Source organism: Temnothorax nylanderi, unplaced genomic scaffold (genome assembly GCF_030848795.1).
Source record: "Temnothorax nylanderi isolate EJ_2023f unplaced genomic scaffold, tnyl_v1.0 TNYL_tig0895_pilon, whole genome shotgun sequence".
Lineage (NCBI taxonomy): Eukaryota > Metazoa > Arthropoda > Insecta > Hymenoptera > Formicidae > Temnothorax > Temnothorax nylanderi.
In genome coordinates, this window is record NW_027249957.1 from 1 (window position 1) to 55,676 (window position 55,676).

Here is a 55,676-nt window from a genome sequence, read left to right on the forward strand (position 1 = left end):
AACGGTTAAAAAGTTGCATTTATCTCGGAAACGGCGCGAGATACGGGGTCGTTTCCAAGCGACATTCTCTTTGTCTCGTCGAGGCCAACAAAAAAGTATTCTTGTAAAATTTCTCTATCTCTAACGGTTAAAAAGTTGCATTTATCTCGGAAACGGCGCGAGATACGGGGTCGTTCCCAAACGACATTCTCTTTGTCTCGTCGAGGCCAACAAAAAAGTATTCTTGTAAAATTTCTCTATCTCTAACGGTTAAAGAGTTGCATTTATCTCGGAAACGGCGCGAGATACGGGGTCGTTCCCAAACGACATTCTCGTTGTCTCGTCGAGGCCAACAAAAAAGTATTCTTGTAAAATTTCTCTATCTCTAACGGTTAAAGAGTTGCATTTATCTCGGAAACGGCGCGAGATACGGGGTCGTTTCCAAGCGACATTCTCTTTGTCTCGTCGAGGCCAACAAAAAAGTATTCTTGTAAAATTTCTCTATCTCTAACGGTTAAAGAGTTGCATTTATCTCGGAAACGGCGCGAGATACGGGGTCGTTTCTAAGCGACATTCTCTTTGTCTCGTCGAGGTCAACAAAAAAGTATTCTTGTAAAATTTCTCTATCTCTAACGGTTAAAAAGTTGCATTTATCTCGGAAACGGCGCGAGATACGGGGTCGTTTCTAAGCGACATTCTCTTTGTCTCGTCGAGGTCAACAAAAAAGTATTCTTGTAAAATTTCTCTATCTCTAACGGTTAAAGAGTTGCATTTATCTCGGAAACGGCGCGAGATACAAGGTCGTTCCCAAACGACATTCTCTTTGTCTCGTCGAGGCCAACAAAAAAGTATTCTTGTAAAATTTCTCTATCTCTAACGGTTAAAAAGTTGCATTTATCTCGGAAACGGCGCGAGATACGGGGTCGTTTCCAAGCGACATTCTCTTTGTCTCGTCGAGGCCAACAAAAAAGTATTCTTGTAAAATTTCTCTATCTCTAACGGTTAAAAAGTTGCATTTATCTCGGAAACGGCGCGAGATACGGGGTCGTTTCTAAGCGACATTCTCTTTGTCTCGTCGAGGTCAACAAAAAAGTATTCTTGTAAAATTTCTCTATCTCTAACGGTTAAAAAGTTGCATTTATCTCGGAAACGGCGCGAGATACGGGGTCGTTCCCAAACGACATTCTCTTTGTCTCGTCGAGGCCAACAAAAAAGTATTCTTGTAAAATTTCTCTATCTCTAACGGTTAAAAAGTTGCATTTATCTCGGAAACGGCGCGAGATACGGGGTCGTTCCCAAGCGACATTCTCTTTGTCTCGTCGAGGCCAACAAAAAAGTATTCTTGTAAAATTTCTCTATCTCTAACGGTTAAAGAGTTGCATTTATCTCGGAAACGGCGCGAGATACGGGGTCGTTCCAAACGACATTCTCTTTGTCTCGTCGAGGCCAACAAAAAAGTATTCTTGTAAAATTGCTCTATCTCTAACGGTTAAAAAGTTGCATTTATCTCGGAAACGGCGCGAGATACGGGGTCGTTTCCAAGCGACATTCTCTTTGTCTCGTCGAGGCCAACAAAAAAGTATTCTTGTAAAATTTCTCTATCTCTAACGGTTAAAAAGTTGCATTTATCTCGGAAACGGCGCGAGATACGGGGTCGTTCCCAAACGACATTCTCTTTGTCTCGTCGAGGCCAACAAAAAAGTATTCTTGTAAAATTTCTCTATCTCTAACGGTTAAAGAGTTGCATTTATCTCGGAAACGGCGCGAGATACGGGGTCGTTTCCAAGCGACATTCTCTTTGTCTCGTCGAGGCCAACAAAAAAGTATTCTTGTAAAATTTCTCTATCTCTAACGGTTAAAGAGTTGCATTTATCTCGGAAACGGCGCGAGATACGGGGTCGTTCCCAAACGACATTCTCTTTGTCTCGTCGAGGCCAACAAAAAAGTATTCTTGTAAAATTTCTCTATCTCTAACGGTTAAAAAGTTGCATTTATCTCGGAAACGGCGCGAGATACGGGGTCGTTTCCAAGCGACATTCTCTTTGTCTCGTCGAGGCCAACAAAAAAGTATTCTTGTAAAATTTCTCTATCTCTAACGGTTAAAAAGTTGCATTTATTTCGGAAACGGCGCGAGATACGGGGTCGTTCCCAAACGACATTCTCTTTGTCTCGTCGAGGCCAACAAAAAAGTATTCTTGTAAAATTTCTCTATCTCTAACGGTTAAAAAGTTGCATTTATCTCGGAAACGGCGCGAGATACGGGGTCGTTCCCAAACGACATTCTCTTTGTCTCGTCGAGGCCAACAAAAAAGTATTCTTGTAAAATTTCTCTATCTCTAACGGTTAAAAAGTTGCATTTATCTCGGAAACGGCGCGAGATACGGGGTCGTTTCCAAGCGACATTCTCTTTGTCTCGTCGAGGCCAACAAAAAAGTATTCTTGTAAAATTTCTCTATCTCTAACGGTTAAAAAGTTGCATTTATCTCGGAAACGGCGCGAGATACGGGGTCGTTCCCAAGCGACATTCTCTTTGTCTCGTCGAGGCCAACAAAAAAGTATTCTTGTAAAATTTCTCTATCTCTAACGGTTAAAAAGTTGCATTTATCTCGGAAACGGCGCGAGATACGGGGTCGTTCCAAGCGACATTCTCTTTGTCTCGTCGAGGCCAACAAAAAAGTATTCTTGTAAAATTTCTCTATCTCTAACGGTTAAAAAGTTGCATTTATCTCGGAAACGGCGCGAGATACGGGGTCGTTCCCAAACGACATTCTCTTTGTCTCGTCGAGGCCAACAAAAAAGTATTCTTGTAAAATTTCTCTATCTCTAACGGTTAAAAGTTGCATTTATCTCGGAAACGGCGCGAGATACGGGGTCGTTCCCAAACGACATTCTCTTTGTCTCGTCGAGGCCAACAAAAAAGTATTCTTGTAAAATTTCTCTATCTCTAACGGTTAAAGAGTTGCATTTATCTCGGAAACGGCGCGAGATACGGGGTCGTTTCCAAGCGACATTCTCTTTGTCTCGTCGAGGCCAACAAAAAAGTATTCTTGTAAAATTTCTCTATCTCTAACGGTTAAAAAGTTGCATTTATCTCGGAAACGGCGCGAGATACGGGGTCGTTCCCAAACGACATTCTCTTTGTCTCGTCGAGGCCAACAAAAAAGTATTCTTGTAAAATTTCTCTATCTCTAACGGTTAAAAAGTTGCATTTATCTCGGAAACGGCGCGAGATACGGGGTCGTTTCCAAGCGACATTCTCTTTGTCTCGTCGAGGTCAACAAAAAAGTATTCTTGTAAAATTTCTCTATCTCTAACGGTTAAAGAGTTGCATTTATCTCGGAAACGGCGCGAGATACGGGGTCGTTCCCAAACGACATTCTCTTTGTCTCGTCGAGGCCAACAAAAAAGTATTCTTGTAAAATTTCTCTATCTCTAACGGTTAAAAAGTTGCATTTATCTTTGAAACGGCGCGAGATACGGGGTCGTTTCCAAGCGACATTCTCTTTGTCTCGTCGAGGCCAACAAAAAAGTATTCTTGTAAAATTTCTCTATCTCTAACGGTTAAAAAGTTGCATTTATCTCGGAAACGGCGCGAGATACGGGGTCGTTCCCAAACGACATTCTCTTTGTCTCGTCGAGGCCAACAAAAAAGTATTCTTGTAAAATTTCTCTATCTCTAACGGTTAAAAAGTTGCATTTATCTTGGAAACGGCGCGAGATACGGGGTCGTTCCCAAACGACATTCTTTGTCTCGTCAAGGCCAACAAAAAAGTATTCTTGTAAAATTTCTCTATCTCTAACGGTTAAAGAGTTGCATTTATCTCGGTAACGGCGCGAGATACGGGGTCGTTTCCAAGCGACATTCTCTTTGTCTCGTCGAGGCCGACAAAAAAGTATTTCACCTCCGAAGCTCTATCTCTAACGGTTAAAAAGTTGCATTCCCCCCCCCGGCAAATCCCAATTCCCAATTCTCAATTCTCAATTCTCAATTCCCAATTCTCAATTCTCAATTCTCAATTCTCAATTCTAAATTCTAAATTTTAAATTCTCAATTCTCAATTCTAAATTTTAAATTCTAAATTCTAAATTCTCAATTCTCAATTCTCAATTCTAAATTCTAAATTCTAAATTCTAAATTCTAAATTCTAAATTCTAAATTCTAAATTCTCAATTCTAAATTTTTAATTCTAAATTCTAAATTCTCAATTCTCAATTCTCAATTCTAAATTCTAAATTCTAAATTCTCAATTCTCAATTCTAAATTCTAAATTTTCAATTCTAAATTCCCAATTCCCAATTCCCAATTCCCAAATCCCAAATCCCAAATCCCAATTCCCAAATCTCAAATCCCAAATCCCAAATCCCAAATCCCAAATCCCAAATTCCAATTCCCAATTCTCAATTCTCAATTCTCAATTCCCAATTCTCAATTCTCAATTCTAAATTCTAAATTCTAAATTCTAAATTCTTAATTCTAAATTCTAAATTCTCAATTCTAAATTCTAAATTCTAAATTCTAAATTCTAAATTCTAAATTTCAAACTCTCAATTCTAAATTTTTAATTCTAAATTCTCAATTCTAAATTCTCAATTCTAAATTCTCAATTCTAAATTCGAAATTCTCAATTTTAAATTCGAAATTCTCAATTCTCAATTTTTAATTCTCAATTCTCAATTCTAAATTCTCAATTATCAATTCTAAATTCTCAATTCTCAATTCTCAATTCTCCCTAGAGAATTTAGGGATTCCCAATCCCAAATCCCAAATCCCAAATCCCAATTCCCAAATCCCAAATCCCAAATCCCAAATCCCAATTCTCAATTCTAAATTCTCAATTCTAAATTCTAAATTCTCAATTTGAAATTCTCTATTCTAAATTCTCCCTAGAGAATTTAGGGATTCCCAAACCCAAATCCTAAATATCAATTCCCAAATCCCAAATCCCAATTACCAAATCCCAAATCCCAATTACCAAATCCCAAATCCCAAATCCCAATTATCAATTCTAAATTCTAAATTCTAAATTCTAAATTCTAAATTCCAAATTCTCAATTCTAAATTCTCAATTCTAAATTCTCAATTCTAAATTCTCAATTCTAAATTCTAAATTCTCAATTCGAAATTCTCAATTCTAAATTTTCCCTAAAGAATTTAGGGATTCCCAAATCCCAAATCCCAAATCCCAAATCCCAATTCCCAAATCCCAAATCCCAAATACCAATTCTCAATTTTAAATTCTCAATTCTAAATTCTAAATTCTAAATTTTAAATTCTAAATTCTATATTCTCAATTCTAAATTCTTAATTCTAAATTCTCAATTCTAAATTCTCAATTCTAAATTCTCAATTCTAAATTCTAAATTCTCAATTCTAAATTCTAATTTCTCAATTCGAAATTCTCAATTCTAAATTCTCCCTAGAGAATTTAGGGATTCCCAATCCCAAATCCCAAATCCCAAATCCCAATTATCAATTCTAAATTCTCAATTCTAAATTCTAAATTCTAAATTCTAAATTCTAAATTCTCAATTCTCAATTCTCAATTCTCAATTCTCCCTAGAGAATTTAGGGATTCCCAATCCCAAATCCCAAATCCCAAATCCCAATTCCCAAATCCCAAATCCCAAATACCAATTTTCAATTCTAAATTCTCAATTCTAAATTCTAAATTCTAAATTCTCAATTCAAAATTCTAAATTCTCAATTCAAAATTCTCAATTCTAAATTCTCCCTAGAAAATTTAGGGATTCCCAATCCCAAATACCAAATCCCAATTCCCAAATCCCAAATCTCAATTCCCAAATCCCAAATCCCAAATCCCAATTATCAATTCTAAATTCTCAATTCTAAATTCTAAATTCTAAATTCTAAATTCTAAATTCTCAATTCTCAATTCTCAATTCTCCCTAGAGAATTTAGGGATTCCCAATACCAAAACCCAAATCCAAAATTCCAAATCCCAATTCCCAAATCCCAAATCCCAAATCCCAATTCTCAATTCTAAATTCTCAATTCTAAATTCTAAATCCTAAATTCTCAATTCTAAATACTAAATTCTCAATTTGAAATTCTCTATTCTAAATTCTCCCTAGAGAATTTAGGGATTCCCAATCCCAAATCCCAAATCCCAATTCCCAAATCCCAAATCCCAAATCCCAAATCCCAATTATCAATTCTAAATTCTAAATTCTAAATTCTAAATTCTTAATTCTAAATTCTAAATTTTAAATTCTCAATTCTAAATTCTCAATTCTAAATTCTAAATTCTAAATTCTCAATTCTAAATTCTAAATTCTCAATTCTAAATTCTAAATTCTCAATTCAAAATTCTCAATTTTCAATTCTAAATTCTCAATTCTAAATTCTAAATTCTCAATTCGAAATTCTCAATTCTAAATTCTCCCTAAAGAATTTAGGGATTCCCAATCCCAAATCCCAAATCCCAAATCCCAATTCTCAATTCTAAATTCTCAATTCTAAATTCTAAATTCTAAATTCTAAATTCTTAATTCTAAATTCTCAATTCTAAATTCTCAATTTTAAATTCTCAATTCTAAATTCTAAATTCTCAATTCTAAATTCTAATTTCTCAATTCGAAATTCTCAATTCTAAATTCTCCATAGAGAATTTAGGGATTCCCAATCCCAAATCCCAAATCCCAAATCCCAAATCCCAAATCCCAATTTTCAAATCCCAAATTCCAATTCCTAAATCCCAAATCCCAAATCCCAATTCTCAATTCTAAATTCTCAATTCTAAATTTTAAATTCTAAATTCTAAATTCTAAATTCTCAATTCTTAATTCTAAATTCTAAATTCTCAATTCTCAATTTTAATTTTTAATTCTCAATTCTAAATTTTCAATTCTCAATTCTAAATTCTCAATTCTAAATTCCCAATTCTCAATTCTCAATTCTCAATTTTTAATTCTCAATTCTCAATTCTCAATTCTCCCTAGAGAATTTAGGGATTCCCAATCCCAAATCCCAAATCCCAATTCCCAAATCCCAAATCCCAAATCCCAATTCTCAATTCTAAATTCTCAATTCTAAATTCTAAATTCTAAATTCTCAATTCTCAATTCTCAATTCTCCCTAGAGAATTTAGGGATTCCCAATCCCAAATCCCAAATCCCAATTCCCAAATCCCAAATCCCAAATCCCAATTCTCAATTCTAAATTCTCAATTCTAAATTCTAAATTCTAAATTCTCAATTCAAAATTCTAAATTCTCAATTCAAAATTCTCAATTCTAAATTCTCCCTAGAGAATTTAGGGATTCCCAATCCCAAATCCCAAATCCCAAATCCCAATTATCAATTCTAAATTCTCAATTCTAAATTCTAAATTCTAAATTCTAAATTCTAAATTCTCAATTCTCAATTCTCAATTCTCAATTCTCCCTAGAGAATTTAGGGATTCCCAATCCCAAATCCCAAATCCCAAATCCCAATTCCCAAATCCCAAATCCCAAATACCAATTCTCAATTCTAAATTCTCAATTCTAAATTCTAAATTCTAAATTCTCAATTCAAAATTCTAAATTCTCAATTCAAAATTCTCAATTCTAAATTCTCCCTAGAAAATTTAGGGATTCCCAATCCCAAATACCAAATCCCAATTCCCAAATCCCAAATCTCAATTCCCAAATCCCAAATCCCAAATCCCAATTATCAATTCTAAATTCTCAATTCTAAATTCTAAATTCTAAATTCTCAATTCTCAATTCTCAATTCTCCCTAGAGAATTTAGGGATTCCCAATACCAAAACCCAAATCCCAAATTCCAAATCCCAATTCCCAAATCCCAAATCCCAAATCCCAATTCTCAATTCTAAATTCTCAATTCTAAATTCTAAATCCTAAATTCTCAATTCTAAATACTAAATTCTCAATTTGAAATTCTCTATTCTAAATTCTCCCTAGAGAATTTAGGGATTCCCAATCCCAAATCCCAAATCCCAATTCCCAAATCCCAAATCCCAAATCCCAAATCCCAATTATCAATTCTAAATTCTAAATTCTAAATTCTAAATTCTTAATTCTAAATTCTAAATTTTAAATTCTCAATTCTAAATTCTCAATTCTAAATTCTAAATTCTAAATTCTCAATTCTAAATTCTAAATTCTCAATTCTAAATTCTAAATTCTCAATTCGAAATTCTCAATTCTAAATTCTCCCTAGAGAATTTAGGGATTCCCAATCCCAAATCCCAAATCCCAAATCCCAATTATCAATTTTAAATTCTCAATTCTAAATTCTAAATTCTAAATTCTAAATTCTAAATTCTCAATTCTCAATTCTCAATTCTCAATTCTTCCTAGAGAATTTAGGGATTCCCAATCCCAAATCCCAAATCCCAAATCCCAATTATCAATTTTTAATTCTCAATTCTAAATTCTAAATTCTAAATTCTAAATTCTAAATTCTCAATTCTCAATTCTCAATTCTCAATTCTCCCTAGAGAATTTAGGGATTCCCAATCCCAAATCCCAAATCCCAAATCCCAAATCCCAATTCCCAAATCCCAAATCCCAAATCCCAATTATCAATTCTAAATTCTCAATTCTAAATTCTAAATTCTAAATTCTAAATTCTTAATTCTAAATTCTCAATTCTAAATTCACAATTCTAAATTCTCAATTCTAAATTCTAAATTCTCAATTCTCAATTCTCAATTTTAAATTCTAAATTCTAAATTCTCAATTCTAAATTCTAAATTCGAAATTCTCAATTCTAAATTCTCCCTAGAGAATTTAAGGATTCCCAATCCCAAATCCCAAATCCAAATTCCCAAACCCCAAATCCCAATTCCCAAATCCCAAATCCCAAATCCCAATTCTCAATTCTAAATTCTAAATTCTCAATTCTCAATTCTAAATTCTAAATTCTAAATTCTAAATTCTAAATTCTAAATTCTAAATTCTAAATTCTAAATTCTAAATTCTAAATTCTAAATTTTAAATTCTAAATTCTAAATTCTAAATTCTCAATTCTCAATTCTCAATTCTCAATTCTCAATTCTAAATTCTAAATTCTAAATTCTAAATTCTAAATTCCAAATTCTCAATTCTAAATTCTCAATTCTAAATTCTAAATTCTCAATTCAAAATTCTCAATTCTAAATTCTCTTTAAAGAATTTAGGGATTCCCAATCCCAAATCCCAAATCCCAAATCCCAATTCTCAATTCTAAATTCTCAATTCTAAATTCTAAATTCTAAATTCTAAATTCTAAATTCTAAATTCTCAATTCTAAATTCTTAATTCTAAATTCTCAATTCTAAATTCTCAATTCTAAATTCTCAATTCTAAATTCTAAATTCTCAATTCTAAATTCTAAATTCTCAATTCTCAATTCTCAATTCTCAATTCTCAATTCTCAATTCTAAATTCTAAATTCTAAATTCTAAATTCTAAATTCTAAATTCTAAATTCTAAATTCTAAATTCTAAATTCTAAATTCTAAATTCTAAATTCTAAATTCTAAATTCTAAATTTTAAATTCCCAATTCTAAATTCTAAATTCTCAATTCTAAATTCTCAATTCTAAATTCTAAATTCTAAATTCTCAATTCTCAATTCTCAATTCTCCCTAGAGAATTTAGGGATTACCAATCCCAAATCCCAAATCCCAAATCCCAAATCCCAAATCCCAATTTTCAAATCCCAAATTCCAATTCCTAAATCCCAAATCCCAAATCCCAATTCTCAATTCTAAATTCTCAATTCTAAATTTTAAATTCTAAATTCTAAATTCTAAATTCTCAATTCTCAATTCTAAATTCTAAATTCTCAATTCTCAATTCTAAATTCTAAATTCTCAATTCTAAATTCTAAATTCTCAATTCGAAATTCTCAATTCTAAATTCTCCCTAGAGAATTTAGGGATTCCCAATTCCAAATCCCAAATCCCAAATCCCAAATCCCAATGTTCAAATCCCAAATCCCAATTCCTAAATCCCAAGTCCCAAATCCCAATTCTCAATTCTAAATTCTCAATTCTAAATTTTAAATTCTAAATTCTAAATTCTAAATTTTCAATTCTCAATTCTAAATTCAAAATTCTCAATTCTCAATTTTAATTCTCAATTCTCAATTCTAAATTTTCAATTCTCAATTCCCAATTCTCAATTCTCAATTCTCAATTTTCAATTCTAAATTCTCAATTCTAAATTCTAAATTCTCAATTCGAAATTCTCAATTCTAAATTCTCCCTAAAGAATTTAGGGATTCCCAATCCCAAATCCCAAATCCCAAATCCCAATTCTCAATTCTAAATTCTCAATTCTAAATTCTAAATTCTAAATTCTCAATTCTAAATTCTAAATTCTCAATTTAAAATTCTCAATTCTAAATTCTCCCTAGAGAATTTAGGGATTCCCAATCCCAAATACCAAATCCCAATTCCCAAATCCCAAATCCCAAATCCCAATTCCCAAATCCCAAATCCCAAATCCCAATTATTAATTCTAAAATCTCAATTCTAAATTCTAAATTCTAAATTCTAAATTCTTAATTCTAAATTCTCAATTCTAAATTCTCAATTCTAAATTCTCAATTCTAAATTCTAAATTCTCAATTCTCAATTCTCAATTCTAAATTCTAATTCTAAATTCTCAATTCTCAATTCTAAATTCTAAATTCCAAATTTTAAATTTTAAATTCTCAATTCTAAATTCTCAATTCTAAATTCTCAATTCTCAATTTGAAATTCTCTATTCTAAATTCTCCCTAGAGAATTTAGGGATTCCCAATCCCAAATCCCAAATCCCAATTCCCAAATCCCAAATCCCTAATCCCAAATCCCAATTATCAATTCTAAATTCTAAATTCTAAATTCTAAATTCTTAATTCTAAATTCTAAATTCTAAATTCTCAATTCTAAATTCTCAATTCTTAATTCTAAATTCTAAATTCTAAATTCTAAATTCTAAATTCTCAATTCTAAATTCTAAATTTTCAATTCTAAATTCTAAATTCTCAATTCGAAATTCTCAATTCTAAATTCTCCCTAGAGAATTTAGGGATTCCCAATTCCAAATCCCAAATCCCAAATCCCAAATCCCAATGTTCAAATCTCAAATCCCAATTCCTAAATCCCAAATCCCAAAACCCAATTCTCAATTCTAAATTCTCAATTCTAAATTTTAAATTCTAAATTCTAAATTCTAAATTTTCAATTCTCAATTCTAAATTCTAAATTCTCAATTCTCAATTTTAATTCTCAATTCTCAATTCTAAATTTTCAATTCTCAATTCTCAATTCTAAATTTTCAATTCTCAATTCTAAATTCTCAATTCTAAATTCCCAATTCTCAATTCTCAATTCTCAATTTTCAATTCTCAATTCTCAATTCAAATTCTCAATTCTAAATTCTAAATTCTAAATTCTCAATTCTCAAATCTCCCTAGAGAATTTAGGGATTCCCAATCCCAAATCCCAAATCCCAAATCCCAATTCCCAAATCCCAAATTCCAAATCCCAATTCTCAATTCTAAATTCTCAATTCTAAATTCTAAATTCTAAATTCTCAATTCTAAATTCTAAATTCTCAATTTAAAATTCTCAATTTTAAATTCTCCCTAGAGAATTTAGGGATTCCCAATCCCAAATCCCAAATCCCAAATCCCAATTCCCAAATCCCAAATTCCAAATCCCAATTCTCAATTCTAAATTCTAAATTCTAAATTCTAAATTCTAAATTATCAATTCTAAATTCTCAATTCTAAATTCTAAATTCCAAATTCTCAAGTCTAAATTCTCAATTATAAATTCTAAATTCTAAATTTTAAATTCTAAATTCTAAATTCTAAATTCTAAATTCTAAATTCCAAATTCTTAATTCTAAATTCTCAATTCTAAATTCTCAATTCTCAATTCTCAATTCTAAATTCTAAATTCTAAATTCTCAATTCTCAATTCTAAATTCTAAATTCCAAATTCTAAATTCTAAATTCTCAATTCTCAATTCTCAATTCTAAATTCTAAATTCTCAATTTGAAATTCTCTATTCTAAATTCTCCCTAGAGAATTTAAGAATTCCCAATCCCAAATCCCAAATCCCAAATCCCAATTCTCAATTCTATATTCTCAATTCTAAATTCTAAATTCTCAATTCTAAATTCTCAATTCTCAATTCTCAATTCTCAATTCTCAAATCTAAATTCTAAATTCTAAATTCTAAATTCTAAATTCTAAATTCTAAATTCTAAATTCTAAATTCTAAATTCTAAATTCTAAGTTTTAAATTCTAAATTCTAAATTTTAAATTCTCAATTCTAAATTCTAAATTCTCAATTTGAAATTCTCTATTCCAAATTCTCCCTAGAGAATTTAAGGATTCCCAATCCCAAATCCCAAATCCCAATTCCCAAACCCCAAATCCCAATTCCCAAATCCCAAATCCCAAATCCCAATTTTCAATTCTAAATTCTCAATTCTAAATTCTAAATTCTAAATTCTAAATTCTAAATTCTAAATTCTCAATTCTAAATTCTTAATTCTAAATTCTCTATTCTAAATTCTCAATTCTAAATTCTCAATTCTAAATTCTCAATTCTAAATTCTAAATTCTCAATTCGAAATTCTCAATTCTAAATTCTAAATTCTCAATTCTCAATTCTCAATTCTCAATTTTAAATTCTCCCTAAAGAATTTAGGAATTCCCAATCCCAAATCCCAAATCCCAATTCCCAATTCCCAAATCCCAATCCCAAATACCAATTCTCAATTCTAAATTCTCAATTTTAAATTCTAAATTCTAAATTCTAAATTCTAAATTCTCAATTCTCAATTCTAAATTCTCCCTAGAGAATTTAGGGATTTCCAATCCCAAATCCCAAATCCCAAATCCCAATGTTCAAATCCCAAATTCCAATTCCTAAATCCCAAATCCCAAATCCCAATTCTCAATTCTAAATTCTCAATTCTAAATTTTAAATTCTAAATTCTAAATTCTAAATTCTAAATTCTAAATTCTCAATTCTCAATTCTAAATTCTCAATTCTAAATTCTAAATTTTCAATTCTCAATTCTCAATTCTAAATTCTAAATTCTAAATTCTTAATTCTCAATTCTCAATTCTAAATTCTAAATTCTAAATTCTCAATTCTCAATTCTCAATTCTCCCTAGAGAATTTAGGGATTCCCAATCCCAAATCCCAAATCCCAATTCCCAAATCCCAATTCCCAAATCCCAAATCCCAAATCCCAATTATCAATTCTAAATTCTCAATTCTAAATTCTAAATTCTAAATTCTAAATTCTTAATTCTAAATTCTCAATTCTAAATTCACAATTCTAAATTCTCAATTCTAAATTCTAAATTCTCAATTCTCAATTCTCAATTTTAAATTCTAAATTCTAAATTCTCAATTCTAAATTCTAAATTCGAAATTCTCAATTCTAAATTCTCCCTAGAGAATTTAAGGATTCCCAATCCCAAATCCCAAATCCAAATTCCCAAACCCCAAATCCCAATTCCCAAATCCCAAATCCCAAATCCCAATTCTCAATTCTAAATTCTAAATTCTCAATTCTCAATTCTAAATTCTAAATTCTAAATTCTAAATTCTAAATTCTAAATTCTAAATTCTAAATTCTAAATTCTAAATTCTAAATTTTAAATTCTAAATTCTAAATTCTAAATTCTCAATTCTCAATTCTCAATTCTCAATTCTCAATTCTAAATTCTAAATTCTAAATTCTAAATTCTAAATTCCAAATTCTCAATTCTAAATTCTCAATTCTAAATTCTAAATTCTCAATTCAAAATTCTCAATTCTAAATTCTCTTTAAAGAATTTAGGGATTCCCAATCCCAAATCCCAAATCCCAAATCCCAATTCTCAATTCTAAATTTTCAATTCTAAATTCTAAATTCTAAATTCTAAATTCTAAATTCTAAATTCTCAATTCTAAATTCTTAATTCTAAATTCTCAATTCTAAATTCTCAATTCTAAATTCTCAATTCTAAATTCTAAATTCTCAATTCTAAATTCTAAATTCTCAATTCTCAATTCTCAATTCTCAATTCTCAATTCTCAATTCTAAATTCTAAATTCTAAATTCTAAATTTTAAATTCTAAATTCTAAATTCTAAATTCTAAATTCTAAATTCTAAATTCTAAATTCTAAATTCTAAATTCTAAATTCTAAATTTTAAATTCCCAATTCTAAATTCTAAATTCTCAATTCTAAATTCTCAATTCTAAATTCTAAATTCTAAATTCTCAATTCTCAATTCTCAATTCTCCCTAGAGAATTTAGGGATTCCCAATCCCAAATCCCAAATCCCAAATCCCAAATCCCAAATCCCAATTTTCAAATCCCAAATTCCAATTCCTAAATCCCAAATCTCAAATCCCAATTCTCAATTCTAAATTCTCAATTCTAAATTTTAAATTCTAAATTCTAAATTCTAAATTCTCAATTCTCAATTCTAAATTCTAAATTCTCAATTCTCAATTCTAAATTCTAAATTCTCAATTCTAAATTCTAAATTCTCAATTCTCAATTCGAAATTCTAAATTCTCCCTAGAGAATTTAGGGATTCCCAATTCCAAATCCCAAATCCCAAATCCCAAATCCCAATGTTCAAATCCCAAATCCCAATTCCTAAATCCCAAGTCCCAAATCCCAATTCTCAATTCTAAATTCTCAATTCTAAATTTTAAATTCTAAATTCTAAATTCTAAATTTTCAATTCTCAATTCTAAATTCAAAATTCTCAATTCTCAATTTTAATTCTCAATTCTCAATTCTAAATTTTCAATTCTCAATTCCCAATTCTCAATTCTCAATTCTCAATTTTCAATTCTAAATTCTCAATTCTAAATTCTAAATTCTCAATTCGAAATTCTCAATTCTAAATTCTCCCTAAAGAATTTAGGGATTCCCAATCCCAAATCCCAAATCCCAAATCCCAATTCTCAATTCTAAATTCTCAATTCTAAATTCTAAATTCTAAATTCTCAATTCTAAATTCTAAATTCTCAATTTAAAATTCTCAATTCTAAATTCTCCCTAGAGAATTTAGGGATTCCCAATCCCAAATACCAAATCCCAATTCCCAAATCCCAAATCCCAAATCCCAATTCCCAAATCCCAAATCCCAAATCCCAATTATTAATTCTAAAATCTCAATTCTAAATTCTAAATTCTAAATTCTAAATTCTTAATTCTAAATTCTCAATTCTAAATTCTCAATTCTAAATTCTCAATTCTAAATTCTAAATTCTCAATTCTCAATTCTCAATTCTAAATTCTAAATTCTAAATTCTCAATTCTCAATTCTAAATTCTAAATTCCAAATTTTAAATTTTAAATTCTCAATTCTAAATTCTCAATTCTAAATTCTCAATTCTCAATTTGAAATTCTCTATTCTAAATTCTCCCTAGAGAATTTAGGGATTCCCAATCCCAAATCCCAAATCCCAATTCCCAAATCCCAAATCCCTAATCCCAAATCCCAATTATCAATTCTAAATTCTAAATTCTAAATTCTAAATTCTTAATTCTAAATTCTAAATTCTAAATTCTCAATTCTAAATTCTCAATTCTTAATTCTAAATTCTAAATTCTAAATTCTAAATTCTAAATTCTCAATTCTAAATTCTAAATTTTCAATTCTAAATTCTAAATTCTCAATTCGAAATTCTCAATTCTAAATTCTCCCTAGAGAATTTAGGGATTCCCAATTCCAAATCCCAAATCCCAAATCCCAAATCCCAATGTTCAAATCTCAAATCCCAATTCCTAAATCCCAAATCCCAAAACCCAATTCTCAATTCTAAATTCTCAATTCTAAATTTTAAATTCTAAATTCTAAATTCTAAATTTTCAATTCTCAATTCTAAATTCTAAATTCTCAATTCTCAATTTTAATTCTCAATTCTCAATTCTAAATTTTCAATTCTCAATTCTCAATTCTAAATTTTCAATTCTCAATTCTAAATTCTCAATTCTAAATTCCCAATTCTCAATTCTCAATTCTCAATTTTCAATTCTCAATTCTCAATTCAAATTCTCAATTCTAAATTCTAAATTCTAAATTCTCAATTCTCAAATCTCCCTAGAGAATTTAGGGATTCCCAATCCCAAATCCCAAATCCCAAATCCCAATTCCCAAATCCCAAATTCCAAATCCCAATTCTCAATTCTAAATTCTCAATTCTAAATTCTAAATTCTAAATTCTCAATTCTAAATTCTAAATTCTCAATTTAAAATTCTCAATTTTAAATTCTCCCTAGAGAATTTAGGGATTCCCAATCCCAAATCCCAAATCCCAAATCCCAATTCCCAAATCCCAAATTCCAAATCCCAATTCTCAATTCTAAATTCTAAATTCTAAATTCTAAATTCTAAATTATCAATTCTAAATTCTCAATTCTAAATTCTAAATTCCAAATTCTCAAGTCTAAATTCTCAATTATAAATTCTAAATTCTAAATTTTAAATTCTAAATTCTAAATTCTAAATTCTAAATTCTAAATTCCAAATTCTTAATTCTAAATTCTCAATTCTAAATTCTCAATTCTCAATTCTCAATTCTAAATTCTAAATTCTAAATTCTCAATTCTCAATTCTAAATTCTAAATTCCAAATTCTAAATTCTAAATTCTCAATTCTCAATTCTCAATTCTAAATTCTAAATTCTCAATTTGAAATTCTCTATTCTAAATTCTCCCTAGAGAATTTAAGAATTCCCAATCCCAAATCCCAAATCCCAAATCCCAATTCTCAATTCTATATTCTCAATTCTAAATTCTAAATTCTCAATTCTAAATTCTCAATTCTCAATTCTCAATTCTCAATTCTCAAATCTAAATTCTAAATTCTAAATTCTAAATTCTAAATTCTAAATTCTAAATTCTAATTTCTAAATTCTAAATTCTAAATTCTAAGTTTTAAATTCTAAATTCTAAATTTTAAATTCTCAATTCTAAATTCTAAATTCTCAATTTGAAATTCTCTATTCCAAATTCTCCCTAGAGAATTTAAGGATTCCCAATCCCAAATCCCAAATCCCAATTCCCAAACCCCAAATCCCAATTCCCAAATCCCAAATCCCAAATCCCAATTCTCAATTCTAAATTCTCAATTCTAAATTCTAAATTCTAAATTCTAAATTCTAAATTCTAAATTCTCAATTCTAAATTCTTAATTCTAAATTCTCTATTCTAAATTCTCAATTCTAAATTCTCAATTCTAAATTCTCAATTCTAAATTCTCAATTCTAAATTCTAAATTCTCAATTCGAAATTCTCAATTCTAAATTCTAAATTCTCAATTCTCAATTCTCAATTCTCAATTTTAAATTCTCCCTAAAGAATTTAGGAATTCCCAATCCCAAATCCCAAATCCCAATTCCCAATTCCCAAATCCCAATCCCAAATACCAATTCTCAATTCTAAATTCTCAATTTTAAATTCTAAATTCTAAATTCTAAATTCTAAATTCTCAATTCTCAATTCTAAATTCTCCCTAGAGAATTTAGGGATTTCCAATCCCAAATCCCAAATCCCAAATCCCAATGTTCAAATCCCAAATCCCAATTCCTAAATCCCAAATCCCAAATCCCAATTCTCAATTCTAAATTCTCAATTCTAAATTTTAAATTCTAAATTCTAAATTCTAAATTCTAAATTCTAAATTCTAAATTCTCAATTCTCAATTCTAAATTCTCAATTCTAAATTCTAAATTTTCAATTCTCAATTCTCAATTCTAAATTCTAAATTCTAAATTCTTAATTCTCAATTCTCAATTCTAAATTCTAAATTCTAAATTCTAAATTCTCAATTCTCAATTCTCCCTAGAGAATTTAGGGATTCCCAATCCCAAATCCCAAATCCCAATTCCCAAATCCCAAATCCCAAATCACAATTCCCAAATCCCAAATCCCAATTCTCAATTCTCAATTCTCAATTCTAAATTCTAAATTCTCAATTCTAAATTCTAAATTCCCAATTCTCAATTCTCAATTCTAAATTCTAAATTCTAAATTCTCAATTCTCAATTTTAAATTCTAAATTCTAAATTCTAAATTCTAAATTTTAAATTCCAAATTCTCAATTCTAAATTCTCAATTCTAAATTCTCAATTTTAAATTCTAAATTCTCAATTCGAAATTCTCAATTTGAAATTCTCCCTAAAGAATTTAGGGATTCCCAATCCCAAATCCCAAATCCCAAATCCCAATTCCCAAATCCCAATTACCAAATCCCAAATCCCAAATCCCAATTATCAATTCTAAATTCTCAATTCTAAATTCTAAATTCTAAATTCTAACTTCTTAATTCTAAATTCTAAATTCTAAATTCTCAATTCTCAATTCTCAATTCTCAATTCTAAATTCTAAATTCAAAATTCTCAATTCTCAATTCTAAATTCTAAATTCTAAATTCTAAATTCTAAATTCTAAATTCCAAATTCTCAATTTTAAATTCTCAATTCTAAATTCTCAATTCTAAATTCTAAATTCTCAATTCGAAATTCTCAATTCTAAATTCTCCCTAAAGAATTTAGGGATTCCCAATCCCAAATCCCAAATCCCAAATCCCAATTCTCAATTCTAAATTCTCAATTCTAAATTCTCAATTCTAAATTCTAAATTCTCAATTCTAAATTCTAATTTCTCAATTCGAAATTCTCAATTCTAAATTCTCCCTAGAGAATTTAGGGATTCCCAATCCCAAATCCCAAATCCCAAATCCCAATTTTCAAATCCCAAATTCCAATTCCTAAATCCCAAATCCCAAATCCCAATTCTCAATTCTAAATTCTCAATTCTAAATTTTAAATTCTAAATTCTAAATTCTAAATTCTCAATTCTCAATTCTAAATTCTAAATTCTCAATTCTCAATTTTAATTTTCAATTCTCAATTCTAAATTTTCAATTCTCAATTCTAAATTCTCAATTCTAAATTCCCAATTCTCAATTCTCAATTCTCAATTTTTAATTCTCAATTCTCAATTCTCAATTCTCAATTCTCCCTAGAGAATTTAGGGATTCCCAATCCCAAATCCCAAATCCCAATTCCCAAATCCCAAATCCCAAATCCCAAATCCCAATTCTCAATTCTAAATTCTCAATTCTAAATTCTAAATTCTCCCTAGAGAATTTAGGGATTCCCAATCCCAAATCCCAAATCCCAAATCCCAATTCTCAATTCTAAATTCTCAATTCTAAATTCTCAATTCTAAATTCCCAATTCTCAATTCTCAATTCTCAATTTTCAATTCTCAATTCTCAATTCTAAATTCTCAATTCTAAATTCTAAATTCTAAATTCTCAATTCTCAATTCTACCTAGAGAATTTAGGGATTCCCAATCTCAAATCCCAAATCCCAAAACCCAATTCCCAAATCCCAAATCCCAAATCCCAATTCTCAATTCTAAATTCTCAATTCTAAATTCTAAATTCTAAATTCTCAATTCAAAATTCTAAATTTTCAATTCAAAATTCTTAATTCTAAATTCTCCCTAGAGAATTTAGGGATTCCCAATCCCAAATACCAAATCCCAATTCCCAAATCCCAAATCTCAATTCCCAAATCCCAAATCCCAAATCCCAATTATCAATTCTAAATTCTCAATTCTAAATTCTAAATTCTAAATTCTAAATTCTAAATTCTCAATTCTCAATTCTAAATTCTTAATTCTAAATTCTCAATTCTAAATTCTCAATTCTAAATTCTCAATTCTAAATTCTAAATTCTCAATTCTAAATTCTAAATTCTCAATTCTCAATTCTCAATTCTCAATTCTCAATTCTCAATTCTAAATTCTAAATTCTAAATTCTAAATTCTAAATTCTAAATTCTAAATTCTAAATTCTAAATTCTAAATTCTAAATTCTAAATTCTAAATTCTAAATTCTAAATTCTAAATTTTAAATTCCCAATTCTAAATTCTAAATTCTCAATTCTAAATTCTCAATTCTAAATTCTCCCTAGAGAATTTAGGGATTCCCAATCCCAAATCCCAAATCCCAATTCCCAAATCCCAAATCCCAATTCCCAAATCCGAAATCCCAAATCCCAATTCTCAATTCTAAATTCTTAATTCTTAATTCTAAATTCTAAATTCTAAATTCTCAATTCTAAATTCTAAATTCTAAATTCTAAATTCTCAATTCTCAATTCTCAATATCTAAATTCTACATTCTCAATTCTAAATTCTCCCTAAGCATTTAGGGATTCCAATCCAAATCCCAAATCCAAATACCAATGTTCAAATCCCAATCCCAATACTAAATCCAAATCCAAAATCCCATTCCTCAATCTAAATTCTTCAATTCTAAATTAAATTTTAAATCTAAATTCTAAATTCTCAATTCTCAATTCTCAATCTAAATCTCATTCTAAATTCTCAATTCTATTCTAAATTATAAATTCAAAATTTAAAATTCTTAATTCTCAATTCTAAATTCTCATTTAATTCTAACTTTCATTCTCAATCTCAAATTCTAACTTCTTAAATTCTAAATTAATTCTCAATTCTCATTCTAAATTCTAAATTCTAAATTCTAAATTCTCAAGTCTCAATTCTCCCTAGAGAATTTAGGGATTCCAATCCCAAATCCACATCCAATTCCCAAATCCAATCCAACACAATTCCCAAATCCCCAAATCCCAATTCTCAATTCTCAATTCTCAATTCTAAATTCTAAATTCTCAATTCTAAATTCTAAATTCCCAATTCTCAATTCTCAATTCTAAATTCTAAATTCTAAATTCTCAATTCTCAATTTTAAATTCTAAATTCTAAATTCTAAATTCTAAATTTTAAATTCCAAATTCTCAATTCTAAATTCTCAATTTTAAATTCTAAATTCTCAATTCGAAATTCTCAATTCGAAATTCTCCCTAAAGAATTTAGGGATTCCCAATCCCAAATCCCAAATCCCAAATCCCAATTCCCAAATCCCAATTACCAAATCCCAAATCCCAAATCCCAATTATCAATTCTAAATTCTAAATTCAAAATTCTCAATTCTCAATTCTAAATTCTAAATTCTAAATTCTAAATTCTAAATTCTAAATTCCAAATTCTCAATTTTAAATTCTCAATTCTAAATTCTCAATTCTAAATTCTAAATTCTCAATTCGAAATTCTCAATTCTAAATTCTCCCTAAAGAATTTAGGGATTCCCAATCCCAAATCCCAAATCCCAAATCCCAATTCCCAAATCCCAAATCCCAAATCCCAAATACCAATTCTCAATTCTAAATTCTCAATTCTAAATTCTAAATTCTAAATTCTAAATTCTAAATTCTAAATTCTAAATTCTCAATTCTAAATTCTTAATTCTAAATTCTCAATTCTAAATTCTCAATTCTAAATTCTCAATTCTAAATTCTAAATTCTAAATTCTAAATTCTAAATTCTCAATTCTAAATTCTTAATTCTAAATTCTCAATTCTAAATTCTCAATTCTAAATTCTCAATTCTAAATTCTAAATTCTCAATTCTAAATTCTAAATTCTCAATTCTAAATTCTCAATTCTAAATTCTCCCTAGAGAATTTAGGGATTCCCAATCCCAAATCCCAAATCCCAAATCCCAAATCCCAATTCCCAAATCCCAAATCCCAATTCCCAAATCCCAAATCCCAAATCCCAATTCTCAATTCTCAATTCTCAATTCTAAATTTTAAATTCTAAATTCTAAATTCTAATTTCTCAATTCTCAATTCTAAATTCTAAATTCTCAATTCTCAATTTTAATTTTCAATTCTCAATTCTAAATTTTCAATTCTCAATTCTAAATTCTCAATTCTAAATTCCCAATTTTCAATTCTCAATTCTCAATTTTTAATTCTCAATTCTCAATTCTCAATTCTCAATTCTTCCTAGAGAATTTAGGGATTCCCAATCCCAAATCCCAAATCCCAATTCCCAAATCCCAAATCCCAAATCCCAAATCCCAATTCTCAATTCTAAATTCTCAATTCTAAATTCTAAATTCTCCCTAGAGAATTTAGGGATTCCCAATCCCAAATCCCAAATCCCAAATCCCAATTATCAATTTTAAATTCTCAATTCTAAATTCTAAATTCTAAATTCTAAATTCTAAATTCTCAATTCTCAATTCTCAATTCTCAATTTTCCCTAGAGAATTTAGGGATTCCCAATCCCAAATCCCAAATCCCAAATCCCAAATCCCAATTCCCAAATCCCAAATCCCAAATCCCAATTATCAATTCTAAATTCTCAATTCTCAATTCTAAATTCTAAATTCTAAATTCTTAATTCTAAATTCTCAATTCTAAATTCACAATTCTAAATTCTCAATTCTAAATTCTAAATTCTCAATTCTCAATTCTCAATTTTAAATTCTAAATTCTAAATTCTCAATTCTAAATTCTAAATTCGAAATTCTCAATTCTAAATTCTCCCTAGAGAATTTAAGGATTCCCAATCCCAAATCCCAAATCCAAATTCCCAAACCCCAAATCCCAATTCCCAAATCCCAAATCCCAAATCCCAATTCTCAATTCTAAATTCTAAATTCTCAATTCTCAATTCTAAATTCTAAATTCTAATTCTAAATTCTAAATTCTAAATTCTAAATTCTAAATTCTAAATTCTAAATTCTAAATTTTAAATTCTAATTCTAAATTCTAAATTCTCAATTCTCAATTCTCAATTCTCAATTTTCAATTCTAAATTCTAAATTCTAAATTCTAAATTCTAAATTCCAAATTCTCAATTCTAAATTCTCAATTCTAAATTCTAAATTCTCAATTCAAAATTCTCAATTCTAAATTCTCTTTAAAGAATTTAGGGATTCCCAATCCCAAATCCCAAATCCCAAATCCCAATTCTCAATTCTAAATTCTCAATTCTAAATTCTAAATTCTAAATTCTAAATTCTAAATTCTAAATTCTCAATTCTAAATTCTTAATTCTAAATTCTCAATTCTAAATTCTCAATTCTAAATTCTCAATTCTAAATTCTAAATTCTCAATTCTAAATTCTAAATTCTCAATTCTCAATTCTCAATTCTCAATTCTCAATTCTCAATTCTAAATTCTAAATTCTAAATTCTAAATTCTAAATTCTAAATTCTAAATTCTAAATTCTAAATTCTAAATTCTAAATTCTAAATTCTAAATTCTAAATTCTAAATTCTAAATTTTAAATTCCCAATTCTAAATTCTAAATTCTCAATTCTAAATTCTCAATTCTAAATTCTAAATTCTAAATTCTCAATTCTCAATTCTCAATTCTCCCTAGAGAATTTAGGGATTCCCAATCCCAAATCCCAAATCCCAATTCCCAATCCCAAATCCCAAATCCCAATTCTCAATTCTAAATTCTCAATTCTAAATTCTAAATTCTAAATTCTCAATTCAAAATTCTAAATTCTCAATTCAAAATTCTCAATTCTAAATTCTCCCTAGAGAATTTAGGGATTCCCAATCCCAAATCCCAAATCCCAAATCCCAATTATCAATTCTAAATTCTCAATTCCAAATTCTCAATTTTAAATTCTCAATTCTAAATTCTCAATTCTAAATTCTAAATTCTCAATTCGAAATTCTCAATTCTAAATTCTCCCTAAAGAATTTAGGGATTCCCAATCCCAAATCCCAAATCCCAAATCCCAATTCCCAAATCCCAAATCCCAAATCCCAAATACCAATTCTCAATTCTAAATTCTCAATTCTAAATTCTAAATTCTAAATTCTAAATTCTAAATTCTAAATTCTAAATTCTCAATTCTAAATTCTTAATTCTAAATTCTCAATTCTAAATTCTCAATTCTAAATTCTCAATTCTAAATTCTAAATTCTAAATTCTAAATTCTAAATTCTCAATTCTAAATTCTTAATTCTAAATTCTCAATTCTAAATTCTCAATTCTAAATTCTCAATTCTAAATTCTAAATTCTCAATTCTAAATTCTAATTTCTCAATTCGAAATTCTCAATTCTAAATTCTCCCTAGAGAATTTAGGGATTCCCAATCCCAAATCCCAAATCCCAAATCCCAAATCCCAATTTTCAAATCCCAAATTCCAATTCCTAAATCCCAAATCCCAAATCCCAATTCTCAATTCTAAATTCTCAATTCTAAATTTTAAATTCTAAATTCTAAATTCTAATTTCTCAATTCTCAATTCTAAATTCTAAATTCTCAATTCTCAATTTTAATTTTCAATTCTCAATTCTAAATTTTCAATTCTCAATTCTAAATTCTCAATTCTAAATTCCCAATTTTCAATTCTCAATTCTCAATTTTTAATTCTCAATTCTCAATTCTCAATTCTCAATTCTTCCTAGAGAATTTAGGGATTCCCAATCCCAAATCCCAAATCCCAATTCCCAAATCCCAAATCCCAAATCCCAAATCCCAATTCTCAATTCTAAATTCTCAATTCTAAATTCTAAATTCTCCCTAGAGAATTTAGGGATTCCCAATCCCAAATCCCAAATCCCAAATCCCAATTATCAATTTTAAATTCTCAATTCTAAATTCTAAATTCTAAATTCTAAATTCTAAATTCTCAATTCTCAATTCTCAATTCTCAATTTTCCCTAGAGAATTTAGGGATTCCCAATCCCAAATCCCAAATCCCAAATCCCAAATCCCAATTCCCAAATCCCAAATCCCAAATCCCAATTATCAATTCTAAATTCTCAATTCTCAATTCTAAATTCTAAATTCTAAATTCTTAATTCTAAATTCTCAATTCTAAATTCACAATTCTAAATTCTCAATTCTAAATTCTAAATTCTCAATTCTCAATTCTCAATTTTAAATTCTAAATTCTAAATTCTCAATTCTAAATTCTAAATTCGAAATTCTCAATTCTAAATTCTCCCTAGAGAATTTAAGGATTCCCAATCCCAAATCCCAAATCCAAATTCCCAAACCCCAAATCCCAATTCCCAAATCCCAAATCCCAAATCCCAATTCTCAATTCTAAATTCTAAATTCTCAATTCTCAATTCTAAATTCTAAATTCTAAATTCTAAATTCTAAATTCTAAATTCTAAATTCTAAATTCTAAATTCTAAATTCTAAATTTTAAATTCTAAATTCTAAATTCTAAATTCTCAATTCTCAATTCTCAATTCTCAATTTTCAATTCTAAATTCTAAATTCTAAATTCTAAATTCTAAATTCCAAATTCTCAATTCTAAATTCTCAATTCTAAATTCTAAATTCTCAATTCAAAATTCTCAATTCTAAATTCTCTTTAAAGAATTTAGGGATTCCCAATCCCAAATCCCAAATCCCAAATCCCAATTCTCAATTCTAAATTCTCAATTCTAAATTCTAAATTCTAAATTCTAAATTCTAAATTCTAAATTCTCAATTCTAAATTCTTAATTCTAAATTCTCAATTCTAAATTCTCAATTCTAAATTCTCAATTCTAAATTCTAAATTCTCAATTCTAAATTCTAAATTCTCAATTCTCAATTCTCAATTCTCAATTCTCAATTCTCAATTCTAAATTCTAAATTCTAAATTCTAAATTCTAAATTCTAAATTCTAAATTCTAAATTCTAAATTCTAAATTCTAAATTCTAAATTCTAAATTCTAAATTCTAAATTCTAAATTTTAAATTCCCAATTCTAAATTCTAAATTCTCAATTCTAAATTCTCAATTCTAAATTCTAAATTCTAAATTCTCAATTCTCAATTCTCAATTCTCCCTAGAGAATTTAGGGATTCCCAATCCCAAATCCCAAATCCCAATTCCCAAATCCCAAATCCCAAATCCCAATTCTCAATTCTAAATTCTCAATTCTAAATTCTAAATTCTAAATTCTCAATTCAAAATTCTAAATTCTCAATTCAAAATTCTCAATTCTAAATTCTCCCTAGAGAATTTAGGGATTCCCAATCCCAAATCCCAAATCCCAAATCCCAATTATCAATTCTAAATTCTCAATTCTAAATTCTAAATTCTAAATTCTAAATTCTAAATTCTCAATTCTCTTCTCAATTCTCAATTCTCCCTAGAGAATTTAGGGATTCCCAATCCCAAATCCCAAATCCCAAATCCCAATTCCCAAATCCCAAATCCCAAATACCAATTCTCAATTCTAAATTCTCAATTCTAAATTCCCAATTCTTAATTCTCAATTCTCAATTCTCAATTTTCAATTCTCAATTCTCAATTCTAAATTCTCAATTCTTAATTCTCCCTAGAGTATTTAGGGATTCCCAATCCCAAATCCCAAATCCCAAATCCCAATTCCCAAATTCCAAATCCCAAATCATAATTCTCAATTCTAAATTCTCAATTCTAAATTCTAAATTCTAAATTCTCAATTCTAAATTCTCAATTCTAAATTCTCAATTCTAAATTCTTAATTTTCAATTCCCAAATCCCAAATCCCAAATCCCATTTCCCAAATCTCAAATACCAATTCCAAAATCCCAATTCCCAAATCCCAAATCCCAAATCCCAAATCCCAAATCCCAAATCCCAATTCCCAAATCTCAAATCCCAAATCCCAATTCCCAAATCCCAAATCCCAAATCCCAATTCTCAATTCTCAATTCCCAATTCTCAATTCCCAATTCTCAATTCTCAATTCTTTAGGGGATGCTAAAGCCGTTCAAATTACCGACAAAAACAATCAAAGCTCCTATTTTGAAACGGCTTTACAGATCACAAAATCCTTTTACAGGAGTAAAGTAGAGGTACTAATGAAGGGTGGGATTGTCAAATAATTAGTAATAATTGAACAAATTTTTAAAATGCTGTCACCTCATAACCTTATTTTCTAATATAAACAGTTGTATACGTAATATGTACGAAATTAAACTTTCTCACCCTTCAGAAAACGTGCACAAACAATAACGTACCTTTGAAATTGAGATTGAAAGCCTAGAATAAAAATGGGAGCTTTGAAACGATCGTGTATATTTTTCACAAAAATATTCACGCAGAGCAGCAATCATGTCACAGCAGTAGTTCACGGATCTTGCGAGAGACGGCGCGATGGCGCACGCAGCTGTGGGCAGTTTCGGGGTTGGCTACATTGTCTGATTCCTACACAGCAATCGAACCAGAACAGATATATGATACAGATATCTCGTTAGGCATTTTTACATTTTTTTCAATTATTACTAATTATTTTACAATCCCACCCTTCATTAGTACCTAAACTTTACTCCTGTAAAAGAATTTTGCGATCTATGAAGCCGTTTCAAAGAACGAGCTTTGAAAGATATGTGGTACAGATATCTCGTTAGGCATTTTTACATTTTTTTCAATTATTACTAATTATTTTACAATCCCACCCTTCATTAGTACCTAAACTTTACTCCTGTAAAAGGATTTTGCGATCTATGAAGCCGTTTCAAAGAACGAGCTTTGAAAGATATGTGGTACAGATATCTCGTTAGGCATTTTTACATTTTTTTAAATTATTACTAATTATTTTACAATCCCACCCTTCATTAGTACCTAAACTTTACTCCTGTAAAAGGATTTTGCGATCTATGAAGCCGTTTCAAAGAACGAGCTTTGACAGATATGTCGTACAGATGCCTCGTTAGGCATTGGGCGCGTTCAGCAGACCAAGCCGCTGAGTAGCAGTCGAACGTGATTGGCTCTTACTTTTAGAACCAACCAATCAACGCAGAGTGTTGATCAGATGAACTCAACGACATATCTGTCTAAACTCGTTCTTTGAAACGGCTTCATAGATCGCAAAATCCTTTTACAGGAGTAAAGTATAGGTACTAATGAAGAGTGGGAATATAAAAAAATTAGTAATAATTGGAAAAAATGTAAAAATGCCTAACGAGGCATCTGTACCCACACATCCCCCACACCCAGACATCCCCCACACAACAACCACGTTCAAATTTTGTCACCGCAATAACGAAATCATAGTCAAAAATAAAAAAATAATGAAAATTCTTAAAAATTTGAAAAAGTAAATTAAAAAAAGCAATTAAAAAATACCGTAACACTCAAATTAATAATAATTAGAACGAGTCTGTATGATTTGAATATCGACGTCATTATTTTTTAGCATTTTTCGAATATACAGCCGCCATATTGGGTTTCGTTATATTCAAATACGACGTCCCAATTGTTAATTTATGATCAACATCTTAAAATGTATCATGATATAAATTTTCATGAAAATTGAACGCAGTTTGTAATTTTTAAAGAACGAAATAGTTATTTTTTAGCATTTCACGGATAATTTGGCCGCCATATTGGTTTTGGACAAACTAAAAATTTATTTTTTCCATGGATTCAATGCTAACTACTAAATAAACACATTAACACATTTTTCTATGACAGTCTATAACTTCCAAGTAACGATTTCATCTGTCGTACCTCGTTACCCGCAGACTTCGGCCACCATATTGGGGTCCGCCATGTTGATTTTTCAAAAGGCCACAGCTCAACTAAAACTACATATGTGTAGCTATAAAATGAGCCCCAAAAGAATTTTTTAGGTGACCCCAATTTTTGGACAGGGGGGTGTCTGATTTCACGGAGAATGCCCCATAAATATATTTGTTAACGAAAATATCTCATACGTATATATAGAATTGAATATTTCCAAGATATTAATTAACTTAAAAGTATAACAGTTACCGACAAATTTAATTTCTTACAAATATTACACTCGCAAATATTAATTGTAGGCCAAACAAAAAAATACGTGTCTTCTCTTCTACGGAATTTTTTTCGGAAAGGAATTGTCAAAATAATAGGAGTATAGGTCAAAGCATGAAAACTTCTGCAAGAGTGATCAACATAATTTTTTACTACAATTTTTTTATGTTTATTAATTATTTTTACATCTCTACATTATTCCAAAGATCGCTCTTTGATTATCGTGCAACGGCAACTCAGATTTACGCCGAGATACCGAGAAAGCATTTCCAGCGTAAAAACATTGTCGATCGCGCAAGCTAAGTAAGAGCGACAAGGAGGGAGTAATATTCTCCCTCTCGCTAGGCACTGCCGAGCGCTGCCGACACACCGATAGACCGAGCGTCACTCTGTGTGCGTAGTGGAGGGGCCGCGCATGCGCGAAAAACCGGGCCGGATTCACATCACTGGTTCCAAGCGGCATTCTCTTTGTCTCGTCGAGGCCGACAAAAAAGTATTTTACCTTTGAAGCTCTATCTCTAACGGTTAAAGAGTTGCATTTATCTCGGAAACGGCGCGAGATACGGGGTCGTGTCACGTCTCACGATACACCACCGGTAGATTTCCGCTGCATAAAATTTTTTCCTTCAGGTGCTGTGTAACCTGAAAACAATTAATAAATATAATATCACCTTTTAACCGAATTGTCACAACACCAAGCAGCTGACACATAATGTACGCGTTCATAAAGCAGCTAATAACCACCTTAAGTCACTTTTCCAAGCTTAAGCTCCATTTACACAAAACACATTATAAACTTTTGGACAATTACTTGTTAAAATTCCCTAGAACCAATAAAGTTAATTAGAAATTGCTATTCATTGCCTACACAAGCTTTACAAGACCATTTATGTAATATAAATTCAGTTTAACTCGTGGATCTAACGGAAGTAATCCCACAAAAATCTTCACTTCATATTTCTTCTCAATTTCGAGATATAAATAAAAATTACAGAAATCCATAAAACACAAAAATTCTAAACACCCTAAAATAAACCCCTCGATTATTTAAATACAACAAAGGAAACCCCATCTCTCTATCTCTTACCGTTTTCGAGTTATGAATTATTAAAGTTTCATGTCCGCCATTTTGAACTTTTTGCCGTTTAAACTTAGGAAGACCAAATCACTTTTACATTAATATTCTTAGTCTTTTATATATTTTGGCCCTAGCAAATTTCACTTTCGAGTGAAAATTTTGACATTCAATTATTATGTTAAAAATGAAATTATTGATGTCTTTAAATGTCAATACTGTTAACCCTGATTTTCTATCTAAATTAATTAAATTAATAAACGAGATTGAAAATTGAACATTCGTCTCTTGAATCTGAGAGACAGACTCATGCCACGATACACATGAAAGACAAGGACAGACATGTGAACTCACAATTGAAAAATTAAAATAAAAATGAAAACGACCAGTTGAAGATAAAACAATTATAGAAACATACTCTCCAATATTTAAAGAACACTATCGCATTAAAATAACAATTACTTTATTAACATTTTTTAAGAACAATTGTTATAAACAATTAAAATAATATCATTGCCCGTCCTAACTAACTAGATCATCAGAATCCTCTTAAAAAATCAATCAACTTTTGTATATAAAATATTTTCATATCTTTTAAGATAAATTAATTAACAATAAAAAATTAATAACAATATAAAAACAAAAAGAATTAATAAAAACGATACAGTCCCTTACGAGAAATAATCATTAGAGTTATTTAATAAAAAAATACTTATTACAAGATTGATCATTTTTGCAACTTGATCTTATAAACATTTATAAATAAATAATTAACTATATTAGCAATAGCCGTTAACGGATACCTCAGGCCGAGTCTAACAACTTTTGTATAAGTCAAAACCACGTCACTCCACTAATAAAGGCTACAGAAAATTCTAAAGGGAAGTACACCCGGTGTAACGGAATAACACGGGAATTGTGCCATATAATTACAATTATATGGAATGAACATAAAAACTCGTAAAAAACTCGTTCTGGTAAATACGAATTTCGCCTGTGCACATATATTCTGCATCAGCACACCTACAAAAAATAGTAATAACTTTTATTTCTCCAATTGTTTATTTACGAAATATTTATAACAATAAGATAAAGAGTCATGTAAAAGAGATAATTTTATTATAGAATCAAAACCGCGTAATTAAGTAGAACCTAAACAATATCAATATGTAAATTAAAAGATGCCAAATTGTTTAACAAATAAATTGTTATTAACAAACACGTATATTAACAATAAGATTTTTCAATGTATTTTCAATTATACCTTAGTAAAAGCCCCACAAAATCTTTCCTATACACCACTATCATATTCCTAACCATTCGCGAGATATAAAAATTACAAAATATTATTATATGAACAATTTAATTTCACTGATTTGTTGTACTCATGAGAATGCTAACCGTTTCTACTTGCACACAATAATACTAACGTAATATTAGAATCATTATTACTACCGCTAATAACACTTTCATTAACATAGTTATAAACAAATATATATATACTTACGAAAAAAATTAATGTTATTATCGAGCGTCAAGCGCCGAAGCGTTACTCACGAACCTGAAAAGGATAGATTTGTATTATGCGACGTGTAGAAACACGAATCCGAACGAGATGCGAATATCGTATGATATGTAGGAGAGAGAGAAAGAGAGATACATATACCTTAATAGCCGTAAGACAAAGAGAGCAATACATCTCACACTTTAGACATGCTATTGATGATTTTAATTGTACTAGAACAATACAGGCGCGCGCTACGCGCGCGCCATTTATCAATTATATATATATATCAAATATATCTTTAGACTCGTGAAATTGTCAACAAATTAATAGAATGGCAAATGTGAGTCAGGCGCGGTACGTGGAGCGCAAGTAAAGAAATTAATAGTAACGAATTAAAATGTATATAATATACATATACATATATTCTAACTTAATATATACATTTTAATTCGTTACTTCTGTAACTATTAATTTCTTTACTTGCACTCCACGTACCGCGCCTGACTCGCATTTGCCATTCTATTAATTTGTTGATATATATATATATTGTTGCGCGCGCTCCGCTATCACTGATCACTCGCGTTCGCGCCGTGCACTTCCGGACTCACGTGAGGGAAAGAGAACACTCATTTATTAAAAATAAGGAACTCAGGTTTATTCGAGATCTTTGTACAGAAAAACGTATTTGAAGATACAGAAGGAGAACTCATCCGAACGTTCCGAGTCTCCCCGTAAATCTGACAGTCGAAGTAGTCAATCAATAAATCAATATTCCGTAGTCAAGGGACGCGCTTCAGCACGAAGCTTCCGCGGTGCGGTCAGCGGAGCCAAGTTCAGCCCACAAACGGGTGTCCAGCACGGGCGCAACAATATATATATATATATATATACATATATATATGAAGTTATATGCATATACAAGGTATAGCATTTAAATTAAATTGCCTAAAAAAATTTCAAAATCTCAAATTTTTTCATAACATTTATTTAAAAATTTACAATAAGGAAAAACAGAGGGATTTGAACGATATAATTCAAGTATATCTCTGGTACAATTTTCTGCTCTTAAAAAAGGCATATAAGGGTATATCCAGACAAATTTATATAGTGCATAAATATAAGCATAAAAAAATTGATTAGTTTATATACATGTGTATGGACCATTCTATTTCCTTAATGTATATGCTTATGCACCTATGCATGAATATGTCCTAAGAGATTTAATTGTTGCCATTTTTCCACGATACCGATTGGTTCTCTCGTTTGGCTAATTTCTACTGTAAGAGTAACTGTCAGCACAGGAATTGTATTTTGACAACTTGCAAATGAAAGGTTATTGTAATTGATTTTGCTTATCTTAACAGCATCTGTTATGTTGTGCGTTTCAAATATGTCAGGAATTGTATCTTTGCATTGAAAAGACTGCCTCCTCTCTGTTCTCATGCTGACAAGGAGACCAGGTTTTTAGCTTAGTTTTACAGAGTGGATGCTAAAATTATCCACTCTAACCCTCCTCCTTTCTCAGGCCGGGCTTGGGACCGTCCAAGGCGGAGTTAAAAAAAAAATAAATAAATAAATAAATAAATAAAAAATAAAAACCCACACACATAAGAAACAAAAAAATATAAATATAAAGTTAAAATATAAGTTTAATTAGATAATAATATTATCTTCAATAATGTTAAGATAATATACATATAACTTGTGCTATTTAAATGTAAGACTTTTATAAGTAATAATAAGTAATAAAGGCTCAAAAGATTAAAAATTAGTTGCAATATATAGAGCATAGAGCCGTAATAAGATGTCATGTGGGTTTTCACAACTTTCCATGTGAAACTTTTTATTTATTCCATAATATTTCTATGGATTTGTAAAAAAAAAAATGTATTTTACAAAATTCCTGTGACATATGCAACTTATATTTAATTAAAAAATGACATTATCAAAATTTTTCTTTTAATTTAATTCCCCCACATGCTTTTTTTTATGTAAATACATTAAATATATATTTCTTTATATACATAGTTTTTAACATTTCTATTATCTCGTTGATTACCTAGATAAACTTTTAATGCTTGCCAAGAACGAACTCGCGAAAAAGCAACATAAAGTTGTCCGTGGTTAAAGACATCTTTGCGAAGATCTGTTCCTATTCTGTCAAACGTCTGTCCTTGAGACTTATTAATCGTCATAGCAAAAGCTATCTTAATTGGAAATTGTCTTCTTTTAAACGTAAAAGGATATATATTTTCGCAATACAATGTTATACGATTTAAAAAAACAATATCTCCCATTTTATCACCCGTTAAAATTTTACATTTTAATAAATGATCTGCAAGTTCTATAATCATTAATCTAGTACCATTGCATAATCCTTCATTGATACTAAGATTTCTAATTAACATAATGATACAATTTGGTCTTAAACGCAATTCATAAGGAGGTAGAGATGATGGAGATAAACTATTTAAATATTCCGGTAATAAAGATTCACCAATATCACCATTATCCCCGCAATTTACAGCGCTATCTATACTTGTATAAATTCTTTCATTGGTTATATTTAATAATTCAACAACTTGTTTATTAATTTCATCTACATCGATATTTCTTGCAGAAAGTATTGCACATTTAGCTACTTTATCAAAATCTTTTTTTTGTATTAAATCGCCATATATATCTGTGACAATATCTGTGTCAAATGATGCTATACAACATTCAGGAATTTGTATATTATCATTAGAATCATTTAACTTCCCATCTCCCATATCTATTAAAAATTTTGCAAATTCAATTTCTTCTGGAAGAACTCGCATGTTTTGTGTTAAAGAAAAATTTGTAAAATATTTCCAGGTGGAACTAAACTTAATGGAAAGATTTATAATTTCACTTCGAGTACCTCGTATTTTAATTGGAAGAAGTTGTCTAAAGTCACCACCTAATATGACAATTTTTCCCCCAAATGGTAAATCATTACTCATAATATCACGTAACGTTCGATCTATAATATCTAAAGCATATCGTGGTGCCATCGGTGCTTCGTCCCAAATAAAGATGTCTATTTTTTTTAAGTATTGAGCTTCCTTAGACTGAATTTTAATGGAAGATGATGAATCAGCAAATAATGGAACTGGTAATCCGAAAGTTTTATGAACTGTCTTTCCAGCAGGAAGTAACGTTGCTGCGATGCCTGTGAAAGCCATTGTACATACACATTTATTTCGAATTTTGGCTAAGTGATAAATAGTTGTGTACATAAACGTTTTACCTGATCCACCTGGACCATTAATATAAAAACAATTACTATTATAACTATTGTTATCTAATCTGTTTAATATTAAATCAACTATTTTTTTTTGCTCCTCATTTAATTGATTATATTGCTTAGTTCCAACTTCTATACTTTGTTCAAGTATTACATAATCTTCTTCTTCGTGATCTTCTGTCATTTGTTCTATTTGTGGAAAGTCAGCGAAACTTTTACCTTCTGCAGAAAGCATAGCGCCGATTTGTTCATAAGCTTTTTTTTGTCCTTGTAATATACCAAAATATCGTACATAATCTTCTGACATTGCTACTTTAAAACTTTCCCAGAGTTCTTCAGGATGTAACGGTTGACAATGTAATAAAATGCGTACGAATAATTTACGAAGCTGTCGTGGCATCATCCATCCAGCAGCTTCATTCATAGCTCGTATCCATTCATCATCATCTTCAATTAGGCCTAAAGCCAAACATGTTTCTGAAAATGATTGATAAACTTCTCCATTTATAGTTTTTAAATCGTTAAAACTTGTAGCTCCTTTAACAGTAAGTAATAATAATCGTAAGTGAAATAATTCTGTTTGTGTTGGACTAACAGAATACATTCGGCCTATGCAATTATAATAATTATTACGTTTAACCCAATGCGATATATTTCTACCATTAATTTTTTCTTTTTTAAAAGTATAATAGTGTGGAATATCTACATACAAATATTTTCTTGCTTCAACATCGCGTAAATTCAATGCAAAATAATCTATTAACATGGTGACTTGATTTAAAGCAGAAGTCATTGCATCTTCAATAGATTCATTTTCGATGATAACATTTTGTTCATTAGGTAGATGAACTGGTAAACGTATTATAGCGTGACTTTTATCTTGTAATTTCTTACCGAGTATACGCCAGCTAGCTTCTACAGGTCCAACATAACGCGCTTCGATATAATCACGTATTTCATCATGATCTATAATTACATTTTCTGTTATTGGTTCAATTGTTATAGCTGCAGCATCATGACCTTTATAAATATATTTATACAGATATTTAACCGATTTAATACTGGAAACTATTTCGACGTTAATATGGCAATTAAATGTAATTGATAATATAGGACAGTATGGAACAACATATAGATTATCAATTATATATCCGTTAGGTCTTTCAAAAGTCTTTCCAGTATCTCGTCGACGATAATATGGATAGGCATCTTCATCCATTCTGGTTTCTTCTAGAAACGCTCTCGGATAACGTTTCGAACATTGTCCATCTATTAAACACCAATCGCCACAAGGCCCGTGAATCATATGTTTCATGACTATATCATGTAAATTACGATTCTCACTTGGATCAGGAATTTCTGCAGATATATATTTATCGACAATTTCTGGAGTTGTTATTTTAAAATTGTGTTTTAAAGTTATCAATATATGGATATGTGGCAAACCACGTTTTTGGAATTCAATAACATATACATATGCTGCAACTAAACCAAAAAAATTTTGTTTAGTAATCAAATCTATTAAATAGTCTTTTTTAATATTAAAAACACGAGCGCAAATATCAGGTCTATCGGAAGCTTGTTGTCCAGGCAAAAGATTTTCCTCGATTTCCCGCCATTTTGGATTACAGGTCATTGTGATAAAAAGATCTGGTTTACCAAATTTAGCAACAATTGCCATTGCATCTTGATAATTTTGTTGCATGTTACGCGGTGATCCGATAAATGTAGAAGGAAGTATAATCATTTTTCCAATACGTCCATTTAAGTTATTCGCCATATTTTGCATATAATCTATTAAACCTTGATATGTTTCAGAGCGTAATTCTTTTTGATGATTCTTGCAATAATCCATTCTATCTTTTTCAATTTTTACGTAATTATCTACAAGCCATTGTTGGAATAAGCGTCGTCCTAATAAGAAAACATTGAAGTCATTACGAATAGCCATACGATATTTAATATACTGTCCTCTTGTTATTCGTCTCTCGCTATTTAATTTCTTTAAATTACGATGCCATCCTTGAGTACCATATGGGTAAAACAATGGATATATCATCCATGGTTCAACATTAGGATCCATAGTACTAACTCTTTGCAAAGTTTTAGTATTTTTATTACGTATTATAACATATGATTCTGGAATTTCTCCATCAGCAGTTGTTGAAAAAACTGCAGCAACTTCATTCGTTCTTTGGATATTATATCGACGTCGATCCATTCCTGGCTTTAAGGTGAATACTAATTGTAATTCTGATAATGATTCATTAGATGTTAATTGTCGTTGATTTTCTAATTCTTCGCCCATCATTTGATATGATTTAGCAAATATATTACTATTTCGCATTATATGCTCAAGATTTTGTACGATTTCGAAATCCAGATTCAAATTTTCTTTTAGACGATGGTCTATCGCTTCGTTCGAATCTACAATAAAAAGTTGACCATAAACTGGACTTTCATTTTGTGCAGCATATAATGCTGTATTAATCTGATAATATATTTGTCCTTGTATTTTGAAGCAGTATGGACCAGGTCGTCTATTTTGAAAATTAATTAAATTAGCGTTAAATGACGCAAATGAAAATGAAGTATTGTAACTACGAATATGTTGTAAGAAATGATTAGATTTTGCATGATTTCCATTAAATAAAGCACGTAAAATTTCAGGGAATTCAGGTAGAGATTCAAGATATACTGCTCCATGATTGCAACAATCGTGAAATGAATTTCCTCTATTAGAAACTTTTTCAGCTACAAAATGTTTAGCATTGCAATGAATACACAATACATCCATAGGTCCAATGTAATATTCAATTAAATCGTCATTTAATACTGTATTACTAATATTTAAATAAGATTGGTTTTTTTTACGTAATCGATAACGAGACTGATATTCTGCACATGTAACACGTTGTCTTATATTAACAGATGATGTACTGGCAGTACAAATAGTATCAGATATTTGACTAACTATTAAATTATTTTTATTAATTACTGTTTTTACACTTTGCCGGCGATTATATTGATTTTGTGCTTTTCTTTCGTGACGTTGTCGTTGAATTTTCTCTTCTTCTTCTGCACAACGTACTATTTTTCGTCTAGGCATTTTATTAAGATATAAATAAATATATTAGAATATAAATAATATTTTGCAATATTATGAAATACTTCTTAATATCTCTTTTTTAAATATAAATATAATCTTTATATTGTACTTATATTTAAAATTTTAGATACAAAATAATATTTATTATTATAATTAGTTTTATCATCATCATTATTATTGTCATCATTATTATTCTTATTATCATCATTGTCCATAGTATCAACATCATTAGCATTATCATTATCATCATCATCTATAGTATCAATATCATTATCATTATCATCATTATCTACAGTATCAATATCATCAACAACATTATTATTGTCTTAATTTTTTATATATTAATTTTTTAATTATATGTTAAATTAAAATTATTGATTTATTTTCATATACAATATATAATATAAATATAGTACATTAATTAATTTTTGATAAAATAATTTAAATGTAATTTATTTTATAATTTTGTCGTGTAATACAATCCCTTACATATACAATTATAATTTATATTATAGTTTAATATATATTAAATTAAATATCCTAAATTTGTAGCAACTGCTGCTGCAGCAGCTACTGCCTTCTAAGCAGCTGCTGTCTACCTAAAACAAAAATAGAGAGATATTAATATTTATATAAATATATTATATAATAAATATTATATAATAATATGTATAATACAATATAAAATGTTATGTATATGTATATATATATACATAACATTTTATATTGTATTATACATATTATTATAGGGGAGAGTTGGCAATTACCGAGCCCCTAAGAAACGAAGCGTATATCTAAGTTCAGAAATGCTTCAAAAAAACAAACTGTGCAGTTTTAGGTAGGTCATTTATTTGGCTATCCATATATCATAGCAATAATGTTGAAAGTTAAACACAAACTGAAATATTAACAATTTTCCAAAAAATGAGAAAACGCGGTATTACCGAATTGGTCTGATAATATCGTGCCTATAAAAATTACTCTGGCTTCAGCCAGTGACATGAAGTAGAACACAATAACAAAATGTTTTTTTTATATTTATGTATTAATATCATCTAGTAAGCACCTACATATAAACATAAGTGAATGTGTTAACAAATAACGAGCAAGCAAGAAGCAAGCAAGCTTCTCTGCTTGCAACGAGCAAGCAGAGAAACTTCCAGAACGCACTGTGTTTACATGGACGGCCGGAACGCATTGACGGCGTATGCGGGTGGGGTATTTCGTGTTACTCTATGATATTAACATCATTGTAGGCGCGTAATACAAATAGTTATTGAGATAAACAATGGAGCGGAATTGTCAACCGCGCGGTAATTGCCAAATCTTCCTTATATATTTAAACACTTCCTAAAATATTCTCTATAAATAAAAAAAAAGTTATCAAGATATTCAAATTTCTTTGTTTTTTTTACTCTATTTATTTAAATATATTATTATAAAAATTTTGAGTAATTAAAGTAAAAACAAACATATAAATAGTTTTATATAAATAGAGCCATTTATATAAAACAGAGAACAACAACAAATAATTATTTGTCTCTTACTTAAATTATATGATGTTAAGAAATCTTACAAATTAATTATTGATCTAAGAAAGAAAAAGAAAGAGAAAAGGAAGTAACCATATCATTGGAAGATTAAGAAAACTTACCTATACTGAATGTGCGAACATAAACACTTTAACAAGAAACTTTGCTTTTGTACAATCTTTCAACACAATTATTTACTTGAACACGATGCACAGAATAAAAGACGTTCTAAAAATACATAATTTTTTCAAATACTACGTAAAGTTATATTTTAAACAATAAAATATATTTATGTATTAATCTTGTTTTAAAATTTATACATGTATATAATTTCTCGTGTAATTGCAAATTAAAAAGACATCTGATAATAATATGACATACATAGCATAATATTGAATCTCTATATACGGATAAAGCCAAAACATTATATACAGGATGTCCCATATTAAAAAACGCATCTCGATAATTTTTCAACAAAGCATTTTTAACAAAAATGTTTCAGACAAAAGTTGTACAGTTTCGAGGGACACATAAGATGGTGTCATTAGTTTGATCTTGAATAGGCATTACAATTTTTTCTAATTTTTTGAAGCAATTTTCCAAAATACAAAAAAAGTGCGTTGGAAAAATCTGAAAAAATTCTTGGAAATCCTATGTTATATATAAAAATGTTTAAGCAACAGCTTACAGTAAACTGACTTATGCATCTAATTTTTTCTATGTTTTTTTTTTCGAAAAAAGTTAAAAAAATAGAAGCAAACGCCGATCCACTCTGGATCAAGGCTTAAAAATTTTGATATCTGATTTAGAATTTTTGAAAATTTTTTTAGATTTTTAAATTGTGGCCAATGATATGTACAACTTCAATATATATTATATGTTACATTACATTTATATATCGTAATTAGATGCTGCACACTCATACATACGTAAATTAATAAAAATTTATAAACAGTATGTCAAATTTTCAGTTTATAAGTTAAAAATTAATTTATTTAAAATGCACCTTTAAAATATATACCAACAAGATGAGAGTGTAACTTTATAGCTTATCCGTATTAAAAATATATTATGAGATATATTTAAGCTATAAAATATATTAATTGTAAAAAATGAATTATTCTTCGTATTTTGAATTACAAAATAATTACATATGTACGACGTTTACACCTTTATAAATACGAACAAGTATACACAAGTAAAAGAAAGCATTAATATAGATGGTATTACAATATATTTTGTAGTATTCCACATTGTTTAATTGTCGATGAGAACGATATCAAAGTTTTCCATAAATTAAGTTACTTAAGTTAATTTTAATCCAAATTAAACAAAGAATAATTCATGTCAAAATCGATTTCAATTCAGGTTAGATTAGCTTCAATCTAAGTTAATTCAAAGTTAATTTTAATTCGAATAAAAGCCAATTTCAATCAAAGTCAAAACCAGTTTCAGTCAAAATTAATTTCAATTCAAGTCAAAACAAATAAAATCCAAGCAAATTTCAATTTAAATTAGAGCCAATATCAATCAAAGTCAAAACCAATTTCAATCAAAAAATTAGAGTTAATTTCAATTCCAGTCAGAACTACCCTAAGAGCAAAAAGTCGTTTTTAAGTCAACTTGAAGTTGACTTGCACCGAAACTGTCTTGGCAGAGAAGTCAACTTTTTTAAAATCAAAAGTCAACTTTGTCATGTTTCCACCATAGAAATAATGCAAACGCTAAAAGAATATCTTCAAATAACTGAAAACAAAAAACAGGAAGCCCAAGCAGCATATAACGCTATATTTGAAAAAATAATTCGCACTACTTTCGAATTGAATAACGTAACCAAGACGGTCTACAAGCTAAGATCACAAAGTGAATGTACTAATTTAATTAATGAACTAAAAGGTGAAATTGATTTGCATGATGCCAGTTGTATTGATGTTTTTTGTTACGAAGCCGCGGAGCTGGAAAAGAAAATAGCGCAGAAAAGTGGTTTGGAAGAGGCTTTAGTTGAAAACTTGCAGCAGCTTCAGAAGACCGTTATATAGACGGTATTACAAAATATTTTGTAGTATTCCACATTGTTTGATTGTCGATGAGAACGATATCAAAGTTTTCCATAAATTAAGTTACTTAAGTTAACTTTAATCCAAATTAAACAAAGAATAATTCATGTCAAAATCGATTTCAATTCAGGTTAGATTAGCTTCAATCTAAGTTAATTCAAAGTTAATTTTAATTCGAATGAAAGCCAATTTCAATCAAAGTCAAAACCAGTTTCAGTCAAAATTAATTTCAATTCAAGTCAAAACAAATAAAATCCAAGCAAATTTCAATTTAAATTATAGCCAATATCAATCAAAGTCAAAACCAATTTCAATCAAAAAATTAAAGTTAATTTCAATTCCAGTTAGAACTACCTTAAGAGTAAAAAGTCGTCTTTAAGTCAACTTGAAGTTGACTTGCACCGAAACTGTCTTGGCAGAGAAGTCAACTTTTTTAAAAACAAAAGTCAACTTTGTCATGTTTCTACCATGGAAATAATGCAAACGCTGAAAGAATATCTTCAAATAACTGAAAACAAAAAGCAAAAAGCCCAAGCAGCATATAACGCTATATTTGAAAAAATAATTCGCACTACTTTCGAATTGAATAACGTAACCAAGACGGTCTACAAGCTAAGATCACAAAGTGAATGTACTAATTTAATTAATGAACTGAAAGATGAAATTGATTTGCATGATGCCAGTTGTATTGATGTTTTTTGTAACGAAGCCGCGAAGCTGGAAAAGAAAATAGCGCAGAAAAGTGGCTTGGAAGAGGCTTTAGCTGAAAACGTGCAGCAGCTTCAGAAGACCGTTATATAGACGGTATTACAAGATATTTTGTAGTATTCCACATTGTTTGATTGTCGATGAGAACGATATCAAAAGTTTTCCATAAATTAAGTTAATTAAGTTAATTTTAATCCAAATTAAACAAAGAATAATTCATGTCAAAATCGATTTCAATTTAGGTTAGATTAGCTTCAATCTAAGTTAATTCAAAGTTAATTTTAATTCGAATAAAAGCCAATTTCAATCAAAGTCAAAACCAGTTTCAGTCAAAATTAATTTCAATTCAAGTCAAAACAAATAAAATCCAAGCAAATTTCAATTTAAATTAGAGCCAATATCAATCAAAGTCAAAACCAATTTCAATCAAAAAATTAGAGTTAATTTCAATTCCAGTCAGAACTACCCTAAGAGCAAAAAGTCGTCTTTAAGTCAACTTGAAGTTGACTTGCACCGAAACTGTCTTAGCAGAGAAGTCAACTTTTTTAAAATCAAAAGTCAACTTTGTCATGTTTCCACCATAGAAATAATGCAAACGCTAAAAGAATATCTTCAAATAACTGAAAACAAAAAACAGGAAGCCCAAGCAGCATATAACGCTATATTTGAAAAAAATAATTCGCACTACTTTCGAATTGAATAACGTAACCAAGACGGTCTACAAGCTAAGATCACAAAGTGAATGTACTAATTTAATTAATGAACTAAAAGATGAAATTGATTTGCATGATGCCAGTTGTATTGATGTTTTTTGTTACGAAGCCGCGGAGCTGGAAAAGAAAATAGCGCAGAAAAGTGGTTTGGAAGAGGCTTTAGTTGAAAACGTGCAGCAGCTTCAGAAGACCGTTATATAGACGGTATTACAAAATATTTTGTAGTATTCCACATTGTTTGATTGTCGATGAGAACGATATCAAAGTTTTCCATAAATTAAGTTAATTAAGTTAATTTTAATCCAAATTAAACAAAGAATAATACATGTCAAAATCGATTTCAATTCAGGTTAGATTAGCTTCAATCTAAGTTAATTCAAAGTTAATTTTAATTCGAATGAAAGCCAATTTCAATCAAAGTCAAAACCAGTTACAGTCAAAATTAATTTTAATTCAAGTCAAAACAAATAAAATCCAAGCAAATTTCAATTTAAATTAGAGCCAATATCAATCAAAGTCAAAAACAATTTCAATCAAAAAATTAGAGTTAATTTCAATTCCAGTCAGAACTACCCTAAGAGCAAAAAGTCGTCTTTAAGTCAACTTGAAGTTGACTTGCACCGAAATTGTCTTGGCAGAGAAGCCAACTTTTTTAAAAACAAAAGTCAACTTTGTCATGTTTCTACTATAGAAATAATGCAAACGCTGAAAGAATATCTTCAAATAACTGAAAACAAAAAGCAAGAAGCCCAAGCATATAACGCTATATTTGAAAAAATAATTCGCACTACTTTCGAATTGAATAACGTAACCAAGACGGTCTACAAGCTAAGATCATAAAGTGAATGTACTAATTTAATTAATGAACTGAAAGATGAAATTGATTTGCATGATGCCAGTTGTATTGATGTTTTTTGTAACGAAGCCACGAAGCTGGAAAAGAAAATAACGCAGAAAAGTGGCTTGGAAGAGGCTTTAGCTGAAAACGTGCAGCAGCTTCAGAAAACCGTTATATAGACGGTATTACAAGATATTTTGTAGTATTCCACATTGTTTGATTGTCGATGAGAACGATATCAAAGTTTTCCATAAATTAAATTAATTAAGTTAATTTTAATCCAAATTAAACAAAGAATAATTCATGTCAAAATCGATTTCAATTCAGGTTAGATTAGCTTCAATCTAAGTTAATTCAAAGTTAATTTTAATTCGAATGAAAGCCAATTTCAATCAAAGTCAAAACCAGTTTCAGTCAAAATTAATTTCAATTCAAGTCAAAACAAATAAAATCCAAGCAAATTTCAATTTAAATTAGAGCCAATATCAATCAAAGTCAAAACCAATTTCAATCAAAAAATTAGAGTTAATTTCAATTCCAGTCAGAACTACCCTAAGAGCAAAAAGTCGTCTTTAAGTCAACTTGAAGTTGACTTGCACCGAAACTGTCTTGGCAGAGAAGTCAACTTTTTTAAAATCAAAAGTCAACTTTGTCATGTTTCCACCATAGAAATAATGCAAACGCTAAAAAATATCTTCAAATAACTGAAAACAAAAAACAGGAAGCCCAAGCAGCATATAATGCTATATTTTAAAAAATAATTCGCACTACTTTCGAATTGAATAACGTAACCAAGACGGTCTACAAGCTAAGATCACAAAGTGAATGTATTAATTTAATTAATAAACTGAAAGATGAAATTGATTTGCATGATGCCAGTTGTATTGATGTTTTTTGTAACGAAGCCGCGGAGCTGGAAAAGAAAATAGCGCAGAAAAGTGGCTTGGAAGAGGCTTTAGCTGAAAACGTGCAGCAGCTTCAGAAGACCGTTATATAGACGGTATTACAAGATATTTTGTAGTATTCCACATTGTTTGATTGTCGATGAGAACGATATCAAAGTTTTCCATAAATTAAGTTAATTAAGTTAATTTTAATCCAAATTAAACAAAGAATAATTCATGTCAAAATCGATTTCAATTCAGGTTAGATTAGCTTCAATTTAAGTTAATTTAAAGTTAATTTTAATTCGAATGAAAGCCAATTTCAATCAAAGTTAAAACCAGTTTCAGTCAAAATTAATTTCAATTCAAGTCAAAACAAATAAAATCCAAGCAAATTTCAATTTAAATTAGAGCCAATATCAATCAAAGTCAAAACCAATTTCAATCAAAAAATTAGAATTAATTTCAATTCCAGTCAGAACTACCCTAAGAGCAAAAAGTCGTCTTTAAGTCAACTTGAAGTTGACTTGCACCGAAACTGTCTTGGCAGAGAAGTCAACTTTTTTAAAATCAAAAGTCAACTTTGTCATGTTTCCACCATAGAAATAATGCAAACGCTAAAAAAATATCTTCAAATAACTGAAAACAAAAAACAGGAAGCCCAAGCAGCATATAATGCTATATTTTAAAAAATAATTCGCACTACTTTCGAATTGAATAACGTAACCAAGACGGTCTACAAGCTAAGATCACAAAGTGAATGTATTAATTTAATTAATAAACTGAAAGATGAAATTGATTTGCATGATGCCAGTTGTATTGATGTTTTTTGTAACGAAGCCGCGGAGCTGGAAAAGAAAATAGCGCAGAAAAGTGGCTTGGAAGAGGCTTCAGCTGAAAACGTGCAGCAGCTTCAGAAGACCGTTATATAGACGGTATTACAAGATATTTTGTAGTATTCCACATTGTTTGATTGTCGATGAGAACGATATCAAAGTTTTCCATAAATTAAATTAATTAAGTTAATTTTAATCCAAATTAAACAAAGAATAATTCATGTCAAAATCGATTTCAATTCAGGTTAGATTAGCTTCAATCTAAGTTAATTCAAAGTTAATTTTAATTCGAATGAAAGCCAATTTCAATCAAAGTCAAAACCAGTTTCAGTCAAAATTAATTTCAATTCAAGTCAAAACAAATAAAATCCAAGCAAATTTCAATTTAAATTAGAGCCAATATCAATCAAAGTCAAAAACAATTTCAATCAAAAAATTAGAATTAATTTCAATTCCAGTCAGAACTACCCTAAGAGCAAAAAGTCGTCTTTAAGTCAACTTGAAGTTGACTTGCACCGAAATTGTCTTGGCAGAGAAGCCAACTTTTTTAAAAACAAAAGTCAACTTTGTCATGTTTCTACCATGGAAATAATGCAAACGCTGAAAGAATATCTTCAAATAACTGAAAACAAAAGCAAGAAGCCCAAGCAGCATATAACGCTATATTTGAAAAAATAATTCGCACTACTTTCGAATTGAATAACGTAACCAAGACGGTCTACAAGCTAAGATCATAAAGTGAATGTACTAATTTAATTAATAAACTGAAAGATGAAATTGATTTGCATGATGCTAGTTGTATTGATGTTTTTTGTAACGAAGCCGCGAAGCTGGAAAAGAAAATAACGCAGAAAAGTGGCTTGGAAGAGGCTTTAGCTGAAAACGTGCAGCAGCTTCAGAAGACCGTTATATAGACGGTATTACAAGATATTTTGTAGTATTCCACATTGTTTGATTGTTGATGAAAACGATATCAAAGTTTTCCATAAATTAAGTTAATTAAGTTAATTTTAATCCAAATTAAACAAAGAATAATTCATGTCAAAATCGATTTCAATTCAGGTTATATTAGCTTCAATCTAAGTTAATTCAAAGTTAATTTTAATTCGAATGAAAGCCAATTTCAATCAAAGTCAAAACCAGTTTCAGTCAAAATTATTTTCAATTCAAGTCAAAACAAATAAAATCCAAGCAAATTTCAATTTAAATTAGAGCCAATATCAATCAAAGTCAAAACCAATTTCAATCAAAAAATTAGAGTTAATTTCAATTCCAGTCAGAACTACCCTAAGAGCAAAAAGTCGTCTTTAAGTCAACTTGAAGTTGACTTGCACCGAAACTGTCTTGGCAGAGAAGTCAACTTTTTTAAAATCAAAAGTCAACTTTGTCATGTTTCCACAATAGAAATAATGCAAACGCTAAAAGAATATCTTCAAATAACTGAAAACAAAAAACAGGAAGCCCAAGCAGCATATAACGCTATATTTGAAAAAATAATTCGCACTACTTTCGAATTGAATAACGTAACCAAGACGGTCTACAAACTAAGATCACAAAGTGAATGTATTAATTTAATTAATGAACTGAAAGATGAAATTGATTTGCATGATGCCAGTTGTATTGATGTTTTTTGTAACGAAGCCGCGGAGCTGGAAAAGAAAATAGCGCAGAAAAGTGGCTTGGAAGAGGCTTTAGCTGAAAACGTGCAGCAGCTTCAGAAGACCGTTATATAGACGGTATTACAAGATATTTTGTAGTATTCCACATTGTTTGATTGTTGATGAAAACGATATCAAAGTTTTCCATAAATTAAGTTAATTAAGTTAATTTTAATCCAAATTAAACAAAGAATAATTCATGTCAAAATCGATTTCAATTCAGGTTATATTAGCTTCAATCTAAGTTAATTCAAAGTTAATTTTAATTCGAATGAAAGCCAATTTCAATCAAAGTCAAAACTAATTTCAATCAAAAAATTAGAGTTAATTTCAATTCCAGTCAGAACTACCCTAAGAGCAAAAAGTCGTCTTTAAGTCAACTTGAAGTTGACTTGCATTGAAACTGTCTTGGCAGAAAAGTCAACTTTTTTAAAAACAAAAGTCAACTTTTTTAAAAACAAAAGTCAACTTTGTCATGTTTTTACCATGGAAATAATGCAAACGCTGAAAGAATATCTTCAAATAACTGAAAACAAAAAGCAGGAAGTCCACGCAGCATATAACGCTATATTTGAAAAAATAATTCGCACTACTTCCGAATTGAATAATGTAACCAAGACGGTCCACAAGCTAAGATCACAAAGTTAATGTATTAATTTAATTAATGAACTGAAAGATGAAATTGAAATTGAAATTGAAATTGATTTTTTTTTCAAATAAGTATAGGGGAGACCGGGGCCCGTTGGCACCGTTTTCACAATTTCAACATTTGAGTTTTTATACAACTAATTATCATGATTAAACAGTACTAATATGATAGAGAGAACCTTTTTTTACATTTTCATGCTAGGAACGCTCCTGTATACCGTATAGTTTCTTTGTAATAAGTGAAATACGAACATGCTGCATTGTGGCCAACTTTCCCCGATAGTAGGGTAAGTTGGCTTGTTGGCTATGCGACAAAAGTCCACGTTAAATTAATGAATACGTAATAGAAACACAAAACGAGTAACAAATACGTACTTCTTGATAAAGATTGTATCTTTTGAAGTTATTTTGTAATAATCGAATATCAAAACGTTGTTGCAGAAAAATAATTGTGAACTATTTTAGATGTAGCTTTCTTCATCATAAAAATATTAATATAAATATATATTTAGCTTCTATCAGCATTGTAGATAGTTTATCACATGTTCAAACAGGTCTCGCGGCAACAACAAGTCAAGCTAAGCGTGTCTTGATATGAGCCAACAAACCCCATCCCTACATACGTTTTATTTCAGTCGTTTTATTACAATAAATTACTATTGTTAGTCAAATAGTAACAGAAATTTTTCTTTTAACTAATGATACGTCACTTTGATTTACTTCTCAAACTGAAGAACATTAACCCTTAGAGGGCGGGAAAAGGATTTGAAGACTTTTTTTTTTTACTATTTTTCCCTTATTCAACACGCAAATTTTGCCTGAAAACATCAAATAACCTGTGTTTTTTGGGTGGTCGATATTTCGACCATCCACGGCCTCTAAAGGTTAATACGATATTTTGAAACGCTCGAAAATTTACTTATTGCTTCTTAAATCAGACTTTTCTCTTTTTCTATTGTAATACTTGTCTGATTAAAATAAAACTTTGTGAAAAGTACCTATGTCATATAAGAAATATTTTGTGATAACTTTTCCATTGTTTTTTTCGCTATAAATACATAAACGGAACGCATTGCCAACTTGCCTCTTGTGTCAACGAGCCCCGGTCTCCTCTATGACATATTAAATCAACAAGCTTATTTTCAATTAGACTAATCTGTTGATGTATAATGTAATTAATAGAAGAAAGTCCCCTATTATGAGATAGGCTCCTAATATGCGACAGCGAGGTTTCTGATAAACTAATAGATCCTATCTGTTGGTTCCACCATGAACTTATTGCCCTTAGGGTAAAACCTATTTACGAAGAAACCTCGCGAAGTGGAAAATTCTGATTTTAATATAATTTTCCACACATGTAGAGGGAGTAAAAAGATGAATTTAGATATTTTTTGTAGCTGCCCAAAAACGGTTTTAAAGGGTGAAACCACTGCTCATAGTAGAACGGTTTTTTACTTTTTTCGATATATCTCGAAAAATATTTGAGATATAAAAAAATGTTTTTTATAAAAGTTTTACAGTAAAATCTCCTCTATTCGACAACATTAATAATATTTTTTAAAAATAATTTTTTAAACAAAATTTTAATTAAAGATTTAAAAAAAAATTTTTTTTTGAAATTTTATTAATATGGTTGAATAAAAATGTTTTTACCATAAAACTTTTATTTGAAACATTTTTTGATATCTTGAATACTTTCCGAAATATATCGAGAAAAACAAAAAGCCGCTCTACATATGAAGGGTGATTTCACCCTTTAGAACCATTTTTTAGCAGCAACAAAAATTTTCTAAATTCATCTTTTTACCCCCCCTCCCTCCTACATGTGTGCAAAGTTTTATAATAAGAACATTTATGTGTATTTAACCGCAACAAATAATTTTTTCAAAAATTTATTTATTTTTGCATCTCTTATTTAAAAAAATATCTGTTGCGCGCGTTATTTAATAAAATTGTAAAATGAAGATACTTTTATCCTGAATGTACTTATAATTCTTTAAACAATATTGTAACAATTTTAGCGCCAACTAAAAATTTCTAAATTTATTTACCTGTGTGTGCGTGCGTGCGTATGTGTGTGTTTTATAAAATATTTTAGTTTTAGGGGGTTCTTTTATTAATTTAATCTACACAATTAAATGGTTAAGTTTGTTTCATTTCAATTCGCTGAATTTAATTTGCGAAAAATTATTAATTTTGAGATGATTCACTTGAATGAACTTGGTACTTTATACTCATCAACTATGGAATTAATGCACGGTGTCCGTCACATCCTTCACTCGTATAACTACTATTAATATTTTGTTTACTTGCGATAATTATGTGCAATTTTTGATAATAAACTTTCGTAAGTTAAGAAATGGAAAAACACGTTCTATCAAGCAAAATAATCATAACTTCTGTATACAAAATAAATACAAAACCAAATGAATGACAAAATAAAATCAATATTTTATATAAATAAAATTAATAATTTCTCGCAAATTAAATTCAGCGAATTAAAATGAAACAAACTTAACCATTTAATTGTGTAGATTAAATTGACAAAAGAACCCCTAAAACTAAAATATTTTATAAAACACACACGCACGCACGTATACACAGGTAAATAAATTTAGAAATTTTTAGTTGGCGCTAAAATTGTTACAATATTGTTTAAAGAATTATAAGTACATTCAGGATAAAAGTATCTTCATTTTACAATTTTATTAAATAACGCACGCAACAGATATTTTTTTAAATAAAAGATGCAAAAATAAATAAATTTTTGAAAAAATTATTTGTTGCGGTTAAATATACATAAATGTTCTTATTATAAAACTTTGCACACCTGTAGGAGGGAGAGGGGTAAAAAAATGAATTTAGAAATTTTTTGTTGCTGCCAAAAAATGGTTCTAAAGGGTGAAATCACCCTTCATATGTAGAGCGGCTTTTTGTTTTTCTCGATATATTTCGGAAAGTATTCAAGATATCAAAAAATGTTTCAAATAAAAGTTTTATGGTAAAAACATCTTTATTCAACCACATTAAAAAAATTTCAAAAAAAAAATTTTTTTTAAATTTTTAATTAAAATTTTGTTTAAAAAATTATTTTTAAAAAATATTTATTAATGTTGTCGAATAAAGGAGATTTTACTGTAAAACTTTTATAAGAAACATTTTTTTATATCTCAAATATTTTTCAAGATATATCGAGAAAAGCAAAAAACTACTCTACTATGAGCAGTGGTTTCACCCCTTAAAACCATTTTTGGGCAGCTACAAAAAATATCTAAAAATTCATCTTTTTACTCCCCCTACATGTGTGGAAAGTTATATTAAAATCAGAATTTTCCACTTCGCGAGGTTCAGTGGAAAATTCATTGTTTGATCGTGCGTGTAGTCGTTGCAGAGAAAGAAATTATGAAATTGGATGTTGTCAAGTGCCATGGATATGAGTCTTTAAACCTTGTTTATTATATAATTAATAAATATTTGGCAATAAGTTCTGCACGCAGCGATAAAGTAAGGTCGTATTAATAGGAAAATACGGGATATGTTGAGTTGCTCAATTGTAGAAATTAGATTTGGTGATCGTGAAACCGCAAGGCGTGGTGCTCGTAACATAAGATACCCAGGGAACTCCTGGGTTGCTGAAGTATGAAAGTTATTGTATATAGTAATAAAAGAAGAGAAAATACTATATTAACGTTAAGGGAAGGTTTATACAAATTTATAAGACTGTGCTGACCTTGATTTGAGAGGGAAGGGTGGAAGGGGAAGATTAGGTACAATATTGAGTATAAGTAGGTTTACGATTGTTGCAAATATGCTTCTCCATTACATTTGTCTTTCAAAAACTTTAAATAAAGTTTTTTAATTGCAATATCATTTATTTTGCACTTTATTAGTGATTTCCCGGGGTCTCTTATATTAGGAGCACACTTTTGCGATTTTGCCGAAAGCTCATTTTTCACATTTTTCTAATTTTCAGCAAAATTAATATTTAAATTAAATTTTACATTTCAGCATCTTAAAGCTTATTAAATTCCCTTCAAAATGACCTACTATATTTTTCAATTTTGCCCATAGACTTCCGGCAATCACACAAAATAGATATGGTATCTCATAATCGGGTACTTTCCTCTACATCATTTTTCTCATGTATATATTTTAATATTTTTGAAATTATATACCTTCTTTTTTATTGTTCTTCCTTATCTTTTTTCTTTTCTCCTTCTTTATTTCTATCGTTCTCTGTTCTTGATGCTTTTTCACTTTCTATTAAACAAAACTTTTTTCTTTTTTTTTCTCTGTTTTCTTGTCTCCTGTAGCTTGAAATCTTAACTTTCAACACAATTATTTATCTGAACTCGGTGTACAGAATAAAGGACGTTCTGAAAATATAGAATTTCTTAAAAAACTATGTAAAGTTTTATATTTCAAACAGCAAAATAAGAGTAACATATTTTGTTTTGAAATTTATATACGTTTAATTCCTTGTGTAATCAGTGTCAGCATATAACGCTATATTTGAAAAAATAATTTGCACTACTTCCGAATTCAATAACCAATAAAAAAGAGCTTTGACATAAAGAAAATTATATACTTCAGTGATGGAGCGAAGCAAAAATTTAAAAATAAATTCCAGATGATGAACTTAATTCACCATCAAGATGATTTTAATATTAGTGCTGAATGGCATGTTCATGCGACAACTCACGGCAAAGGTGCTTCAGATGGAATTGGTGCTTTATTTAAAAGAGAAGCTGGGAAAATTAGTCTCATTATGTAAGCCAGCTGATGCAATATTAACTCCAAATAAACTTGTTGAATGAAGGCAGAATTATTTTGAAAATATAACGACATTATTTTATAGTCGCAAAGAACACGAAAAAATTGAAAAGTTCTTGAGAAAAAGATTTGACAAGGTTCTAGCTGTACCAGGGATATTAACGTCACAGCTTTATCTCAAACAGTAATAAAGAACTATTTATAAAAAGGTATTCTAATGCTTCTGCAAGATCAACACTTGTCTACAATGTATAATTTGTTTTAAACAAATCACTCGCTATATTATATCCATTATTTTGAATGTTTAAAATTCAACTTCGGATTCATAATCAGCGACTCCAAAAACTCCTGAGTAGCAAATTTCAAGCAAATTCAAATATAATTAATATAATTATATAATTTAAAGCGTACGTTTCGGTCTCTTTCTTTGGAGCATCTTCAGCGCATAAAACTTAAGACTGTAGATTAAATATAGGGTGTTAAAAAAGTGTTGCATATGCTCAGCGTCATTCGTTAGAAAATAAAAATCTAAGAAAAAATGTCTAATATCATTTTTCGATGCAATGAACAGTTTCACCGCAATTAATTATTATAATCAGTCAATCAGCGTAAAGCTACAAGAATAAACCAGTGACGGCTATCACTTTTTAATAAATAAATCTATTTATGTATTAAACTTTTCTTTACTTTATCAATCATATTCTTGTTTAGATTGTAGGGGTTGAAACAACTTTTATTTTTATTTAAAAAAATAACTTTTATAACGGGAGCCACTGCAGCCTTCCCTACTTCGCATGCACCATCACTGATTTACTCTTGTAGCTCCGCGTTGATTGACTGAGTACAATAATTAATTGCGGTGAAACTATCCATCGCATTGAAAAATGATATTAGACATTTTTTCTTAACTTTTTATTCTCTATAATGAATGGCGCTGAGCATATGCGATACTTTTTTAACATCCTATATATGTATATATGTATATAAACATGTTTAAAATAATATGAAAATAACATTACTTAAGGTTTTTTTATATATAAGTTTTAATACAATATGAATTCCATAAAAGTCATGACAATTCAGTAAATAAATATAATCAATAAATAATCTTAGTTATAGGTATGTTAAAAGAAACATGAAAAAAATATTTAAAAAACTAAAATATACCTTAAATGTTCCGAAACTTTCTTCCAAGTCTGCATACATAGACTATACTTTTAAAGATTTGTATAATCTCATTTGTACTGTTTCCGCTTCGTCATGGTATGCCACTTTTCTAGCTTGTATTGTAGTAGCACGATGCATGAGTTTTAAAGCTTCTTTGCAGTTCCTACGACAACAATACATATATCGATATATATATGTATATAGGGTGAATATACAGTGTGTGTGTGTGTGTGTGTGTGTGTGTGTGTGTGTTGTACGTGCGTGCGTATGTGCTTTAGAGAAAACGGAGGAGGAGGAGATGGAAAAAACGCATAAGCAAAGGTCGAAAAGATTAAAAGGAGAAAGAATGTTATTATGTGAAAGGGAGGAAATAAGAAAGAGAAAAAATAAGATATAAAAACAAGAAATAAAGAGTATAAATAAGTTATTTAAATTCCAATAATAAGTTGGTTATTTTTACTCACTTTTCTAATAGCAAGTTAATATTCCTCTTTTCCGAATTATGTCTTCTTTTAAATAAACTTTTATCGTTTTATAAATTTTTCCGCTTGCCCGTTTTCAAATCTTGATAGATCTATTTATGTTTGGAACAAATGAATATTATAATTAATCGATTTTTTGTAATGTTTACTTCATAGTGAATTTTATTACCGTATTACTTCACGGTAAATTTTATTAAGGTTATCACACAAAATGCATAACGTCGCATACGCATAGCATAAGATCGCTAGATCAATGAGCATCTAATGTAAATTAATATGATAGAAAGAGAGAAAGAGAGAAAGAAAGAGAGAAAGAGAGAGAGAGAGAAAAGAAATAGAAAATAGAAAATGAAAAAAAAGGATTAGCATAGAAGTAAGGTATGTGCAGTTTTATTAAATTTATATATTTTTTTAAATCTTTTTGTCACTTTGTCTCAACGTCTTTCCGTATTTCCATCTTTGTTTTTCTGTCTTACTTTTTTTTCATTATCATGCGACGCTAGCATGGTAGAAAAGATAAAAGACACTAAAGCAATCTTAAAAATTAGATTCCTTTATGATCGCGTTAGTATCTTGATTAGTAAATTGCAGATTATCGATATATGACTGATCTTATTTCTTTTCCAGATGGAAGATAGCTTAATTTATGGAAAACTTTGATTTCGTTCTCATCGACAATCAAACAATATGGAATACTACAAAATATCTTGTAATACTGTCTATATTAATGCTCTCTTTTACCTATGTATTCTTGTATTTACACCTTTATAACTACATACAAGTATACACAGGTAAAAGAGAGCATTAATATAGACAGTATTACAAGATATTTTGTAGTATTCCATATTGTTTGATTATCGATGAGAACGATATCAAAGTTTTCCATAAATTAAGCTATCTTCCATCTGGAAAAGAAATAAGATCAGTCATGTATCGATAATCCGCAATTTACTAATCAAGATACTTACGTGATCGTAAAGGAATCTAATTTTTAAGATTGCTTTAGTGTCTTTTATCTTTTCTACCATGCTAGCGTCGCATGATAATGAAAAAAAAAGTAAGACAGAAAAACAAAGATGGAAATACGGAAAGACGTTGAGACAAAGTGACAAAAAGATTTAAAAAAATATATAAATTTAATAAAACTGCACATACCTTACTTCTATGCTAATCCTTTTTTTTCATTTTCTATTTTCTATTTCTTTTCTCTCTCTCTCTCTTTCTCTCTTTCTTTCTCTCTTTCTCTCTTTCTATCATATTAATTTACATTAGATGCTCATTGATCTAGCGATCTTATGCTATGCGTATGCGACGTTATGCATTTTGTGTGATAACCTTAATAAAATTTACCGTGAAGTAATACGGTAATAAAATTCACTATAAAGTAAACATTACAAAAAATCGATTAATTATAATATTCATTTGTTCCAAACATAAATAGATCTATCAAGATTTGAAAACGGGCAAGCGGAAAAATTTATAAAACGATAAAAGTTTATTTAAAAGAAGACATAATTCGGAAAAGAGGAATATTAACTTGCTATTAGAAAAGTGAGTAAAAATAACCAACTTATTATTGGAATTTAAATAACTTATTTATACTTTTTATTTCTTGTTTTTATATCTTATTTTTTCTCTTTCTTATTTCCTCCTTTTCACATAATAACATTCTTTCTCCTTTTAATCTTTTCGACCTTTGCTTATGCGTTTTTTCCATCTCCTCCTCCTCCGTTTTCTCTAAAGCACATACGCACGCATGTACAACACGCTCTCTCTCTCTCTCTCTCTCTCTCTCTCTCTCTCTCTCTCTCTCTCTCTCTCTCT

At 29.3% G+C, this 55,676-nt stretch overlaps 1 protein-coding gene across 1 annotated transcript; it reads right to left on the reverse strand.

The window, feature by feature from the left end:
* Window positions 1-34,081: 34,081 nt before the first annotated feature.
* On the reverse strand, window positions 34,082-37,153 carry LOC139785827 (uncharacterized; the record flags this gene model as incomplete). Its single annotated transcript, XM_071724997.1, has 6 exons — window positions 37,146-37,153; window positions 35,999-36,987; window positions 35,342-35,467; window positions 34,586-34,924; window positions 34,451-34,459; window positions 34,082-34,372 (listed from the first exon to the last, which is right to left on the reverse strand). Coding segments are annotated over exons 1-6 (1,762 nt in total), but the record flags the coding sequence as incomplete, so codon positions are not given.
* Between the last annotated feature and the right edge of the window lie 18,523 nt (window positions 37,154-55,676).